Below are 71,361 nucleotides of genomic sequence, written 5' to 3'. Positions count from 1 at the left end.
CCTTCACCTTGACGTCACGCATTCCGTAGTAAGAGAGGGGAGACGGTGGCGTACGGCCCACGTAACTCATGACAGCTGTGAGTCATTCATTCTGACTCCGACGGGCGTAGTAGTACACACGTGCTTTTACTCCAGCGCCAGCGCCGTCATGTGCGTCTCGCGTCCGGTCACCTCGAGGTCGAGCGCGCCGTAGACTAGCACGTTTCTCGCGACGATAATACGTAATAATAACATGAATAATATGTAATAATATTACGACAAATCTTAACGTGTTAAAATACATCTAAAATGATTCCGAAATAAAATAATAACATTCGACCTTGGTGACATATAGCGCGCTATTGGTTTTGACATTCATCTCGGCTGTCGGTTTCGTCGCGATCGCGGTCGTAGTTTCATTCATATTTCCTAATTTCGATCACGAAATTATGTTGTTGGGGATCGTATTTGATGCTAACTGGGATTCTCTCAGCGTTGCTTTCTAATGAAAAATGATTGATTGAAGAAGATGTCGAATCGATGTCATTTATCGGCGTTTTTCCAATTGTCACTTCTTATACTAGAGCTTCTGATTTAACTCTTGTTCGGAGTTTCATCGTGCCCGACCTGTCGACTCTAAGTATGATTCTCGAGCGTGATGAAATGAGATTTTCGATTGTTCCGAAATGCGGAAGTGCCGTCAAACTATCGCGCGTCCTTACTTTTGTACGGTTTAAAATATTGCGCGATTTTACTTTTCTGCAATTTACACAAATTAAAAAGGTATATCGCGCGTATAAAACAATAGTTTCTAACAATCCTGACATCTCAGAGAAGGAGGAGACCTAGGAGAGGCATCCTGCACCGGCGGAGCAACCCTAGGGTAAATATTATTATTTATATATTAATTATATATTATAAATTATTCACATGAATTAATTTGAGTTATTTATTTAAATGATTTTAACAAGAGAGATTCAAAGAGGAAAACTTTTAAATAAATCTTGTCAAAATTTATATTTAAAAAATAGTTTTTTTTTAAATTTATAAAAATATTTTATATTTATCTGCCTATTTATACATATCGAATATAAAATTGATAAGTACAATAATAATTTCTTGAATATAATTATTTTAAACGTTGTTATAATTTGAACTTTATATTTGTTTGTTACAGACAATGTAGCTTCATTGTCGACAACTCCGCTGTTGCCCATCATTGTCGGTGAGTAATAAAAAGATTTTATTTTAAAGCAACGGATTTGTGTAAAGACTTGTAGATTTCAGATGTAGATGGAGACGTAAATTATAGATAAATCCGTTACTTTAATCTTTAGACGACAGGATAACCGCGTGCGTAACGAACTCCTTTCAATTTTAAATTATAAAAAAAATTATTTATTCTTTTATCTTATTTCAAGATAAACTTTTATATTATATTTTTTATTCATTTTTTTAACTTTTATTAAAGTAGATATATAGATAATGTAGACATATTATTTGTATACAAAAATTGAAAGAAAAGCAAAATATTTTAAAAATAAGAATATAGTATTATTCCAATTTTATGCAAGACATACATATACATAAAATTTTTATTTATTTAATTATATATACGTATATTGAGTTTTATAAAACAGTTTAAAGATACAGATGTTTAATACTATTAAGATATCGCACAGCGAAGAGCCTAGCTTATATTCTGTAGGGTCAGGTAAGGATGGCGAGAAATCAGCACAGTGAAATTACAATACATTTATTGAGGATAAAGGCCCCGCGTATTTGAAAAATAAAACGGTACGCCATGTGCATACATGAACACAGAGTGTAGAGCCACATAGATGGAAGTAATGGATCTTATTATCGTATCGACAATCGATACGGAACACAGCGCCGCTGCACGAGCACGAACGGAATTCAGTTCGTTTGAATCAGTCGAGTTCTAACACTCCCCCTCGATTCGTGCTCGGAAATCTACTGGTTGTGTGATTTACGCATTCCGGCCTTCTCTAAACACTCCAAGTGTTTCTTCTTTGGTAGTCCTTTGGTGAGCATGTCTGCCACCATATCTGTGGTAGAGACGTGCTTGATCTTTAGATTTCCGCCACGAAGTGCGTCTCGAATATAGTGATATTTGATGTCGATATGCTTGCTTCGCTGATGAAAAACGGGATTCTCCGCTAGCTTGATCGCGCCCAGATTGTCTCCATAGATCGTGACATTACTTAAATCGTTGAACCCTAGTTCCTTCAGGAAGCGCTGCAAAAATGTGGCTTTTTTGGCACATTCGGTGAGTGCCATGTACTCAGCTTCACATGATGACAGCGCCACGGTTTTTTGTTTCTTCGCATCCCAAGTGATGGGGCACCCGCTCAGTATGAACAGGAATCCGGAATGTGAACGTCGGTCCACGTGACAATTTCCCCAATCCGAGTCTGTATAACCGATAAATGGATTTGAGTCTGGCCCGTAAACAAGTCCTGCGTTCATGGTCCCTTTCAGATATCTCAAAACTCTCTTTGCGGCCTTCCAGTGCGTCTCGTCGAAGCAATTATTGAACTGCCCGAGATAGCTCGCTGAGAAAGCTATGTCTGGTCTGGTTGATGACGCGAGATATGTGAGACCCACAAGTTCGCGGTAGGGCAAGACTTGTTCGTTTTGTATAGATTTATCCGTTCCTTTTTCCAGCTTGACGTTCGGGTCGAAAGGTGTCCTGACTGGATTGCAGTCACTCATTCCGAAACGTTTGAGCAGTTTGCAGATGTAACCTTGTTGAGTTAGAGTGATCTTTTCCCCTTCACAGTTGAATTCAATTCCGAGGCATCGATTGACTTCTCCAAGGTTCTTTATCGCGAATTGTTGCGATAGGAAATAAGAGATCCGATCAATTTCCTTCTCGTTACGTGACGCGATGAGTACATCATCGACGTATACAGCTATTAGTACGACATTCTCTCCGTGTCCCAAACGATATAGACAGGGGTCGGCGTTTGTGGCGATTGCTCCGCATTCCTTCAGGACATTGTCAAGCCTTTTATACCAGCTTCGTCCAGCTTGTCGTAATCCGTATAGTGCCTTTCTTAATTTACAAACTTTATTACCGGCGTTTAATTCACGGATCATCTGGTTTGCTTTCTTTCGGATGACGTCGTCCTTGTCCGAGTTTGCGAGGATTTGTAAAAGTTCGATCAATTCTTTTGGTGGGTTGACTAGGATGTTTTCTTCTAGGTATCCGTTGAGGAATGCCGTGGTGATATCTAGCTGATGAATTTTCATACCAAAGCGTGCGGCTAAACTGATCATTAGTCTAATTGAGCCCATCCGTGCTACGGGAGCGAATGTTTCATTGAAGTGCACTCCTGGTTTTTATGCGAATCCCTGGGCTACTAATCGTGCCTTTCGTCGCTGGATAGATCCGTCGAGATTAACCTTGTTTCTAAGTACCATCCGGGTACCAATGATCGTCCGATCATCGACTCGATCGATTAATTTCCAGGTATCGTTTTTGATGATTGATTTCATTTCTTCGACCATCGCTAGTCGCCATTCGTCAGCTTCTAGGCCGGACATCGCTTCTCTCATTGGAATTTCTGATAGATGTGCTGATTGTCCTTCTGAATATCTGGCTTGATGGTAGTGAAATTCTTTACGAGGTCTTCCTCTTTCTCCAGTCCTCACAATTTTAGGTCTTCCTGGTGCTCGACGTATCGCTTCTTGTGGGTCTTGGAGTGGATCATTCTCATCCTCTTGAAATTCTTCTACATCTCTATTAGCTGGTTCGACGCGTTCTACAGGTGCTTCGGTCATAGCATCTTCAACGGCTTCGTTTTAACGATATTCGGGGTCCAATATTACGTCGATGAAGTCGTGTTCGTGGTTTTTACTTGTGTCGACTTCTACACTGTTTTTAACTGATTTCGGGTAGAAATCTTTGTATGTGTTTTCCTTGGAAGACTCGGTATGCAAGAACTTCACGTCCCTTGACACGATGATTTTTATTTCATCTAGGATCCATATTCTGTAGCCTTTCGAGGAGTCTGAGTATCCGACGAAGATTCCGGTGACCCCGCGTGAGTCTAGTTTCCCGATGCCGGATTTATTTTGCAAAACGAATACGCGTTGTCCAAATTCTCTGAAATGCTTCACGTCTGAAATTTTTCCTGACTTCAAATGGAGTCTTTCCGTCTAACGATTTTGACGGGCATCTATTGCGTATATAATTCGCCGTATTCACGGCTTCTGCCCAGAAACGTGGGGGTAGACCGGATTGTAGCAAGAGACACCTGGCAATTTCTATCAAGGTGCGGTTTCTCCTCTCGGCCACACCGTTCTGTTGAGGGCAATATGGCACAGTTAATCTTCTGATGATTCCGCGCTCCTTCAGGAACTCGTCAATAGTGGTGTTCACGAATTCTTTTCCATTATCAGACTGGAGGATTTTTGTTTTTCTGCCGGACTGGTTCTCTATCATGATGACGAAGTTCTGGAGCGCCTGAAAAACATCGGATTTGGATTTTAAAAAGTAGACCTGTCCCCATCTAGAGCTATCGTCAATGAATTGCAAAATATATTTAGCCTCACCAATCGAATTGACCTTCATTGGACCGCATAGATCAGTATGCACAAGGTCCAAGATTCCCGTTGATCTTTCGGACTTTATTGGAAACGGACTCCTTGCCATCTTTCCTTCCAGACAAATGTCGCAATTGTCGTTAATGAAATTTCTTGGTTCTATTCCATGCACTCGACCCTTACGAATAGCATCTTGAAGATCTCTTGCATTTAAGTGACCAAATCTTCGGTGCCAGTCTGCTTTTGGTTGAGTCGTCTTTCCGGTGCCGATTTCTTCCGCGACAGCAACCTCGTTGACTAATTCTTCGACAACATACAGGCCATTTGTTTTATTCGCAATCAACTTCACGTTGCCGTTTTGATCTAATACAAGTCCTCTGTGTTTGTCAAACACGACGTCGTAACCATGTTCGGTGATTTTGGAGACTGAGAGGAGGTTCATACGTAGGTCTGGAACGAGCTGCGTATTTTCTAGATAAATTGATCTCGATTCTCCGTGGACATTGGAATTCAATTGAACTGTTCCTTCTCCTGTGATCTGGGTCAAGTTTTTGTTTGCGAGATTCAATTTGTCGTGTTTAGCGCTCATGTTGACGTCAAATTTGCGTGTCTCATAGCAAAAATGCGACGTCGCTCCGCTGTTCAGGCACCAATTGTTCGTCTCCGTCATCCCAGAAAAGCTTTAGATGTGAGCATTGTAGTGTCGGTTGCGTTCTGTACGGTGAATCCTTCTTTTGAGCTTTACAATCAGATGCTTTATGCCCGACTACCTTACATTTATGACACTTATACTTGAAGGTGCCACTGCTTGAGTTTTCGTTCACGTCTTTGGGTTTTCTCTATTGCTTCTTTTGATGCTTCCTTGCGTACATTGCATTCGATGAATGGCCGCCTGCAATGCCTTTTCTCGCATCAGCTTCCTCCGTAATTTTAATATAAAGTGTGTCGAGGGTTGGAAGCATGTCTCGTGCCTCGATCGCGCAGCGAAAGTTTTCGAAATCGTTTGGCAGACTGATGAGCAGTAGCGTTGAAAGCAGATCTGCGTCGATTTCGACTCCTATGTCGTTTATTTTATCTACAATGTCAAAGAATTGATTAAGATGAGCGCGAACATCGCCATTACCTGGCATTTTTAATGTGGTTAGTTGTCTGAGAAAAGCTGCTTTTCGTGCCGGTCCCTTCGACTGATACGTGTCCTTGAGCTTCAGCCATACTTCGCGGGATGTGATGCATCCTTTAATTTGCTTCAGCTCAGTCGAGCTAATCGACAACACGATGTCTGACCGTGCCTTGGCGTCATTCTGTTCCCACGTTCGTGTCGCGTTTTGTGAAGCCACGTTATCAGCTATCACTTCGGGTTTCACGCTTGTTCCACTTACGTATTGCCACAGATCGTTTTTCACAAGCAGTGCTTCCATGAACATTTTCCATGTATCATAGTTTTTTTTTGTTTAAAGACTCGAATCTTGCTACCTGAGCCATTTTGCATCTCTGATCGTATTACGACACTTTTTCACGGTTATTTTTACGAACTGTTAAGCGCTATTTTTACAGCGCTGCGTTCTGGGCCCATAACCTGTTAAGATATCGCAGAGCAAAGAGCCTAGTTTATATTCTGTAGGGTCAGGTAAGCATGGCGAGAAATCAGCACAGTGAAATTACAATACGTTTATTGAGGATAAAGGCCCCGCGTACTTGAAAAATAAAACGGTACGCCATGTGCATACATGAACACAGAGTGTAGAGCCACGTAGATGGAAGTAATGGATCTTATTATCGTATCGACAATTGATACGGAACACAGCGCCGCTGCACGAGCACGAACGGAATTCAGTTCGTTTGAATCAGTCGAGTTCTAACAAATACCCTAGGCAGAGTACATTGTAATATATGGAAATAAGATAGATTTATTGATCTCTCTTATTTTGAGAGAAGACAGAGAAGGGTTAGGGGGACGAAAGGGAAAAATATAGAATAGGAAAAATAAATATAATAAGCTAATTTGTTTTATTCTAGTTTGGTTCTATGTATTATAGTCTTTCAATATTTATTACTATGTCATTTTATTATAATGATATCTGTATTATTTTATCTCATTTTCTAGAGTTCTGAATTTATTCTGTGTTTATTTTCGTTAATTGCAACAACCTATAATTAAGCAGATTTTACACTTAAAATACATTTATTTAGAAAAACATTTTGTGTTATACTTATTTAAGACACGCTAATTACGTTTAAATGTATAATAGCAAACTCAAATGTTCTCCAATATTGTGCAAAAATTTGATATCAAAATATTTCGATAGCAATTAGTTCAAGAAACAATTTAATATTCATCAAGTTTATATTATTTAATTTCTTTTTTTTGATTGTTTTATTTATAAGATTAAAATATTCACGCCGTTATTTAATGCACCTATAAAAATTTAATATTTTTGAAATCTATTTGCAATATCTTTCTATTGTACAATCAGTTATAATATATTTGTGTTTTGCCTACAATTCTGTATAAATGTATTTTTAATGTGGAGATGCTTAGCATAATGTTAATTTAACACTTGCATTATTAATATATTAATTGGTAGAAGCAAAAAATTCAAAAATTGAGCAATAAGTTACAAAAAATTAACATTTAAAATTAACATTATATCATACATTTGAATTTGATTTTTTATAATACGGAAATATCAGATTAAAAGAGGTTTAAAATTTAAACATAATTTTACTTTAACATTCGATTTCATTCCATTTAAAGCAGGATTAAAATTATTAAGAATGACATTATTTTAATTCCATATTAATTGAATTAAGCACTCTGAAATGACAAATACTATGTGTTGGACTAAAAAATAAAAATGGAAATGTTACCAGAATGCTCGTCTAACAAGCTCAAAGTACAAAAAAAGTATCTTAGATAAATGTTCTATTTTTAATGACATAAAAGAAAACTCAAAGTCATTAAAAAAAGAAACTCACAAATCCATATAAATGCAAGGTTTTTTTATGTTTCTTGCAATTTTTTGATGTTTTTCTGCAATATATATTTACATTAGAAGTACGTTTATTTAAAATTAGCATAGTTTTTATTGCTTTGTTTTTGTTTCTTTTTTAATTGTGTGTTCAAATTTAGAAATTTAGAGTAGTTTTAATATTTGGGAAAAGAAGGAGAGAATTTTTAATACAAATGCATAATTTAATACAACACATGATTGGAAATTAAATTTGAAAACATTAATTTATATGGAAATTGACGGTAAACAATCCACAATTTTTATTTAGTATTTAAGCATGTTTGCTGAAATTGCTTTCAATGACAGTGAATAACATTATGAAATGTTTCAACAAATTCTGTCATCATATTTTACTTTAAAATTATTATTAGATGAGAGATCTCTGCAATGCAGAAAATTTGCAATATAAAGAACAATCAGATATATATCAACTTTATTATTATATTACATCACATTATTGTTTCATGACGTCATTTATTGAAATGTTAATTCCTTAAAACAAATGACTTTATAATATACGTATTATTTACAAATCAACAAATAAATAGAAACAATTACTGTAGAAAGCAAAGTGTCTTATTTATTAAGATCTCTCGTTACATTCACACAATTATTAAATCAGAAATGTATTCTCGTGTTTGAACGAAGTCGATTCAGTGACATATAGTGCGTTCGAAAATTATGAAAACGATAGCAAACATACGTGTGAATAAATAACTTTCAGTTGTTTTACGAAAAAGCTATACAAACAGCGAAATAGAATTATAATATTTTATTGATAAAAAAAATGAGTATAGTATTTTTATTCATAAAATTGTTATCATTTACAATAGAAATATATAAAACGTTAAATAGATATGGAATATCATGTATGGAGGTGTTTATAGTTTAAAATTATAATTACCTTCAGAGATATTGCAAATAAAAGTAATATTGAAAAATGATTGCAACATGCAACTACATACTTTTTTTTTTAAAGATAACGATGTAGTTTCCTTACACCAATTGATTTGCCTCATTATTCTATGCATAAAAGTATTAGGGTAAGATTATTGAAAAACAAATATTTTAAAAGATATTTTGTGTATTTTATGTCAAAATGCTGAAACTTTTAAGTCTTGTAACTCGAAAAGTTATTAGTGAAAAAATACTTTATCATAGTGTTTTAAAAAGCTCTTGAGGTAAGCTACAAAAATATGCAAAAATATATAGGGTGTCCCGTTTAACAAATTCAAGGCAACCTTTATATGACCTTCAAACGATTATTCAAAGTCAAACTAATGGTATCATCTTAAGGCCCCCTCGAAACCATATAACTTTTGTCTCAAACATTTTTTCGTATGGTACGTATTTCTTCAGATATTTAAATGTCTCAAGATTAAAAAACTTACCCTGTATAGTACTCGGCATATGCTGAGCGTTTTTAATTAATATTTTAATAATTATTGCGCAAATCGCAAAATGGTACAAGACTTTTATGTTCAATTTGACTTGCTCTATCAGCCCTAGAGAGGTGGAGCGATTATTACCGGACACTTTGTATGTATACAGGGTGGGCCAAATAACCTGTGACAGGTTTTTTTCTCCGAAACTATTGGAGATAGAGACTTGAATTTTTTTTACGTTAAATGGCACATGGAGGTTGATTACGTGGCGCGTAGGAAAATTATTTGGCAGGACTTTATGGGGGACAAAAAAATGGTACCCCTTATTTTTTAAATGGAACACCTTATATATTTTTGCATATTCTTATAGCTTACCTCGAGAGTTTTCCGAAACACTATAATAAAATGTTTTTTCAATAAATACTTTTCGAGTTATAAGGCTTCAAAGTTGCAATATTTTGGCATAAAATACAAGATATCTCGTAAAATATTCATTTTTTTCGATTATCTTACTCTAATACTTTTATGCACAGAATAATGAGACAAATCAATTGGCGTAATTAAAACACATAATTATCTTTAAGAAAAAATCTGAATTTGCGACTAGCAAGTTACACATTTTTTCTTTAACATAATTATAGGAGAAAATAGCCTGTCACAGATTATTTGGCCCATCCTGTATATAATATCGTTCGCTGAACGTTTTTAATTAATAGTTTAATAATTATTGCGCAAATCGCAAAATGGTAGAGGACTTTTATGTTCAGTCTGACCTGCTTTATCTGCCCTTGAGCTATGAGGCGGTCGCGACTGGACACCCTGCATTATATATATATATAATATGAAAAAGCAATTTAACTGGCGCGGATCAGCCCGACATGGCGTGATTGGAAAGTTATCGGAATGCGCAAAATCCACAGACCGTCGAATGATCCTCGCGCAAGGAACCAGGGCTGTATGGAGTCGCACCCCCACGAGGCGCCCTGCGGACTTTTTTTGGCGAAGAAGTTGGCGTATCACGACTTGCTATGATCATCGATGATGAATCCTAATAATATTTCTGATTGAGATTGAAGATTCCGATCTTAGCAAAAAGCCCTTCGAAAGAATTTCGACAGATTTGACGTGTCGTAATCGAGGGTGCGTATACTATCGATACTTTCTTGAGCGCGCGGCTCGCCAGCGAGACGGCGTGTCGCTACGTAATTGGCCATAATTACGCACCCCGTGTGCGCAGGATTGATCGGGCTATCGATCCGGGATAGAAGGATCCGCGCTCAGTCTGGGGCCAGTACTTGATTGAGGCGAATCCTAGAGACCCCATCGAGCAGAGAGCCAGTGAACTCAGGAACAGGACGGAGACATCGGACTCCAGGACTCTCGTGAACGTGTATTGTGCCGGTGAGTTATCTGCACAGATTTTTATATATTGCTAACTACTAACTCCTTCAGATAAATATTTAATTATTAATATATATAGATAATTTTATAAATTTTTTGAAATTTTTATTTGCGACAGAAAAAGACTTTTAAGAGATGAAATTACTCTCGATATATAAAGCGGTTTTTACGAGAAAAAGCTTTGTATAAAACATTTTTTTATATCTTTAATAATTTTCGAGATATAGCGAGAAAAGGAAAAAGCCGTTTTATATGTATATGAGGGATAATGTCATTTCTTAAAAATGCTTTTCCGTCGCAACTGAAAATTTGTAAATCCATTTATTTGTTCATTTTCTAAACTTTTTAAAAAAATTGTAATAGTTTTTTATATACCTTTTTTCGTGTTTCAAATTTGTTTTAGTCTTATATAACACTGATGACAAATGTTATCTTAAAAAACCAGAGAAAATAACTACTACCGTTATTTTATATACAGCGCTTATATTAAACTATTATTAAAAATTTAATTTATTATTAATTATAACATTTTTTTACGATTGAAATTGTACAAAAAGTGATATTTTTAATTAAATATAAATTAGAAAAAAACTATTAAATGTCAAAATAATATTTAAACTTTACATGTGTGAACATAATACTTTAATATGCAATAGATATTACAAACTGTTGTGTAATAATGGAATTACTGCAAATTTATTATTTATTAGTAAAATTAAACATTTTATTTTTATATCTTTACAATCAAATGTTGTTGTATTTGATGTTTCATGTATATCAACGACTTTTATAGTTAAACTGAATGAAGGCTTTTCTATGAAATTTGATATATTTTGAAAAATTTTTCCAGTTATTTTTGTCATTACTTTCATTTTTATAAATATTTGAAATAGGCATATAATTAAAATTTCTTAAAAAAAAACACAGTTATTTTCTTTGAGCTAGTGATATTGTAAAATTTTCAAAAGACATTTTATCTATAAATTTTTTCAATTTCTATAATTATTAAAAAGTTGTCATCTTTTTCACGTAAATGTGAACTCAATATTGAAAACAGAGTATCAAAAAATATAAAATTATGATAACGGAATTGTGTCTTCGTGTCGCGCTTGTTTCAGACGAAAAATAAGATCATCGCGTTATTGTTCGGTTTCGTGGTCTTTGGTTTTTCTTGCATTCCGTTGACTTCGCAAGGTATTCTCGTGTTTATGTTTGCAATTTGTATAACTTTGAGAAGCTATATCCTCGAATTTAGAAATAATATAGTCTATTCACATTAAATTCGGAGGCTCACAAAAAATACGAAATATTGACCTAAATAACTTTCGTTTAATTTAGTACTAATTATGTGCTAATTTGACGTAGTCCAGATTTTCTTATTCTTACCATTTTGCAGGTATTCAAGTTCAAAGTGGAGGGAAAGCCCAGTTCTAATATAGTAGGATAGTAGATGTGTCTCTATTGCTCGAGAAAGAGGAAAACGGAAGTCTTCAGCAAGGAATCTGGCAAAATCGGCGCAACAATTACCATGACAATCTTACAACATCGTTATTACGTAAGTTTCAAAATACAAAAATATAATTTATTTTATTAAAATATTTTTTTAAATATTTAGCGCATAGATTTTTACGCAGCTTTTTATAGCAATAGCTGCTATATGTGAATAATTATAAAAATTTTTTATTCATTGCTCAATGTAATATATGTAGTTATAGCTAGCTACATAAGAAACGTAAAATATATTTATGCCTATATACAGGGTGGACCATTTTAATCCATCCAGTCGAATATCTCGAAAACCAAGCCTGGGAGAGAAAAATGTTTCAGACAAAAGTTGTATGGTTTTGAGGGGGCCATAATATGATACCATTGGTTTGACCTTGAAAAGTCATTTGAAGGTCACGTGAAGGTCACTTCAAGTTTTTTAAATGGAACACCCTATATATTTTTACATATTCTTGTAGCTCATCTCGAGAGCTTTCCAAAACACTTATGACAAAGTATTTTTCATTAAGTATTTTTTGAGTTATAAGGCTTGAAAGTTGCAGTATTTTGACATAAAATACAAGATATCTCATGAAATATTCATTTTTTGATTATCTTACTGTAATACTTTTATGCACAGAATAACGAGATGAATCAATTGGCATAATTAAAACACATAATTATGTTAAAGTAAAAATGTGTAACTGTTAGTTACAAATTCAGATTTTTACTTTAACATAATTATGTGTTTTCTTTACACCAATTGATTTGTCTCATTATTCTGTGCATAAAAGTATTAGAGTAAGATAATCAAAAAATGAATATTTTACGAGATATCTTGTATTTTATGTCAAAATACTGCAACTTTGAAGCCTTATTAACTCAAAAAATATTTAATTAAAAATACTTTGTCATAAGTGTTTTGGAAAGCTCTCGAGATGAGCTACAAGAATATGTAAAAATATATAAGGTGTTCCATTTAAAAAACTTGAAGTGACCTTCACGTGACCTTCAAATGACTTTTCAAGGTCAAACCAATGAAACCATCTTATGGCCCCCTTGAAACCATACAACTTTTGTCTGAAACATTTTTCTCTTCCGGGCTTGGTTTTCAAGATATTCGACTGGATGGATTAAAATGGTCCACCCTGTATATGTAATCTACGAGTAATCTCGTATTTTAAAAAACTATAGAATATAGATGAGTTTATATAGTTTTCAATATTTCACTCCGTTAATAAGTTGATTTTAATTTTTTAAGTTTAATTTTTTTAGTTTTAATGGTTTTCAAATATTCTTATTTTGAACATTTCTTTCGCATTTTTTTTTACATTTTGGTTAAATATCTTGTTTAAAATTATAGCTTTCAACAGTTGTGCAATCGAAGACTTTAAAAAAATATGTAATACTTTATGTACAGACATCTGATATGTTGTACATAATACTGCGAATTGATTATACTGAGATATCTATCTCTAGGTTATAATACTATATATATATATTTAAAAAAATATGAAATTTAAAAATTACGATTCTCAACGTAGTTATGTACATGAAAGGCTTTCCAAAAATTTTTCAGTAGTCAAAACATCTTTTCAACTTTGTTTCTAATTGGTTTTTAATTTTCTAATGTAGTTTTCAATTATCATTTACTAATAGTTTCAATTTGTATTACCGATAATGAAATGTATATCAGTATCTGTAATGAGTTTCTAATATTTTGCTCCGTTATTAATTATTCTAATTAGTTATTAATTTTCTAATTAATTTCAACTTTCTAAAAGTTATATTTTCTAATTGGTTTATTTTTATTTTTGGTTTTTTTGAATTTTTTTTTAAACATTTCGGTTAAATTTGGTTATCTAGAATTTAGTATTCTAGAAGAAAGGTATCTCTTTGAATTAAGAACATGAATTTACTTTAAAGAAACAAGAATTTACTTTAAAGAAAAATTAACCTTGTTTACATAAAACCTGAAAACTAGAAATTCATTTTACTTTTCTTTACTTTTATTGTTATGTTATTTGGAAATGCCTGGGTGTTCTCAAATCAATTGAGATAGGCTATTATTCAGAATACACAAAGTGGTAAATAACTTCTTCATAAATAAATTTATGTGGGTCTTGGTTCTGGCATCTGGCCCCTTAATCAAAATGTCATTGTGCAGTTTAAAAATCAGACACAGCTCTGTTTGTGGAGACGCGTAAATCATCCAATGGGAACTAAGTTAACACAGAGAGAATCTATAGATACATTGATCAAGCGATCCATCTACTTGTGTATAATTTTACTGGTCTTATCAGATAGATAAGAAGAATTTTAAATCCGTAGTGTAGTATACAAAGCTTTTTAAAAAGTTTGATTAATATTTTAATAATTTAGCAAGTAAAAAGAAATAATTGCTTTAAAGTATCAGTTGGAATATTGAAATATAATAGCATATTATATTATAATTTATTAATACCAATTTTATATAAATATGATGTATATAGATATAAAAGATATGAAAATTAAGTTTGCAAATTCGAAATTGATATTTTAATAAAGTTGCATAAGAAAATGAGAATTCGAAATAATTCGCACAATCCCTTACACTAGCACGATCTTGATGTTTTTACTATTCGTGACGTGAGTTATTCTTCCTTATATAATCAATTTAATGAGAAGCCAGTTTTAGTATTTTCTTTTAATCAATAATTATAAAAAAAGTATACCGATACTAATGTTGATAAAATGTGTATAATTTGTATTTATTTTAATAACTAGATTACTATATGTATATAAAGAAATTTATTCGAATACTTTTATACAGCATTTAAAAGTAATTGAGTCAAATTATGTTGATTAACAGAATTATAATAATAATCGATAAACGTTCGCATATCTTGTTGAAAATTTATCCTGGAATATATTAATTTTATTAAACGTGCAAACGCATCCGCTCATTGAATCTGTTTGTCAAAAAAATTTGACTAATTGTAAATGTAATCAAATTATTAATTATTTGATTAATGTATTCCCCAATGATTCCTGTCATTATTGAACGAACAGTAAAAGATAATCAGACAATGTCAAAATGCTGATTAACAAATTACAGTCAATAATTAACGAAATGTGTGTTTTTCTCTCACATTAGCGTTTTATTAGCAGAGATTAATTATTTTCGTGACGGCAATAGAAATGTGATAACGTTGATTAACATATTATGAATTAATAATTAAAAAAACCAGACTAGATAAAAAGTTTCAAAATAAAAACTATTTATAAATACGCTTTTAACAATAAATAAATTAATTTATTGAATAACTTGTAAATGCATAAAATGCGTTTCAGTGATTTGAAAAATTTTTTCAGTATTAATACTGAACAAAATTAATCCTGATAATCCGAGCATGTATTATTAATAAATAAACTTGTGTCATCAAATAAGTATTAATTAATGACACAGCAGCGCCTCCAAATAAATAAAATAACATATAATATTTTCAATAATTCGATTATATATTTTTCCAAAAAATTAGCTTCAGTTATTTGATGATGTTACCAATAAACAAATATAATTTAGTTTCCCTGAACACATTTATATAATGGATAAAATTGATACTGCACGTAAACGTGCATTTTCAATAAATAAATTCATTGATTACTTGTGTGAGAAACACGCTTGTCGAATAAATAAAATTATCTTCAATAAAGTGGTATTTCAATATATATATGTATATAAAATTAATTTTATCTGGCTGACACTTTTCCAGTCAACAAATTTTACTTCTAACCAATGAGGCCTAAGTTTTTCTGATATTTAATATGATAAAAACTGATGGCTCTCTTGAAAGTATGTTTTCAATAAATAAATTTATATTGATCACATAAACATTAAATTAAATTTTTAAGAAAAATTTATGCTTTCCAGAGTTAAATACGGAATTAAATACAGATTTATATAATTATAAGTTTATTCCTTGTAATACGTTCAATAATTAAAATACAAGTATGGCTTGCAAAATTTATAAATTTTATTTTCCATTTAGTTGGAAATATTTGTGATACAATAGATAATATATACATCTGCATATGGCATCACAATGTTGCTCGAATATTTACTTTCAATATACTTGATTATTTATTCTTAAGATATTCAGGATTTTGTACTCGCAAAATAAGTTTAAAAATGACTAAAACGATATTGAAATCGTTGTCTGTTATCAATTTGTTCTGCCAATTTTCAGGTTGTCCTAATTGTCATCTGTCATTTAAAGTGTCAGAACCGTTTATTTCTGCATTTGGAACAAATTTATTTATTATTTTCTTTTAATTTTTATTGTATTAAGAATCTTCAACATAGATAGACACATCTCCTTTATTTTACGAGGCTGTAGGAATAAAGTAATGATTATTAGCTTAATATAAAGTAATCAGCTCTTAATTGTTAGTTTGTTCTGTCAGTTTTTAGTTATTTTTTAAATTTATTTGGCGAGCAAAAAATTCAGAGCCTAGATATTTCGAGCTAATAATTTGGAAAACATGCTGATGCTATAATGCAAGCAATTAATTTCTTTTTATCTGACTCATATAACTTTCGAATTTAAATGCACTAAAATTGTCAAGTTTTCAAAATAATAATACATTATCGCAAAGATGCAAGAGATTATGCACGTTATATGTTCCTTACCATATATTTTTTTATTTTTCAATAAAATATCGAATTAAAGATTTTGCATATGCATTAAGCCTAATACACTCTGATGAACATAAAATTGTTATAGCGATGTGTAGGCATAAAAAATGTTTATATTGAATATCAGGCAATTTTCCTTGCAATGCAACAGGATCTGCATAGAAAAGAAATTGTCTAAATTCTGTTACTTTCCAATGTTCTACATTTTCTTTAACTCTTGATAAACGACAAAAGTCCTCTGAGATATATTTTCGGAAAATTTTTATAGTTTTTGATATTGAATTTATATCATGATCATTTAATTTTAATTGACTTATTTCTATTTCTCCAGTCCAAAACAATATAAGTGTATTCATAATACCAAGGCATACTAAATGCATATAATCGAGCGGCACATTACTAACTAAACCAATATCTTTTCTAAAGGAATAAATCCTTTATGATGTTCTTGTTGTGAATGTAAAGCAAAATTTTTATTAGTTCTTAATGTAACATCAAGTTCTGGAAATGTCATTTTGACTCTAAGATATTTACCCTTTTTGCATTTATTGCATTTTTACATTTATTGCAACCAAAATACCCTGTATGAGATTTTATTGATAGAACAAATGCTGTAGCAAGTGCATCACAAATAATTTTTTTTAATATTGGCCTAACAACTTTATTCTTTATAGTAATACCATTTTGTCTTAAAAGCAAATATTCTCCCACAAATAAATTAAAAAAATGCATTACCGATTCTGGTTTTTTTAATTCATGATAAATACCGACAATAAAAGGTTCTGAAATTTCTAATAAATCAATTGATATTAAAATAAGCCAAAATTGACTCTTTGATGATTTGCTCAATGGTAAGCCATCAATATTAATTGTTAACGGTAAAATTTCTAAATTCTCTCTTAATGTATTTTTCATCTTTTCAATTATGCCTTTTTCAATATCTAAATGTATATATGCATCAGGTAGCATATTTATAATATTACATAATGAAGGAGTTTTTAACAATGTTTTACAATCTTTTGGAAAAAGCAAGTTTTTTTATTTCATTATTCATAATAATTTATTTGCAGAATTATGCGAGATATTATTTTTAATAATCCAATTAGCAATTTTATCTGCTAAGATAATTTTATACTGCGACTTTTATATATCTTTATCATTAAAATGTATTGGTATAATTTCAGAAGAATTGTTAACTAAATTAATATTTTTATATTTATCGGTATTACTATTGTTTGTGTTTAAAATATATTCATTAAAATTTCTTTCAATAAATTTTTCATTATTAAAAAAGTGCTGTATTTTATTAACATGTAGTAAGGTAAATGTCCCAATCAGTGATAAAGTTGCCTCATCGTGAAAATAAATTAATAAATTATTGACATATGCGTCACAATAAGTATATAAAATTAATTTTATTGGAAAATTTGAACATTAAGATTTTAATAAAATTAAATTTTTTTACTTTTTTATAAATTCTTTATTTATTATATCTTTGTAAATATTGTTTTTGTACCATTTAGTGACACATGAATTTGAAATTGTCCCAATTTGTGACATATGTTACGTCTGTATTATTGATAGGTGATAATTTTGAATACCAACATATTTTTTAGAATGAACATTAATCTATATTAATCTATATTGACTTATTGAAAAAAAGAAACACGATTGTCACAAATTGAGACACTGTCAATAATTGGGACATTTACCTTATATGTTTATTATTCGCGAGAATTCTTATGGATCTTTGGATTTTATTTGATAAACATATTCCAAAACAAAATCATTACATTCTACTAATTAAAACTCTATTAATATAATTATTAAATTTAAATAGGAGAAAGCGATGAAAGGCAATAAAAGAGCCGTCCAAGTATAATATAAATCATAAAAATGTTTAATGCATAGTTAAAAATTAAGGAAAGTAATGCAAGTAAAAATTAATAATCATTACGCAATTTATCATAGTTGTAATCACAACTGTAATAATTGAGCCGTGGGAACAATTAAAACATATTTAATAAACCAGTTATGACCATCAAAATTACTAAAAAAACATAGTAAATTACATAATAAACACGCAAAGAAATTGAGAAAATATACGTAAATGATATAAAATAAAATAATTAAATTTCTTTAGAAGATTTAGAGCATCACAAGCGCGCGTAACGTGCGCTATTTATTTTGTGTCTTCATATATGTATATATATATATATATACATATGTATACATGAAAAAGCGATTTAACTGGCGTGGATCAGTCCGACACGGCGTGATCGTAGAAAACCGGAATGCGCGAAATCCATAGATCGTCGCACGATCCTTGCGCAAGGAACCAGGGCTGCACGAAATCGCACCCCTAAGAGGCGTCCTGCGAATTTTCTGGCAAAAGGAATTGGCGTCGCGACTAATCATCGGCGATGAATCCTGGATAATATTTGCGATCGAAATAGAAGGTTTAGACCTCAGTAAAGAGTCCTTCGAAGGAATTCCGACAGATTTGACGTGTCGTAATTGGGGGTGCGTACAGTCTCGATACTTCCTTGAGCGCGCGACTCGCCAGCGAGATAACGTATCGCTACATAATTGGCCACAATTACGCACCCCGTGTGCGCAGGATTGATCGGGCTATCGATCCGGGATATGGAAGAGTGTTTGCGCAGTCTTTACGGAGCTGTGAGTGTGGTGGGCCGGGGTAGTTCTACATCGTTATCCTACATTTATGCGAGTATCGCGTACGCGGGCGTATATTATATATACGTCGCGGGAGTGAATCGAGATTATAAAGAACAGTTTCAAGAAAGATTGTCGCATTTCGTCGTAATCGATTGTGTCTCACAATTTTCGAGTTGGTTTGATCTTGCGACTTCGTCGTTTCGCTATCGTTCTTACGTACGCCAGTAATTTTCGGGTCATTGCGTCGCACATCGAAAGAGTGATCTCGCGCGCGAAGGAATGTCGGGGGTTCCGAATAGAATAACGGGCGAAAATATTTACCGATTGTCCGCGCGATCAATATCGATATTTTTTTACGTCGCGATTAAAACGGTCTGCGCCGAGGAACGCGATTATTATCGAAAGATCGCGCGATCGCGTATTCGAGTATCGTATATATTAAACGCGCAAGTGTTTTTATCATTTCCAAGATGCAACAAAAGAGACGATGAGCAGGCCTGAGATGGCATCGGGCTTCGTCGGAACAATTGTCAGGTGATCTAATACGTATTATTTATGAAATAGATTTTTTTTTGTCGCGGTCATCGCACAACCTTCTGGTATTTCGTGCGATATTATTTGAATGTGCGTAAATCTGGTGTGAAAATTTAATTGTTGTTTTTGTTTTATTTTTAATAGATTTATTAAGTTCTTGATGAATTAAAAAAAAATTATTCCGGCCACATGCACACACGTATTAAACAAAAAAAATATTTTAGAACAAATAGACGCAGTTCACGCTGCGTCTCATTTTTTCTTCCGACGATTTTAAGGAATTCTATGTATAAAATATATTAGAATATTTATTAAATTATATCGCTCAAGACGTCATCTGTAATCACTTTTAATTTCCAGAGAGAATTCATTGCGTGAAAATTATTTGAATATTTATTAAACAAAAGATTGTCCGAAAGACACCAGATATAAAAGTAGGTGAGACGCCAATTTAAAATCGATGAAACCACTCGATATTTAACGTATGTCGTCTCGAGCGATCTAATTATAATACTTAAATAAATATTCTAAATTGGCGTTCAATGCGGGCAACTTAATATTGAAAACAGAGTATCAGAAAATATAAAATTATGATAACGGAATTGTGTCGCGCTCGTTCCAGATGAAAAATAAGGTCATCGCGTTATTGTTCGGTTTCGTGGTCTTTGGTTTTTTTTGGCATTCCATTGACTTCGCAAGGTATTCTCGTGCGTGTTTACGTTTGCGATTTGTACAACTTTTAGAAGCTATATCCCCGAATTTAGGAATAACATAGTCCATTCACATTAAATTCGGAGGCTCACAAAGAATACGAAATATTGACCTAAATAACTTTCGTTTAATTTAGTACTAATTATGTGCTAATTTGTTGACATAGTCCAGATTTTCTTATTCTTTTCATTTTGCAGGTATTCCAGTTCAAAGTGGAGGGAAAGCCCAGTTCTAATATAGTAGCGTAGTAGCTATATCTCTATTGCTCGAGAAAGAGGAAAACGGAAGTCTTCATCAAGGAATCTGTCAAAATCGCGCAACAATTACCATGACAATCTTACAGCATCGTTATTAGGTAAGTTTCAAAACACAAAAATATAATTTATTTTATTAAAATATTTTTTGAAATATTTAGCGCGTAGATTTTTACGCAGCATTTTATAGCAATAGCATGCTATATATGAATAATTATAAAAATTTTTTATTCATTGCTCAATGTAATATATGTAGTTATAGCTAGCTACATAAAAAACGTAAAATATATTTATGCCTATATATCTGTAATCTACGAGTAATCTCGTATTTTAAAAAATTATAGAATATAGATGAGTTATATAGTTTCCAATATTTCGTTCCGCTATTAAGTCTAATTAGTTATTAATTTTCTAATTGATTTCAATTTTTTAAGTTTAATTTTTTTAGTTCTAATGGTTTTCAAATATTCTTATTTTGAACATTTCTTTTGCATTTTTTTACATTTTGGTTAAATATCTTGTTTAAAATTATGGCTTTCAACAATTGTGCAATCGAAGACTTTAAAAAAATATGTAATACTTTATGTACAGACATCTGATATGTTGTACATAATACTGCGAATTGATTATACTGAGATATCTATCTCTAGGTTATAATATTATATATATATATTTAAAAAGATATTACATTATAATTTATTAATAACAATTTTATATAAATATGATGTATATAGATATAAAAAATATGAAAATTAAGTTTGCAAATTCGAAATTGATATTTTAATAAAGTTGCATAAGAATGGGAATTCGAAATAATTCGCACAATCCCTCACACTAGCACGATCTTGATGCTTTTACTATTCGTGACGTGAGTTATTCTTCCTTATATAATCAATTTAATGAGAAGCCAGTTTTAGTATTTTCTTTTAATCAATAATTATAAAAAAAAAATATACCGACACTGATGCTGATAAAGAGTGTATAATTTGTATTTAATTTAAATGCACTAAAATTATCAAGTTTTCCAAATAATAATACATCTTCGCAAAGATGCAAGAGATTATGCACGTTATATGTAATATATTTCTTACCATATATTTTTTTGTACTTTTCAATAAAATATTAAATTAAGGATTTTGCATATGCATTAAGCCTACCCGGTAAAAAATTTCTCATATATAATTATATATAACAATATAAAAGTATATAGAAATATATAAAATTTTGTATAAGTTATGTATAGTTATATATAGTATGTATAATTTTGTATTATCATTGACTGACATCTAACCAACATTAATATAAAATTATATATAATTATACAATAAGTCATATATTATTATATATAATTATACATAACTTATATAAAATTTTATATATTTCTATATAATTTTATATGGTCATATATCACATATGATTATACACAACAAATTTTTTACCGGGTAGGAACAAAAATGTATAAGTATGTTGCATAAATAAACAAAATACAAGGTGAAAGAGTCTGATTTTAAAAGTTTTTTTCATAAAGATTCTATGTGCATAGACGGAATGTTTTCCCATAAGTGCTTTATTGTTGTGATACAAATTTCCATATTGTATAATGTGCCAAAATTTTTCAATGTATCTTCAAATTTGCTTCTGGTAATGTTAATATTACTCTCATCCATTGGCTTAAGAATTTTGGATGTGCCTGGTGAAAAATATAACATCTCGAAATCCTTTTGCAAGATATCTTCTGGGAGGACAAACTTCTTGGAATTGTTTACGAGTAGAAGCACTTTGCCGGTTACATTTGTTTTCTGTTGACGTTCTCTTACAGATTTAATAAAGTAATTATTAAACCAATAAAAAGGAAGAAGCTAAAAATTCTTTGATAAACACAGACCATTTTTTGTTTATATCGAATAAAAATTTATTTTTATTTGATATAAACCAAAAATGGTCTGTGTTTATTAAAGAATTTTTAGCTTCTTCCTTTTCATATTTATAGATATGATAATTTATGGCTACCTGTTGCGTTCATGCAAAACATAATGCTCAAACTAGCTTTACTGAATTTTTGCATATCAGTTTCTGTCTTGTATTGATACATGTTCTTTAGTAAAGAAATTGTATTCATACATGTTCTTTAGTAAAGAAATTGTATTGATACATGTTCTTTAGTTTTCCACTTAAATTTTGTTTCGAACATAGTATAAATATTATTTCTGTCAACATTTTCGTTTTTTAATCGGTCATTTAATTTTTCAATAAAATCTTCAGCATTCAATTTTAATTGACTTTCCTTATCCATTTGTTCGAGTTTTTGCGGACTCTTACTTGCGATTTAAGAGTATAGTAGATTCTTGTAGCGTTTCTAAATTTTCTTTTTTCTTCGAATTTAATGGTCTGAAATAAAATTTGTCCAGAAGTCTATCTTTAATATTTTACAAGACTGTGAATATCAATGTATTAAAATATTACTATTAAGAAAAAAAGCTTAAGAAATTAAGATAACTTATTTTCTTATGTTTTTAGATATAATCTCAACAATAATAACAACTAAATATTAATCTTAATTTAACTAAATTTAACTTAAATTATTATAATCAATATCTAAATAGAGGAAGGTCTATTCATATCTCACATTCACTGTTAAACTAATGTTAATATGCTAATAAAATTGGCAGCACCAAGCTTTTATCAATTAAAATTTTTGCTTTTTTACTTTGTATTAATTTTAAAAGGCTAAATTTTAAAATTTTAATATTGTTATTATTATAAAGAAAATTAAAATAACTGTTAAGTAGCAAAGAGGCAAATAAAAGTCGTAGCGCAGATTATTAATGCGCAAAATGAGTTATAGTATCAAATATTTAAAAATTGTACATTTGTAACGTACGTTTTGGATTGTTTTCGATCCATTTTCAATGAAAATTATATTACAATTGAAGGAATATTAAATATTAAGACTTGAATTTGCTGACAATGAGTGATATTGAGAACTTATACCATGCATTTGCAACAATAGTAGAGGAATTGCCAAAAATTTAATTATATTATATTAATTATATTAATAAAGGATTATCCTATTTAAAGACAGAAATTCATATTTATAGATATTGTATTTAATACTACACAACTCGCCTGAAAATCATAAATATTATATTGGACATTATTAATATCATAATTTAAAATTATTTTTATACGTAAAATTGATATTGTCAGTGAAATACAGACAGTGCACATATATTTGGCCGCAAAACTGTGAAAAATGAGTACTTTTCATTATCACAAATGGGGAATCCCCCAAGATGGGAGGGGAAGAAGGGCCATTATATTCTTTTTATTCTTGGAGCCTGATTTAATTATAATACATAATATCTTACATTATTGTTACGTCCGGTAAACTTCACGATTCTTTTCTTTCATGAAAGATTAATCACCAACAAATATTTGATAAGCGAGACGAGAATTCCAAACCATAAGATAACGAATGTTAGAAACTGAGCCTTGCATAAACATTCAAAAGGCTCTCTAGCCTACTTAAGAATTTTTAAATAAAACATTCACCATAAATTGAGATCGTTGTTTAAAACTAGAGTCATAAATTGGAGACGGTGACGAAAACTGAAACCACTTGATAAGAAGGCTCGTCTAACAGACCACTCTTGGGTGACAGTTGCTTATAATAAATTCTATAGAATATAGCAACAAGCGATAACTTCTTCGGACTGTACCAAACTCTCCATTGGTTAAGACCAAAATTCTCTGATAAAAATCTGTACCAATAAACCGAAGAGACAACCCCTCCAAGTATATGAGAGAATTAATTATAATTCTTATTCGTCAAATTATGGAGAGGAGATAGTAGAACTCTGCGTTACGCGAGAAAAACACAAAAGACACAAATACAAAAAATGCAAAGAAAAATTATATATAAAAAATGTAGTAAATTTATTAAAATTTAAAAATTTATATACCTACACCTAGATGAATGTTTTTACAGACAAATTTCAAATAATAAACTCTCATTTGTTTCATCTGTAGAACAAGTTTTAATTGTCAAAGAACAAGCGTACGCGCGCACACACACACACACACACACACACACATATTTGAATCAAGATAAAACAACTAAATTATTAAATTTTTCTCTCTCTGTCTCTCATTTTTACTCTCTTTTTATCTTCTCTTGACTATGTAAATTTATTAAGCAATAATTTTTTTATTTAAAAATATTTGGTACATATTTATCACGTATAAAAAATTTGTATATAATATTGATAATATTAATATTAATATTAATATTACAATATATGTATTTTTGAATATATATATATAATAAGTGGATATATATATAATCTAATAATGCGTATAATATGATTGTGTATTTTACTTTAAAATATTTATGTATATATATTTCTTATACATATTATTCATATATAATATATATATATAATACACAAAATATAATTACAAGATATTTTTAGCTAGAGAATTTTTGAAAACATAATATATATGAATAATAATTAACACATTTAAATTAATTAACAGTAAGCAAAAAATTTAATGTGATAAAACATAACACTACTATATACACATATATTACATAATTATTACATATATTACAAAACAATAAAATAAATGATGACATGAAAATTGATTACATGATTACAAGAAATTTATTACAACAAATTTTGTCGCATAAAATTTTTTTGTTTAATATAGTATATCTTTATATTTAATTATATTATACTCTATCGTTTTCTTTTTTTAATATTGTATATCTTGACTTACTTTATTGTGTAAATTACTCGATAAAAAAATCTTTTTACTTCTGGTACGCAATATGCAACAACTTCTTCGATAATGGTTCCACAAGTACTTGATAATTATCATTGGCTCACACCGAGAAGGTGTATCATTAGATCGTGATGCATCCACACAATTGCGACTTGGAGCAAGTATTGTGAAGATATAATAACAAGGAGGACATGCATAAATATTAGCTGAATATAACTTACAAACTTATGTTTTCGATTCCTGACCGTTCGATGCGACAGCTGGCAAAGAAGCGGAGCAGTGATATTACTAAGTGCATTGCTGATTTACTACTGGCACTTTAGATGATTCAATACACAGTTACATGGACTGCAGTTTGATTTTTATGTCTGAAAGGACTCCAACAAATCTACGCTGAATATCTAATGACTAGATAACTAGACAAGGATATTTTCTCATTCAAAATCAAGTTGATTTGATAATCAAGCGTTTAATTTCGCAGATGATTGGTTGATTCTCTAGGAGGGTTAATATCGGTAGCGATCCATGCAAAGAGTCTCATTTAATTAACTTGGTTGCAACAGTTGTATTGAGATCAAGCGTTTGATACAAAAAAGCTTGGACAAGTTGTATCGAAGAGAAATTTTTATTTCTAGAATGTGTTTATGTGGGTCGATAGTTTGATACTGGAACTGTAAGATGTCAGCTGAAGTTCTGCAACTTACTGATGCTTCCTGATTGATGAGTGAGATTATGCAAGCATAATATATCTCAGAAATTAAGAATTAAAATCCGAACAAATCATCTAACTGCTTACGTCCATACTGCTTATGAGGACCAAAGTAACGCATCAAACAGATGTCACTGCACTATTTGAAGCTAAGCTGTTATTCTTTTCACCAGGCTAATAGAGCACATAATCCGAATTTGATCAAGATATGTTTACTTATTTGTAACTGATCACGCTTCGTTAAATTCAAGGTCAGCTATTTAAGAAGAAAAGAGTTTTTTGTAGCGCAATGTAACTGGAAATTAAAAGTGGATTTATTTTGATAATCCCAAGTGAAAAAAATCATAGGTGGACTCCGGTCAATCATGCACATTAACGCTAAAACGGAATATTTATATAAAGTTTTGCTCTGCTGGGACCAGGAAGGCGCGCTTTATTACGAGCTATTGCAACTAAATGAAATAGTCACGGCTGACGGCTATCAACAATAATTGTACCAATTGAACGATGAATTGATGTGAAAAAGGCCATCAGTAACTAATAATCGGTGCAAAGTAATTCTTTTGCATGACAACGCACGACCACATGTTGCAAGAACCACTACGTGAAAGAAACATTATTCGAACTCGAATGGGAAGTTCTTTCGCACCCAACCTATTCTCCAAACTTAGCTCCATCGGATTACTTTTTTTGATCGATGCAACCAGCGCTCGCCGATACACACTTCTCCATTTACGAACAAGTTCAAAAATGGATGGATGGATGGCTTGCTTAAAAAAACAACTCATTCTATCATCGCAAAATCCAACTTTTATCAAGAAGATGGTAAAAAGTAATACAAAACGATGGAAAATATTTTGACTGATGTATTAATTAATATTCTGATTAAAATAAATGTATTTTTTAAGCAACAAAAACCTGGCAAAAACTAAGTTTAACATCTATATGGAAGACTTATGTAATTGACAGATTTAGTGGACATTTTTAGATGCACGGATCATTTATTTAACAAAGACAATTCTGTAAATCACAGCTTTTAAGAATCGTTTCTGCACAAGCTGTTGCAATGCGAGCTTACGTAGACTCGTGTGGCTATTGAAAAACATAATTGGCTCCAACAACAACCTTTGTTTGTCATAGTAAACGACATCATTACAGAGATTGATGAGCAATTTTCCATTTGATCTTCAAATCACATCATCGAAACTCTTCCTGCAAATCTGAAATACACTACACTGTACCGTGTATCACTGCATTGCCAATGTGGACACAAGATAGAAGATTTTTATTGCTGTCTTTGTCTGCCTCAGCATCAGAATGGTTAATTTGCATTAATTTGGAAATAATCTGTGACTATATTTTTGGCAGCATTTTCGACGTTTTGTGTCTCGCTGAGATCTCTGCAACTGCATTCAACGGAATACCCAAGTAAAATATGATCAACGAATCCAGCAATCAACTTAAATAGTCAACTTTTACATTGCTAAACAACTTTTGGTAAAATTGGTCACGTTAATATTTACATGGACTAAATTAAAAAATTTACGAACCAAGTGATGGTCAGAGAACGATTCTTTCCGAATCAGCTTCAGTTTGTTGTACTCTGAGCTGATTCTACATTACTATTGCGTGAGTCGTCAAAATTTATACTGCAAATGATAATCAAATATGCATAATGACAGTATGGATGATTACAACAGTGTTCAAATGACCCGCAACAAAAATTATTCTCTCGTTTGTGTATAATAAATGAGTTCACGACAGAGATTGTTTCAATTAGAAGCATCTTTTTGGCGGTTTGAAATATATTATTAAAATTATGCGTATAATTATATACACTTTACATTTAGTTATTAAATTTTAATGTAATTACTATAATAAGTATCAGTGTTATTTTTAATAAGATTTTATTCTGCAAACACATGTATCTATTTAACACACTATACTGAACACAAGCTTGAAAAATTCATTTAACTACTTTTACTTTCATTGACAACAGTCTCACTTGAATTAGAATTTGATTCTTTATAACTAAAAAGCAGCGATCATAAAAAAGCTAGTAGCATTTTGTAAAACATTGCGTGCGCTATACAGTATATTTTGTTATGTTAATTTTGTTAAGTGTGACATGACGAGCAAGATGACGTGTTTGAAATTATTAAATCACAAATACAATAAAAAATCGTAAGATTTATCAAAAACTTTATAACTCGATAATGTGAAATGCATTGTGCATTTACACAATGTCTAAACTGCACGCAAGTAATAGTGTTTGCAATAATTGGATAAATAATTATATTGTACAAGAAAATTTGTAATTTTATAATAGTTATAAGTTATAATTTTAGATGATAAAAAAGGAAGAGATTGAAACTTTCAAACAAAGATATTAAAAACAAATAATAATGGCGAGCGATCAAAAACCAAAATATTTGTTATTTTTCGCTCAAAAGTGTAAAAATCTACTATTCTTAAAATTAAAGATTTAAGGCTTAGAAAGTTTCGGTCTCTTTTAAAAAATATATACATAACATACAAAAAGATCTCGTGATCCGTGCTCCTAGATTGTTTTTCGCAGCATAGAACTATTACTTACGATTGCAAAAGGAATTATCTACAAAAAGAATAATTTTGCACTTAAAGGAACTAAGCTTTTTATGCAAATTTTATAAATAAATTAAAATATATATAAACAAACATATATTTATAAAGTACACAATCGTACTATGCGTTAAATATAACAACTTAGATATTTGAACGTGATACATATACATATATGTATAATAAAAAATAAAATAAATTTTATAGTGTTTATAATTTCTACTTTTTATATCATTATTTATGTAAAAAAGACAGATTCAAGCAATAACATATTTATATATTGTAGCAACTTCTTTCTGCAATTATTTATTTAAAAAATTAAAATATGCATTAAACAATCTTATTACTTTCTATTACTTATACTTTCTTTTATAATAATTTTCTGGATAGACTTTTTTCTATTTTTGGTAAGTAATTGTTTAAAAATATATTAACTTATTTAAATTACGTATATATAAAATACTGACATATTAGCATATGCTCTGTTTTGAGTATGTATGTATATTTAAGTTAAATATTTCAAAATTTTTTTAATTTACACCATACATACACACACAACAAACGCACATACACACACATTGATAAGTACGATCTCCCGCAGAAATGCGAAGAAAGCAATGCAATTGATATTTCCAATTCTCTAGAATTTTGTGAACTTATGAAAAAATATAAAAGTAAATTTCGTAAATGTGTTACGTCTACACTCGAGAAAGGATTAGTCGGTGGAAAGACATTCCTTGTAAAATCGCGTTTATGATCTTGAACGCTTTCGACTCGAACGAATTGTCCAGGATTCAACAAAGTTCAAGAAACTATTGCAAGAGTTGCGATTTATTCGCCCTTTTTGATTGTTTAATGAGTCACAGGGACTGACGCTTGGGCACTACTGACTTCTTCCAACGGTTTAAATATTTGGGAGCGTCCCGTTTGACCACGTCACGATTGACCACAGCCACTTATATCGACCGATGCCTAGAGTCATCAGCAACGATTAATCAATCAGAGAGCTTCATTTTAAACTGGCCAATTGGCGACGTGGTCAATAGATTCCCATCCAAATATTTCCGCCTTTTAAGACGTAACGACCGAATTATAGGTTTGAGCACTATGCAAATTTAAATAACAAGAAATATTAAGTAAATGAGGGAAAGATAGGGGAGAAAAAGAAACGGAAAAAGCAACAAGAGGAAGAGTAAATAAAATGGATGTGGACTTATTATTGGTTTCGTTTGCGAGTCTGGAAAATCCTCCGTAGTCCAATTGCCGTCGAAGTGTTGTCGTTGATTCGTCGGTCCTGGTGGTTCACCATAAACTTTTACCGTTCACTTTCACAGAATGACGGGTTAAGGTAGACTGGTGAAAGAGCTTGTGTTGTTTTTCTTCCAAAAACCCCTCTTTTATATGGTTTTCGGAGCAAGATTATCGTTCATGTGATTCTGAGTCACATTATTTTCTATGCTCATGTGATTCTGAGTCATATTATTTTCTATGTTCTCTGCTGATAGTTCTATCGGTTCCAATTAGAAACTCCTCTAACGTTGTCAGGCACCCGTTTCATGTTTTTTGGTGCTTGCGGTGCATTTGGAAATCATACGGAAAAGGATGTGATTCATGACTTTGTGAGAGGACTTGCATTTTGGTATTAAGTGCATTATAATTTCCCAATAGATAAGTGTCGTACTGCCCTTTTCCGTTTTTAATGATAACAAGTTGTTATCGCGCGCTCGGTTATTACCACGACTCCGCGAGTGTCGTTGAGACAATATGCCCTAGTGAGTGTCGTAGTGTAGACGGTTAGTGTTAAAGTTCCGTGGAAGGAAGGAATCGTGCAGTCGAAAAAAGTATCAAGAAACATATAAGTTTTTATACACACAAAAGAGAATAATTCTTCTTTTAATATTATATATCTATAATACATATTTAAATTCAAAGCTTTTAAAGTTTAAAATATTTTATTTTTTATAGGTATTATACTTAGTTATATTAATCTTCATATTCAATTATAAATTACTTGAAAAATTGATGTCTGGATATAACATCGCAAAAAAAGCGATTACAAATTAACCGATTAAAAGTGGTATTATTAACAATAAGTTAACAATAATTCTAAATATAGAATAAAAACTATTGTAATGTAAAATTTATATTCTTTTAAGTTTGATAGTAGCCGATCGATCTTTTTTATCCTCTTCTCTTTTTCATTTCCGACAACCACACTCTGTATATATCTATATATATAATATTTTTCATAAAAATATACAATTTATATCAAATTTTACTGAATACTGTTGTGCTAATTTACTATTTTAGCTACGGAATGTTGATTGATTACTTTACAGAGTCCAAAATGGAGGTCCTTTTCTCCGACGGTTGCAATGTAATATGTTCTAACTTAATATCTTTATTTTCTAATTGGTAATTCTTGGTAAATCTCAAAGTGTATATGAGCTAGTGTATTCGACGATAGTACTAACATAAATTTATAATTTTGCGAAGGTTGACGGAAAATGTTCTGTATTACTTGGATATCTTTTGAAATACATTCGTTTGATCGATTTCTTGAAAATGAGTCCCCCTCACCGACAAATATAACACACTCCCTAAAATATCTTAAGTAAAGACACGGTATATAAACACGTCTCTCATTATTTAGTTTGACAGTAGCCGATCGATCTCTAAATTAGGGCTATTACTCTTATTCGAAAATTGAGCAATTCGAAGCTTCGAAGCTACGTCTACGAAAAGAGCTACTATAAAATTATTATTCGCAATCATTTCATAAAATTTATTTATATTATAAAATTTTATTTTAACTTATTGTAATACTTTTGATTGTATCATACAATTTTAATTTTCATATCTAATTATAGAAATTCAGATATATATTTATCGATTTTTTATATATATGAGTCTATAAAAAAAGGTAATTATAATAATATTAATGCATTTATTCATCGTCTTGTTTTATTACATTCGTCTCTGCAATCTTACAAACATTAGGGTGATAATTATCAAAGAAGCAGGCAAAACATAAAACATAAAACTAATTTGCACCAAGCGCACTTTATGAAACCAACTTTTTCGCAAGAACATTTTTCTGACGGTTAGTGTTAAAGTTTCGTGGAAGGAAGGAATCGTGCAGTCGAGAAAAGTATCGAGAAACATATAACTTTTTTATACACACAAAAGAGAATAAGTCTCCTTTTAATATTATATATCTATAATACATATTTAAATTCAAAGCTTTTAAAGTTTGAAATATTTTATTTTTTATAGGTATTATACTTAGTTATATTAAGTTATCTTCATATTCAATTATAAATTACTTGAAAAATTGATTTCTGGATATAACATCGCAAAAAAAGCGATTACAATTTAACCGATTAAAAAGTGTATTATTAACAATAAGTTAACAATAATTCTAAATATAGAATAAAAACTGTTGTAATGTAAAATTTATATTCTTTTAACGTGATATTTAATATATGTATTAATTCAATGTATATGTTTTATATAATTTGATGTATATTATTATTATATTTTTATATTATGTATGTGTTTAAATAATATTATAAATAGCGTTTCTGATATAATAATAAAACAAACAAAAAACATATAAAATTATTATATTATTGACATTTTGTAACATAAAAAAAACAAATTTCGTATTCAAAGACAGGATGTGGAGAATTAAAAAAGTTTCTAGTTTAATATAAATATTTTTATTCTTTAAATTGTGTTATCTGACGGGCGCGTGGAACATTTTAAAAGCAGTCAATTCTGAGCCCTTTCTTTTGACATTGTTTTGATATATATTTAATATTATATATTTAAAAAACAAAAGACAAAGAAATTAAAAATCAAAAAGAAAATAAAGACAAAAAAGTTGGAAAAGTAAAACGCTGTGCAGAAATGTTGCTTAAAACTAACTACTATATCTATTTGTACACTTAATTAATCTAATGTAGCTAAAAACAAATACTTGCAAACTAATTATATTCAAAACGATACGATATTTAGAATAGTTTTTAAGATTTAAATAAAATTTAAAGATAAGAATATCTCGGCAAATTATAATCAATTTCAAAATTTCTAGAATGTAAAGAAATGACTAATCATGTTTTAATTTGTTTAGAGTATTGCAAACAAATAAAATTTTTTTTATACGAAACTGTATGAATTTCATAAACACTCTATTGAATTAAATATCAAAAATTCTCACATTCTTTCGGATAACATATGTTGAAAATGATAAATATTTTAAAAAGTACGTTAAAACGGTCTTTAATACAAATGACATTTTATATATTATTTTATTGAAACGCACGTATACTTTTTCGATTAAAGTTATTTTGGATCCAATAACAATAATAAAAGACTGCATTGTTCATGCAAGATTCTTTTGAGACATTGTGTTTTGTTTATTAATACAGATTTGTTCAATATCTCCTGGTATCTAAAAAAAGAAATATTAAAAAAATATTAAATTGCGTTTTACTAACATAAAAATTTAACAAATTATTACAATTATTATCTCTTAACTACAAATATTGATAATAAACATATAAAAAATCCCTTGGGTGGGTTCGAGTCTGTGTTCCGCCATACTAATTGTCTCAGACAAGCTTGGGCAACGTAGTGTGCACAGTCACCGTCCGATCTAAAACAAAAAGGTTGTTGTGTCTAATTTAACTGTATTATCTAAGATCTGATAACCCTGACATCTATACGCGAAGGTCGGGATCGACCTTTAATATCGAGCGAAATCAGTATGGCGACATTTGTTCAACAAGACTCGTGCCTCTGTAACGTAGACTGTATTTGCCAAGGAAATATATAAGAAAAAGTAACGTCTAGATAAAGTGACTTTGATCAAAGATCCCTGACTCCCGAACACTCATACAGGCCGTAACAATACAACCACGGCCCAAACAAAGGTAAATAGAAAACAATCGTAAAGTCTCCTAAGAGAGGAGAAGATTTGCATTTTTTGACACATATATTATCGAACTAACTTTGTAATGCATAAAAATGTCATCTCGGCTTTCAGAAACTGTAAGTTTCCACACTCTTCTGCGATCTGAAGATTTTATACTAATTTTCGTTGATTTAGCTAAAATAGCTATTAAAATCCAAATCAGAAGAACCGTTTTACTATCTATAAAGTTATTATATCAAATATTTAAAAACATATAACAATCACCTTTCAATAGATAAATATTAATAGTTGAGCAAAAAGCATCTTTTGAAGTGATAGCGCTAACTGATAATAAATTTTTCATTAGATCTGAAGCATATAAGACATTACAGTTACTAACTAAATACTACTCCAATATTATTCGCTTTCATTATTAATAATGATTAATATTATTAATTAAATAATATCACACAAATGTAAATATGAATATGTATTTATATTTGTATTTGTACACTTATATAAGTCGTATGTAGAGATATATCTTCAACATCTATACATATATGTACAGAGATGTGTCTAGAAAACAATTTTTAATTATAAAATTGATTAAATTTTTGAAGTTTATTTATATTATTAGACAAAACTCATATATTCTTCTTTGAACAAATGTGATTGGTACAGGTTTCAAGAAAAAAAGTACATGTGTACACACATATGTATGTACATATGTATATGTATGTGTGAATTGTAGCCTGTACACATTTGTGTTTTTATTTTATTTCTCATGTAAAATTATTACTAATTTGTTTAATTAATTAAAATATTGTGCCAAAGATAGATATTCAAAATTTAAAACAAAGTGATTAAGATAAAATTTATATAGTTGATGACTTTATTCGTAACAATTAGTTTTCCTAGTGCTTATAATCAAATATGTATCCATTCTTACTTTCGTGATTCATATATTTTATAGGATGTATTCTTTTGATCAAAAAGTCATTTTATTTTATGTTATGATTCAAATATTACAGTCTATTCTATAAAATATTATGTATGCGTGGAAAATACATTCTTTTCTGGTTATAATATCGCTTTTTGCCAAAGTTGTACAAGACCATCAAGAGAATTATCTGTCTCTTGAACAAGTGAATCTGATGCCAAAAACTAAAATAGGCAATTTGATAAAATAATCACAATCGCTCTAATTCGCACATTTTTTCATTTTTTTATCCTTTTGCAGAGTAGTCATTGGCAAGATTTGTGACACAGTTTCTGAAAGATAAACAAGTTTGCATTCTGATTTTACAACAACGATATTATTACCAGGAAATATTAATATAATTCTGTGCTACCAACAGTTCGTTTTCGCATAAATTTTGTTATCCAAGAGAAGCTTTATTATATATAGTATAAATCGAAAATAAACTCTCGCATTGAACACAATATATTCGTATTTCATATGTTTGAAACTCACAGTTTTATGATATACATATATATATATATATATATATATATATATATATATATATATATATAAATATATATATATGTGTATCTTGTACTTTTTAAATTTATAAATACAATAATAAATACAATAATATATGTATATAAAAAAATATAATTAAATTTAGAAAATGTTTACATTTGTCAATGTGTGTTTATTATTAAATAAAGACTAGTTCCTGTGCAGTTAGACTAATTCCGGTGCAATTATGATTAAACGGTTTGTACCATGTTATTGTTATTTTGTGTTACCTAAAAAATCAAGAATATTTGAATAAATTTTAGATAATTTACATAAAAATATTACAAATATTTTTACACTTACTGTTGAATTTGTAGAATCCATTATTTGTAAATTGTGCATATTTCTAAATATATCATATATATTAACTATGATGTTACGTATCCGATTCCAAAATTGTGGATGTCTAATAATATTAGAAGGTTATTAATAATTATTATATTAAAAAAAAAAAAACCTTGGGTTTTAAGTCCCTAGCTTTCGCCAAAGAGACTTTTGTCCTTTGCCCTAAAATCGCGTATTTTTTAATATAAAGCTGAGATGCTGGTCGATTTTCGACAGTTCTGTTTATTTCAAAACAGTTCTCGTATAGTTTTGGCCATGTACATTAATTTCATAAAGAGTTCTGATGATGAAAACAATTAAAAATATTTTTAAACAATTATTTTGCCCTAAAATCGCGTATTTTTTAATATAAAGCTGAGATGCTGATCGATTTTATTTATACACAAAAATAAAAGTCTCTTTGACGAAAGCTGGGGACATAAAACCCAAGGTTTTTTTTTTTTTCAATATAATAATTATTAATAACCTTCTAATATTATTAGGCATCCACAATTTTGGAATCGATTACGTAACATCATACTTAATATATATGATATATTTAGAAATATGCCCAATTTACCAATAATCGGTTCTACAGTAAGTGTAAAAATATTTGTAATATTTTTGTGTATAAATTATCTAAAATTTATTTAAATATTCTTGATTTTTTAGGTAAAACAAAATAACAATAAAAAAATATTTTTAATTGTTCTTATCATCAGAACTCTTTATGAAATTAATGTACATGGCCAGAACTATACGAGAACTGTTTAAAAATAAACAGAAGTGTCGAAAATCGACCGGCATCTCACATTTATGTTCGAAAATATGAATTTTTTGGGTAAAATAATTGTTTAATCGTCAAAACAATTGACAGGACGTGTTTAGGCGATAGAACTCTTTTTATTCTTACTTCCCCGTAATCAGGTATTCGAAATATGGTAAGATGCTGTGAAGTATTGTCGGAAGTTAGCATCTCATTTTTAAAAATTCGATTTTAATAATTAATTGGACGGAACTATTGTTAAAACTTATCAAGAACTCTAGAACTATGCTGGATGCAAGTGAATATAAAGTTTATTTTTGAGATTCTAACATTTGAGATGCTAACTTCACACACCCAAAATTCTCTTAATCCTACTGGGTCTGGGTGGACGCGAACTTGCGTTTACGCGTACTCTTCGACTCAGGCGAGCTTCAGCGCCGCAGCGTGCACGACCACCGTCCAACTCTATAATTATTATATTAAATTTTTTTTCTAATAATACTATTAAAAAAAATAACTTACTTTATTTTAAGATAATATACAATCAGTATAGCTAAAAGTATTATTAGGATTGATGTTACATTAATGTTTGAATCAACGATTAGTTTGATATATGATATTTAATTATTACCCATACTGTAAAATCCTGAAATATAGGTATGTGTCATCATAAGAATTTAAGCACGTACAAAGATTATCATGTTAGTATTAAAATAATAAATTGTATCAAAAATAAAATATATATTTAAAGATAATTTAATATACAAAATTTTTAGTTTATACATGATATTTCTAAGCCTAGCACATCAGCTACGTGTATTTCATCTATAGATAAACTTGATAAAACAAAAAAATGTCAACAAGAAAAATAAGAAGAGATCGTTCGAAAACAGAAACTGTCCTTAGTCAAAATGCAAAAAAAAAAAAATGAAAAGTCTGAGAGATACGGTATAGATGTTGAAAAATAAAATTATTAGCGATAAATACAAAAAAGCTTTAAGTTCAATTTTTGCTGAATATGATATCATATATGATTTTATTTAATTATCATATATTATTATATTATTAAATCTTTAAATATATATTTTATTTTTGATACAATTTATTATTTTAGTACTAACATGATAATCTTTGTCTTGAACATTACTTATTATTGTGTTATTATTTTCTTTAATTTGTTTGTTGAGTTCTATTGTAGATGAAATATGTATCGTTGATAGTGCATTAATCTCGCAGGCATTGTTTATAGTATCCTAAGAAAATATTTTACACATTAGTATGTGCTTAAATTCTTATGATGACAACTGAACAAGTCGCCTTTGAACGCAGACAGTATTTAATGATTAAACGAACTTACCTGTAAGTGAAGTTCTATCATAATTGTATGAAGCGCCTCTTCCGAAAGATAACAAGTAGTATTCCTCAATTCCATGCCGAGGGCGCCACAATATTTAAAGCTAGAATAAAAAATACTTCTCCATCTAGGCGTTATCCCCATTCCATCGGGCCCAATACGTCATTCCTTTGAAAGATCCATAGTCGTAGCCTAATAAGTTCTACGGGGTTTGAATTAATCAAACATGGGTTTAGGGAGGGACTCATCTTTCGGAAGAGGCGCTTCATACAATTATGATAGAACTTCACTTACAGGTAAGTTCGTTTAATCATTAAATTGTATTTCGCGCCTCTTCCTCAAGATAACAAATAGATGTTTAAAGTTGGCTACGGCTATAAAATTATATAAAAATAAAGTTAAAATTATATTATACAATTATTTATTGTAAAATTAAATGCAGTTATAAGTGCGGAAAGGAAAATTAATCAAATTAAAACGTTCTTAATTTCCGCTCTAACTTTTCTTACATATCTAATATTGCTTGCCCAAAAGTTCTCAAATCTTGGACGATGGGTCTATCGTAAAATCTTGTGAAGGTCGTTGAATTTTTTGTCCAACCTGCCGACTTCCTAATTATGTCGAAATTAATGCCTTTGCGTTTTGCAACAGATGTCGACGCATGTCTGATGCTATGCGCGGAAAAAATATCAGTGTCAACACCACTTTCATACAAAATATCTTTAACCCATCGACTAAGAGTTTGTTTTGAAGCTACCTTAAAAGGTTTTTTAAACGAAATAAACAAGACAGTTATGTTATTCCTAAAATCTTTGGTCCTTTCTATATAACTTAAACGTGTATTTGCTGGACAAATATTCGAATTTTCTTCGTAAAAGGACAAATTTAACACTGGTTGAGTTTTACCTGGTCTAGAGGTTTTGATCCTCTTAGGAATTTTAATCTCTATTAACCTTTCCTTGATCACTATATTCTCGATATTAATCAAGGACAAGGTTTGAATTCTTTGCCCAGTAACAAAAGCCAATAATGTTATTAGTTTCTTACTTAAAATTTCTAACGATAAGTCCACCATTTCTTCAAGGAGCAATCGTATTGCTTTAAGGAAGATTCGCTTAAGGAGGACATAGTGATTTTCACGGATTCCTCCGGAATACCTTTTAGCAAGAAGGTTTTCCTGATAATAGCCCGGCCACCAGGGTAAGCGACTTCCAAAGAGGATGTGGTTCCCTAATCTTTTAACGATCTTCCGAAAAGCTACATCAGATATTTCGAACTCTGTTTCTTTATCCAATCTTCTGGATTCAAAATCCGCTACTGCATTATCTTTTGATGAAATATAAGACGCAAAAATGAATAGTTCACGTTCTTCACACCATTTCCAAATGGTTTTAGCAAGATCGCTAAGCTTTTTAAAACTTACACCACCCATACGATTTATATAAGCAATTGCAGTGGTGTTGTCAATTCTTAATAGAATGTCACAATTCCTAAGATCTTTGGCAAAACATTTGAGTCCAAAAAATGCCGACAAAAGTTCTAAATAATTGATATGGTGTAACCTTTCGGATTCATTCCACAATCCATGTGTTCTATTAGTACCACATGAAATCCCCCAACCAGTGAGGGAGGCGTCTGAGAAAATTTCGAACCTAAAACTTCGACTAGCCAAGCTTGAATTCCTATGCAAAACGTTTAATTCCCACCAAGCAAAATCACTTTGTAAATTTCGAGCTAAATGCATTACTGCTTCATAATTGCCCTTTGTTCTCAAAAGCGCCAAGTATTCTTCTCTCTCGAGATTCTTTACGTGTGCCCAACTGTATTTAATAGCAGGGCAACAAGACACTAAGGATCCTATCAGTTGTGCAAATCCTCTAATTTTACATTTATCTAATTTTTTGAAAATTTTAATTTGATTCTGGAGCTTTTGTCTTTTTTCTTGTGATAACTCCAATGTCATATTTCGTGAATTTAGAATAAATCCCAGAAAAGTACAAATTTGTGATGGAATTTTACAACTTTTTTCTTCATTTATAATAAAACCAATCTTTTCTAAAAACTCTACAGATGCCTTAATATTTCTTAAACAATCTGAATATGTATTACTTAAAAGTAATAAATCATCAAGATAAATGACTGATAGAAACCCTAAATTTCTTAAATAACTTATCACCGGTTTCATAATTTTTGTGAAAACATATGGCGCTGTGTTGAGACCAAAAGGCAAGCAATTAAACTCATAGAGGCTGTTATCAAATGAAAATCTTAAATATTTTCTAAATTCTTTATCAATAGGAATCATGTAATAAGCATCCTGGAGATCCAATTTTCCCATAAACCAGTTTGGGCTTATCAATTTACAAGCTACTTTATAGTCTTCTAATTTGAAGTGATCCGTTTTGATAAATTCGTTTAATCTTTTAAGATTGAGAATCAACCTACTTGAACCATCTGATTTAGCGAAAGGAATTTTGTATCCTATTATCCAGTCTAAAATCCTGACATCAGAAGTTAGTTTTTTCCATTCCTCTAAGTACAGTTTCAACCTGCCAGCCGGACTACTTACATAATTTAAGTTTTCTTCTGCGTTAACGTCTGTGACTGGGAGTTGCGGTCTCCCCCGCTCTGATTTCCCCAGTCTTTCTTGTTGGACTGGTTTCTGTAATTCTTGTTCCGGTACCCGCCTGACATTCTGGCTTTGAAAGGCTGACGTCGAGGCGGGTTCTTCAGTTTTGCCTTCAATTCCTTACCGGATCGTTCGATTGATTTTGCTGCTTTTAGTCTTTCTCCCAACTTCTGGCCAAAGAGCCACTCATCGGCTTTTGCTTCCTCTAGAGTATCTTTTTGAGAGCTACTAATTGCAGCTAAAATTAGACTCCTACGAGTCAGGGTTTCATCCCTCTGTAAATCCGCCAATAATCGTGCAGCCTCACTAAGTTTTTTTACTAGAGTAATTTGTGAGAGCGATAATTTCTCATCTTGCTTGTTATTAATGACATCCACAATAACACCACCCAGCAAGGCTAGGCACGCCGTGATCTTCTTTTGTTTGATCATGGTACGATCGTCACGCTTTGTTGATGTTTCACCTATTGAGACCTTAATCTCCTTGTTTAATTTTGGAGGGTCAATCAAGACACAATTCTTTGGCGGTACATGCTCCTTGAGCAACTTCTCTTTCTCCTCTTTTGATAACCCTTTCTTTAAAATATCCTCCAGTCGAACAGCAATGCTTTTTGGGATGGCTGGAGCTAGTACTCTATCTTCCGCAACCCGTTTGCCAATTGCCTCTAAGATCTCCAGATTCAGGTCTTCAACGATGGTCCCTTCTTCCTGACTCGGGATATCAGTTTTCTGGATCTCAGAGGGTGCCTCCACACCTGATACTATTGGCTGATTTCTTATGGTGTTTTCCGCCGATGTTGCGATAGTGTTATTAGGAGGATCCTGGGAATGATTTGAAGTCAAACCCTCGCCTTCTGTCAGTTCCTGACTGAACTCGCCGTATATTGAAGGTGATGTATCTCGTAAGGATCTAGGTGGAGATCTAGAAGGGCTCTGTGACAGATCTTCGAAGTTCGTTTCCTTGAACGACCTCAATCGTTTCCGACCAACCTCTTTTGATTCCATCTCACGGCTACCTAATAACCATAACTCTATTTTTAGAATCATTTTCAGTTTATACGAAAATACAAGATTATTTTTACATTAGGTTGGTGATCCACCTTCATTAAATGATAAGACCGTATGTCTTACGAAATATGTCAAGAAAATGTATTTAGTATACCTCTTATCTTGGAATAAAGTCTCTCACAGGTTAGAGCCTGTGAGTCGACAAGATTAAATTTAGACATGACTAATTTATGTATAAAAACACTGCCCTTTATTATCTAATAATTAGATGTGTGTCTTTCGTCTCTGAGACAAGGCTCGCTCACAGGTTAGAGCCTGTGGCCCGTCAATAGGCTGGGCCTATGACGCGACGAATGTTTATTTAACCAGTGAAAATAATGCAATGTTTATTCATCACTCTTTTCGAGCGTGAATATTTTTCGTCTTGAGATAAATCTCGTCCCCAGGTTAGAGCCTGTGGCTCGTCAATAGATTAGGCCTATGACGCGACAAATGTTTATCAAAACTGTGAAAAAACAATGCAACGTTTTTTCATCACTTTTTTCGAGTGTGAATACTTTTCGTCTCAAAAATAAATCTCGCCAACAGGTTAGGGCCTGTGGTTCGTCAATAGGTTAGACCTATGACGCGACGAAAAAGTATTATATTTTAATATCCTATTCTTTCCTAACGGATATACATATGTATACCCCCTCCCCCCTTTCCTTCAAGGGGTCTAAATTTATTACCGCTTGTTCGTCTGACCTGATACTTACTTGAGCGTTTTCTCTGTAACCGATCTTTATGTCTTTTAAAATCCTTTAACAGTCGTTTCATCTTCTTTACTAATCTATTTTCCTTGAATTCATCCTCCGAATCCGCTCTGTACTTTCTCTTTCCCATTATCAATCTATCGATGTGATCACCTCGGCACAAAAACAAAGAATGACGTATTGGGCCCGATGGAATGGGGATAACGCCTAGATGGAGAAGTATTTTTTATTCTAGCTTTAAATATTGTGGCGCCCTCGGCATGGAATTGAGGAGTACTACTTGTTATCTTGAGGAAGAGGCGCGAAATACAATTCCATTAGTTATGTACACATCCTGCATATTGACGCAGATATTTATCTATTGCTGGTTTGGAAATAAAGTCAAAGTAAAGGTATGTCTAGTAAAATAAAGATCGTTAAATATAAATGTTTTATATATTTTATCTATAGAGTATCCAACTCGCAGATAAAATGTTTGAAATAAATTGGCCAATCTTGAATAATAATGCTAAAAAAGGCCTTTTGATAATGATGAAACGTTCGACAATATCTATCGAAATTTGTACCGTACATATCATTACTTTGAATTTGGAATCCTTCGTAGAGGTTAGTATAGAAAAATTAATCTTAATGTACAATCCAATTGATTAATAACACCATAGTATAGTTATTTTTTATTTAATTACTTTTAATTAAAGAAAATTGTTTTTATAAATAAATTTAACTTAAATTTAAAAAAATAATTTTTGTAAATGTGCTACGTACATAAATATATTATTATTACCACTTATATTTATTTATAAATATAAACGTATTTATAATGGTCTCAAATATTTTTTTATTATTTCAGTTGCTTAAAACATCGTATTCCGCTTGTAATTTATTAATAAAATCATTAAAAAAAGAATAAGAATAACGACATAAGTAAAATAAAACGCGCTTTTTATTTAGTAATCTAATTACAAAAAATAAATTACTATTATGTTTCAGTAATAATTTTCTGTTGTCGAGTGTATGAGTATACTCATGTATGTAATAAAATGTACATTTTTAGTGTTGTCAAATTAGCCTATCTTTTGATGACACTGGAAAAAAAAAATATATATATATATAAAATAGAATAAAATAGAATAGAATAGAATTTATTCCGGACTCCCCTAAGGGTTGCTGGAGTGTTTTCACGCCCTACAGCTTTTCCCTTTTTCTCTTACCCTTCCCTATCTCCCAGCCTTCCCCTTACCATCCTTTACCTTCAACTACCTCTATTTCCCTGCCCCTCTGCCCTTACTCTCCTCCATCTTCTACCTCCCATTTCTTTCCCTCCGCTTTCCACTCCATTCTTACTTTCTTCCCATCCCCTCCTCGTTCTTCTTAAAACCTTGGACTTCCCACACTCTCACTTTAAACCCGTTACTCTCTACCCGCCATCTTGAGAAGTCTTATATACATATACATATATATATATATATATATATTGATAATAAAGAAAAAAAAACAATTTTTACTAACCTTTTTTTTTGTTTATGCAGGGGAAATCTCTAAGGAGATATCCCAATACCCGCGGGGACGGGACAAAAATATTAAAATGTCAACATTAAAAGAAGGTGGAAAATGTGACTTGGATTGTCCTAATGTCATCAACGCTTGCAACATGCACAAACATATGACTAAGTTGGTAAAAATTCCTCTAGAAGTAATACAATTGCTCGTTCCCGGAGAGCCTTGAATAAGCCCGGGCCAGGCAGAGAGAATTTTTACAGCATTTTCACGAGATGAAATTTTTCTTTGTTTTATAATATGAAAAATTGAAAAAGATAAAATTTTATAATATGAATAAATTTTATGAAATAATTGCAAATAATAATTTTATAGTAGCTCTTTTTGTAGACGTATATATATATATATATATATATATATACGTATACAAAAAGAGCTACTATAAAATTATTATTTGCAATTATTTCATAAAATTTTTTTATATTATAAAATTTTATCTTATATATATATATAAAATCAATAAATATATGTTTAAACTTCTATACATATAAATTTCGTCGTTTATATGAACACATAATATATACATATGTTCTTATAATATTTGAATTGTCCATTTTAAAACAAAAATAAAAAACTTAAAACTAAGAAAAGTTCAAATGCATAAAAGATTTTTTTTATTAAAACTGTATAAAAAAAAATAAAAAAAAGGTAATAACGTGGCGCAAACGCGCAACCATAAAGTTTCTAGCGCGGCGCTCAGTTCGCTGCGCCTTGCCGACGCTCGATGAATGCTTTACTGCAAGTAGATTAAACGAGCGCACTAAAATTCAAACCGCGATTTCTCGTCAATGGTTGAGAAGTGCGTCGTCTCCTAATAGCTATAGTTATGTCTATACCCATTCTATACTACATTTCTATAAAATTTCAACAAAATCGGTGAGACGAATGCCTAACACTCCCCTTGTAAGTCAATAGGCCGTTCGCTTAGTTGTTTCTTTTTGGTAAGGGAATTGAACCCCTTGAACCTCTTCTTATCACTTTTATTTTGTTTATTACTCACTTCATCAAAAATTGTTTTTTGATTAAATAAAATGAAAATGATAATTATGAGTGAAAAAAATCACATGCAAACAACGTGCATTAAATCTCTAAAGTTGATAATATTCTCCATAAATGCCACAATGCCATTTATTTAGACTGCGTTCTTTATAACGTGTAAAAATAATTATTACCTCTATTATTACATAGTAATAAATATTATTATTTAGAGAAAAACGAATAATTCTTATGTTTCATACTATTTACAATTATGATGTTCTGCAAAATAATGCATACACAAATGTTTTTTTCACTCCCTTAACGGCCGTAAGAGCACATATAAAAAAATACATGTCCCCTATTTTGACTTATTGTTAGACTACAACATATTCAAAGCTTATTAAAATCGGGGGAGGACACTTTCAACCCTTTCCTTGTTAGTTTCATTTCGATGAAGACTAATAAGAAATAATTAGTCAGCCAGTTTGCTATGTTACAAATTTTAATAAATGATGTTTTGCTAATTTACTATTTTAGCTATGTTGAATCAATATTTATCCTGGAAATTAATTTACGCTCTACACCTGCGTTGGCTCTTCATTGCCGATATTATTGTCACTTTATTTAGAAATAAATTTACTAATTTAGAAATAATTTGACTTATGTCTTACCTTATATAGTCTGCCTTATTTGACTGTTACCTGACACACTGTTTCTTTACTACTATGCTACTTGTCTCGTGGATCCTGCGCTCCTCCTGGTCGTTCGCCGCTCTCTCTCTTTCCCCCTCTTCGGTGAGACTCCCGATAGAACAAAAGGGTCGCCAAAAGGACGATATAAAAAAAAATAATACAAAACCCAGGAAAAAAGGCAATATAAATTATGGATTTTGTTAATATCTAATTATGTTTTGTCAAATATAGTTATATATAATTTTATATATCATATATGGTTATCATGTAAATATTTTATGTCAAAATATTGCAATTTTCAAGTCTCATAACTCAAAAAATACTTTATCATAAGTGTTTTGGAAAGCTCTCGATGTCTTTGGTCTTATTTAAATCGCAAAAATCTCATTAATCCATTGCAATTATTTTCGGATCAATAAAATGCGAAATGTAAAAATTGTTTTATTTTCTGCAACAAGATGAAAAATGATACAAAAGACTGGAGATGAAGAAAGACTCGTGAACGAAACTTCGGAACTCCTTTTGATGTTGACCATCTCGCTTGCTCTTTACTCGTCCTCGTTCTCGTTTTCGCTTTCGGCTCTTCGGCATCGGCAATCTTTTGTTATCTATAAAATATAAAATATATCTATAAAATAATCCTATAAAATATATTTCTTATTTTATTGATTTCAAAATAATTTTAATAGATTAATGAGATTTTTGCAGTTGAAATGACACCACAATATAATTCGGATTATTATTTATAGTTAGATAAAAAAAATTGTATCTGTTTATCCGAATAATGTTATCACTTTAGCCTATTATTTCAAATAAAATACATATTTAAAATTTTATAAAAATTATTATATATTTAATGTTATAATATTCATTTTTTCAAAAAACTGTAATATTAATTATCTTATTATTTTAATTACTTTTATTATATATTTATGTATACATATACATATGTTTTAGTACAAGTTCGCAGCCTTTGTGAACAGTACTAGTGCATTTAGCAAAATTTATAAATAAAAATAATTAAAAAATTAATTAAATAATATAAACTCTAATAATTAATAAAAAATAATAAATTAACAGTTTAATTTAATATATATATTATATTTAATATGTTTGACATACACTTTATTCCAAGTATAAAAAAAATAAAAAAACAATTTTTATTGCAAATATATTTTGTACAGTTTATATTCAATTAAAAAAATTGATTGAGAAAATTATTGATTAAGAATATTTATTTTATTGCACATAAACCTACATGTACTTAAAATATATATACATCAAATATAAAAAGACTCAATAATTATTTACATCTGTTTACATGTGTGTGTGTGTGTGTGTGTGTATGTGTGTGTGTAAGGGCTCTAGTGCAATGAAAAATATAAAGGAACTGGAGCTTTTAGATATTAGAGAAAAGGAATAAGAATTTAAGAATAGTGCGTTTCAACCTTTATAAATAGATGGTACAATGCACAATAAAAGAATAAAGATTTGGTCTTTACCCAGTGAGAAAGGATATTTATTGAGTCGACATCGAAATGACATCGAATTGATGTAAATTGCATTGATTCGATATCAATTTGAGGTTGATTTGATGGTCATTTCTCACTGGGTACTCCTCGTTTCTTAGTCCTAATCATAATATCTCTTTCCTGTTCTTTATATGTTCCATTGTGCTCTGCAGCCCCAAATATTTTTTTTCCATATTATCGACATTTTGTGGCCCCAGCATATCCTATATGAAAAATTCATGAAACGCGAAGTACGTTCTTATCGATTTTATCGATTCTATTATTGCTTTTCCGCGGATCTAATTGACAGCCGATGATCGAGTCGAGTGCGTTATGACTTGCGTCACTCGTGTCGGTTTGCGGTTATATCGTGCAAATTTTTGACAGTTTGTAATTAGTGAATAAAAAGAAATTATATTAAAGTAAAGTTGAGTAAAGAAGATGAAATTGAAGACGAAGAAGAAAGAGGAGAAAGGAAATGGAAGAAATGTATAACGTTTTATTCGGTATAGTTTTTATGTGCTATGCATTGCAATATTAAATATTATAAAATATATTTTAATATTAAATGTTATTTAATTTATAAATTGATAGAAGTTAATGATCGTAGCCATTATAAAAAGAAGTTTATTTAAAAATAAGTAAGTAAGAAAGAGGCAGTAGGAGCGAGGAGATGTGATCATTACCATCTGTACCATCGGCAAAACTACACGTTAAACATCAAACAGTTGCGCGATATATATACCATAGATTCAACAACACACAAACGGAATGCATATCCTACTTAACCCCTCAATCTAACTGCATACCTCCCTCGGTCTGGAAACGAAGAATTGCCTCGCGGGATTATTATGCAAGCCGTACAATAAAAGAGCCGAACAAGTTGGATCGTTTTATATATATGTAATTTATACAACTAACATGCGATAAATATGTACAGCGGTTCTGAGGCATTGATCCATTTAATCAAGCGAATACGATCACGAATTTTATGTTCACACATGTTTTACGCCTTTATGCGATGTTTTCTCATTAATTTCGTTTTTATCTACTTATAATTCATTTATTTAATTTATATATTATGCTGAAGAGGATTCAAAACATGAATCAAAACGTTCAAATTTTTATTATAATTTCCGTCATTCTATAGAATGTTACCAATGTACTTAATGTCAATACAATTGCGACATATCATCTACATATAAAAAACTTATAATTTTATATTCACATCTCCTCGCTCCTACTGCCTCTTTCTTACTTACTTATTTATATTTATTAATTCGGAGCTCTTTCGATAATCTTTTTATTTAAAAATTTTTAGTAAAACACAAAAAAGTAATTTAATTCGAGAAGATCGGACTAAACTATTCGCGTATCATTAATACTCTATTTATAATCATATGAAATCTACTGAGAAACTTATATTTTTATGTACTTTTAATTGTATTGTACAATATTTTCAAGAGCACGTGCGTCTTATACGCTACAGAACTTTTTTACACTTTTGTTTATCCCTATTCTGAAATTACCAATAATAAATCTAAAGGTTCTCCCACTTTGCAGTTGTCAGTATGAATTTGCGCAGAAATATTGTGTATATATATATATTTATATATATTTTATATATATTATATATATTATATATATATATATATATATATATATATATATATATATATATATATAAAGTAAAAATGTGTAACTGCCAGTTGCAAATTCAGATTTTTTTTTAAAGATAATTATGTATTTTCTTTACGCCAATTGATTCGTCCCATTATTCTGTGCATAAAAGTATTAAGATAAGTTAATCGAAAAATGAATATTTTACGAGATATTTTGTATTTCAAAATACTACAACTTTGAATCCTTATAACTCGAACAGTATTTAATGAAAAAATATTTTATTTAGTGTTTTGGAAAGCTTTTGAGGTAAGCTAAAAGAATATGTAATAAAAAATAGTAGGTTCCATTTAAGAAATTGAAGGTGACTTTCACGTGACCTTGAAAACGTTATTAAAGGTCTTACTAATATTATTATGTAATGGGTTACTTGATACCCTACAACTTTTGTAGGAAACATTTTTCTCTACCGTTCTCAGTTTTCGAGATATTCGCCTGGCACGGGTGATCTGAATTACCCTTTATATATATTGATATATATATATATATATATATATCAATTTTTTGGAAAAAAAATCGAAGGGGTCTCATTAAGGAAAAAAATAATTTCGATTAAAATTGACTAAAACAATGTCAAATTATTTAAAAAAATTTTTTTATATTTTTTTCGGAAACTACATTCAAAAACAAAAAAGGTGACCATCTGATAAATGCCAATATCTTTATTCTTCTTAAAGTAATAACTATTTAAATTTTTTTTTATTAATTTCTTTTCTTAATTTATAACTCGAGTATGGATGGAGATAAATCTAAAAAAAATCGTAGAAACTACTTTCAATAAGTGTAAAAACATAAAAAAAAATGAAGCAAATAAAAAATGTTCGCGGAAAAAAGTGGTCAATTTCGTATGGAATGTCCCATTTATTCTTATGTAAATTTCTATAAAAAATGATTCTTAATATTTCACAGGAAAGTAAATCTGCTTTTATATTTTTTTTTGCTTTATTGTTCTTTTATTTACATTCTTATAATTTCTTTTCTTTTTCATTATTTTTAAAAAAATACCAGAAAGATAAATATATAATTGATTTAAATGTTAAATAATATGTTTATTTAGTTTCGTTCTTCATGCATCTTCATCCGTAAAAATTCTAATGTAACCCAACCCATATCCATGATATAAAAAGTTTTAGAAAATATGTCTTCTCTAATACTAAGACTAATTCTCTAAGACTAATAATGAACAAAAGAAAGGTATACATTTCTTCTAAACAATTTTTTTCTTATTTGGAAAGAATAATACTTTGAAATTCCAAGAGTTTCAGGTAGCGTACATTGTGTCTTTTCTAAGAGATTCATCCATGGAATTTTAGAACTATCGGCAACAGTGGAAGAGCAGATTTACAGAATATAAGGTCGAGTCCCAAAAATTTAGTGCTCTCTACAGACAATATCAAATAGCATCGCTGTTGATTTCGTGTGCTTTTAATTATATTCTTAGCTTTATTTATTGTGTTTTTAATAACATTTTTTTATAGTGTACTAAAACGTTTTATAATGCTTACAATAGCGTGCTTGCCTGAAGAGATAATAAACGTCATTCTTAGCTACGTTGATATTAGTATTGAGGATATCAATAATTTTAGATGCGTATGCAAGCAGTTCAAGTGTACAGCCAAACACGACACGTTTATGGAAAAAAAGTTTTCTCAGAGGTAATGTCTGTAAATTTGTCGAAAGTATCAGTTATGTAAAAAAATGTGGTTTATAAAAATGATATAGATAAATATGTTCTAATAAACAAAACCAAAAAAAAAGCCAAAGTTTCACAAGCTATACAGAACTACACGTGGATAGTAATGCGTTCATTTTGTAAAGAATTAATTTTTCCGCTTACGCTTTTTCTTTACAAAGAAATTAAAAAAAATTTACAATTTCAAATTGAAATTTATTCAGCATTTGGCATAAAATTTTGGCTATTTATAGTAATTATAATTCGTGCTCTGTACACATTTAAATGGAAGCAAATTAATTTTTTATAAAATTGCAAGTATCTCAAGAAAATTTCTTTTAATAATCACTTCTTTGCTCCCAGAGTCGTTTTCTTTTTTACTATAATATTTATAATAAAAAATGAACATATATATTGTATATACATATAACATGATTTTTTATTCAGTTATTTGAAGATTAACAAACCCTACGTGATTGAATTTTTTCGTAAGCTACATTACTACGTTAATGAAAATATGTCATCTTATTCAAAGAATGTTTTTTAAATCTCATAAAAGATGACATTAGAAAAAGAATTTTATAATTCTTGTCAGGATATCATTTCTTTTAAATCGAATAATTTTGCTTTTGACATTTTTTCATGTCATAAAAAAAAAAACAGAAATTAGAGGGAACACTCTGTATTTACCTCTATTATCTTATATTTTGTATATTGATTTTTTTATATATATTATATAATATATTATCATTAAGCTTGTCACGTTTTTACATCTAAAGAATACATTGTTTTCCTAATTCCTCTTGCTCTCTATTTGTTTTGTTGTAAGTATTTATAAATTTACAGAAATAGCGGCCTATTTCGTTATTTTTGATCCATTTTGGTTTTATTAAAGTTACAGCGTCTAAAATAAAAAACACGAAGAATAAATTATTCATAATCAACAATAAGAATAAAAAACCAATAAATAAAATAATATAATAAAGAAACAACAACTAAAATAAGTAAAATAAATAGATTAAAAATACTCACACACTAGTCCCTGAAACAATTTTCTTTTCATTTTTTTAATGATTTTTTTAGATGTAGGTTTTTTTAAATTGTTATGTTGTCTGGTGGTAAATGTAATATAAATAATTGTAACTTTGAGAAGTTCAATAGAGTTTATATATATTTATTTATTTAACAGATGGTCTAATGGAAAGAAGCTGTATGATAAGCAAGAAAATGAGACTAAGGAAAATAAACAGAAAAAGTTTAAAAATTACAAACAAAAAAATGTAAAACGTTTAAACTTTATGGAAGCAGGCACAAATTACGTTAGACAATTGCAAAATTTCTTAAATATTGTAATTCAGAAATATTATAACGAAGCATTCATCAATAATGACACGTATTACCGACGAACCGTATTACGTAACACATATTTCGATAATTCTTTTAATAAAAATTACGAAATCTTTTTTAATCCCAAATTTCTCGTACACTTTTCTTTTATGACGGATGAGATAGAAAGCTTGCTTACTCAATCTCCAAGGTAGAACTAAGTATAAATAAAAATTAAAATATTTTATATTAATAAGAATCTTCATAAGTTCATAGAATATGTATTTATTGAACAGTTAATATGTAAATTTTTCAGAAGAACTGATTGCGATTTAACAAAAAGATATTTTAATATAAAAATGCTTGAATGGCTAAAGAGTTTAACGATTGACCATATGTCCAATTATTTAGAGACACTTTTGGAAAGGTATGCTACTATGTTAGCACAAAAACTTCAATTCCAAAAGGTTGTAACTCACTCGTCTGTAAAAGAGTCATTAGATAAAATTACATTTGAGGTACTGAATTGCCTTAGAGAAAAACATCCCGATCATTCCATATTCTCGATGCCCGCTGAAGATTTTCACTATCGGATCAACGACGAGAATTGTTGGAACGAAACCGAAGGAGCGAAGATTATTAATTCAATCGGTGATTATTTATTGGGCAAATTAAACTTTCAATTAAACAAATCAAAAGAATTGAAATACATGTGTATAGATTATGTAAGTTATATATTATAATACATTGCAGTTATGATAAATTATGCTGTGAGTATATGTCATGTTCGTTATATGGAAAAGTATATTTTCTTTAATTAATTTCTATATTATAATATCCGGTATAGGTCTTAGAAAATAAATGTGGCGAAGAATTAATTTTATTAATAATATGTCACAGCGTGGCTAATAGACTTGGTCTACATTTCAAAATAATACTAGAAGATTCCGACCGGCGTCTTTATCTAGGACAGTAAGTATAATAATACATTAAAAATTATTTGATCTTTCAATAATTTTACTCTTATTATATAGATACATTATCATATATTATGATTTATTGTTTACAGTAATTGGCACAGTCTAGAAATGGTAACATATTTTACTGTAAGATCTAACGAATTCCCAGGTGGTTTCATGATGCAACGGTTATCATTAAACGGTACTATATTACAAATAACATCAGAAAAAAAGGTTAGCCTCCAACTACGTCTGTATAATTTCTATTAACATAATTAATAAATTCATAATCACGCCAAAGATATTAATCAATAAAATAAACTTTATAAGAAAAAAAGAATTATTTTTCATTATCGCGTTTGTAATCTTGTTTATATATTTATATATTTAATCTTTTTTTTTCAACATTACAGATTATGTTATATCTTACTGAGTACTCTCACTTGAAATCTGAAATATGGAAGTACAGTAAGATTTTGCAAGTGGTATGTAATTAGAACATGATGCATATAAATAATAGAGAGAAATCTATTTCGTGTTTCTCTGATAACACATACAATTATGTATACATGAATTATAAATATCCAGAATTTAGTGCAAAAAGCTATTTAAACATTATTATACTTGGTAAAAATATTTAACAAAAATGTAATTTTTTCAGACTTTGCAAAAGAAGGAATCTCAAGTTCATGAATTAAGACCACGAGCAGTAAAATTTGCGGTTGGAACAATTGTAACACATAAGCATCAATCTACAGATTGTTCGACTGGCGTGATAATCGGATGGCATTACTATAAGGACAGAAATAATGTTACGTTCTCTAGAAGAAATGGGGAAAATATATCAGACTATTATGTAATGCCATTGAAGGTCTACAATACTTGTAGTGCAGAACAACAGACACATTACTTAATTCTTACCGAAAATAATGAAATGTGTTACGTGCAAGAAGGTATAAATATCGTTAGACATCTTCATTTTAAATTATATTTGTTTAACGTACGAGTTCCTCTTTTTTTACACAATATGAAGTATTTTATTTTGGTTTATATCTTATTATTTTTAATTTATTTATTTTATTTATTTTAGTTATTGTTTGTTTATTATATTATTTCATTTATTGATTTTTATTTTTATTGTTGATTATGAATAATTTATTCTTCGTCCTTTTTATTTTAGACGCTATAACCTTAACAACACCGAAATGGATCGAAAATAGCGAAATAGGTCGCTATTTCTGTAAATTTGAGGGCACTCATTACGTACCAAACAAAATGCTGGCAAGACTTTTCCCACACAATGTTGCTATAACTGTCGAAGCAATATCTAAAAATCCCTTTTCTGAAATAGGTATATTATTGACATTGTTGTCTCTTTTCCGTGATGCTGATTGGTTGTTGATTGTCAAATTCATGTGCTGCTTCGTTCCTGTTGTCTGCGAAAAAGTTGTTTGAATAAGAGAGAAATAATATAGAAAGATATGAAAAATTGAGAGATAGAAAGAGGGCAAAAGAGAGATTTATTACGTGATGCATATGTATAACGTATATATATATATATACATATACATACAGGGTTTAATTTTAATCACCTTTGGCAAATATCTTGAAAAATACAGAAAATATGAAAAAATGTTTTAGACTAACGTTGTATGGTTTTGATGGTGCCAGTGATTTGACCTTGAGTAATTGTTTGAAGGTCACATGCAGGTCATCTTGAATTTTTGATTGGAACACCATATATATTATTGCATATTCTTGTAGCTTATCTCGAGAGCTTTACATAACATTATGATAAAGTATTTTTCATAGGTACTTTTTGAGTTATCGGCTCAACTTTGGGTCTTATCTTCATCGGCCGGATCAGCATCGTGTTTTACTTTCATCGGCCGGTACACACCTTGGATTTAATGCTAATGCCGGCAAATACTGTGATTTTCAATCCTTATAACTCGTAAAGTGCTTAATAAAAAAATACTTTATCATAGTGTTTTGGAAAGCTCTCGAGATGAGCTACAAGAATATGCAATAATATATAGAATGTTTTGTTTAGAAAACTCAAGATGACTTTCATAAAATCTTCAAACAATTGTTCAAGGTCAAATCAGTGGCACCACCTCATGTTTCCACCGAAACCATACAACTTCTGTCTGAAACATTTTTCATATTTTCCATAATTTTCGAGATATTTGCCTGGGGCGATTAAAATTAAACACTGTATGATAAAGGTGGGCATGTAGAGCTAGTAAAAATAATCCCATAAGTTTCTATAAAATTTTATTCTATAATGTATTTCTACCGAGATATTTGTCTCCAAAGTTTAAATTTGAGAATCATCTTTTTTAAATAACTTTTATATTGCTTTGTAAATCTTAATGAAAACTTTTTTTATTATAAAGTAAAAATTTTTAAAATAGTATGATAAATTTTTTATATTATCTCAGAGAGCCAGAATCTGATCACCTGTAAGTCTTCTAACTTACAATAGTTTAAAGCCGGTATGGTTTTTACTTTTAAATTATGTTTTTAGATTCTTCTCTAGGAACATCTTTCTCTAAAAAAAATATCTTTATTTTATTTCGTTAAAATTAACTGTTTTCAAGAAAAACGCATTTGATTGATAGGAGGTAAACCTTTATTTGCAATAATTGAATAATGATTTTCAAAATAGTACAAAATAACATTGTGTATTAAAGAGAGAACAATTACTTGAAAAAAATTATTTATCACTGTAAACAAACAAGAAATGATCCTGGGTAATTATGGCGGGCACAGCAATCAATCATTTGTTGTACACGGAAATGTATTACAGTTGGTCGAAATCATTACAAACATTTTTTTTAATTTGGCTAAATTTGTTTTCTTTTAAACAAATTTTAATACATAAACTTCTTATAAAAAAATCTTTTAAAATCAAATTTTTGCACAGAAGAAAATGTAAGCTCAACATCTTTAAATGAACAGAGTTTGGACTCATTAGACATAATAAGGGAAGAAGACATTGATAAACAAACATCACAAGAAATACAAAATAATATTGACAATTATTTTGATATACTTTTCGAAAAAGTTTCTAACTTTATAAAAAATACAACGTCAACACCTTTGACTACACAGACGTCAAAGATAGTTAAAAATGTTATTGCTCTCAAAGAAAAACGAGCGGTACAAATGCAAGTGAAGGAAAGACAAGAAAATATTGTAAGTGTTGAAAATAATTACTACTTTCAAGAAAATTAATATTACTTTTTCCTAAAATAATATTTTTCTTTTAAAATATGACTTTATATAAATTTACATTAATGTAAGTAATTAAAAAATTAGAATAAAAACCATAACACTTAAACTAAAGGGTATTATTATTCTTTAATATAAATAATAATACAATTAATATTTTATATTATTATAATTATTAATTTAATTATCTTAATGTTTAAATTACTTGCGTTTATATTGTAAATTTGTGTATAACGATAATTTTTAATGTGCACTAGCGGACACTGATGCACAAACTAAATTCACTAACATAACATTCTATTCTTATATTTCCTTATTTTTTGTGATATTGCTTTTTACTCGGATTCTTTCTTTATAATCATATATAATATATGTTTCCCAATTTAATTATATATATTCATGGTATTTACAATATTTTATTATAATTGTAAAAAGAATTTTGCTTGAAAGATTTATTTTTAGATTTATTTTGCACTTTAGTTTTACTTCATTTCTTAATTTTTATAGAAAGTTATAAGACAATATTATAGAATTTTTAAAAATTTGTGTTTTAATTATGCCCATTTTTTATTTAAGATGTTTTATTTAGTTTTGCATGTATAAATGTGCAATCTTGAATAAAAATTTGTATATTGCGAGGCGAAAATTGCGCAAATAATTGCACGATTACTTAGGATCTTTATTTTGTTATCTTATGTTGTTATTTTTCGCTTACACATAGCAACATACTTGTATTTTTTTGTGTCTATTTTTTGTTTTTAGAATATCGAAACATATGATATCACGAAACTTAAAAACATGTCAAATTAAGAATGATGCAGAAGACAAGAGTTGAACAAACAACACGAAGAACGAAAAGCCAAGATGATACAAGCGTTTAAAGAAAACGCACACCTGAGATGTTGAAAATGAATAACAAGCAAATGAAGTATAGCAGTTTACGACGAAGCAAGAGTTCTAATTTTCACCATCTTATCCGGCTATAGTCTTTAAAATTTTTGACAAATAAAAAGAAAATGTCGATAAAAAAACTAAAAATTCCATTAAGGAAATTACAAGTTTTTAAAATTATTAATTAATCAGATTTGAAGCAATTAACAAAATAATTAAGATATATTAAATAGAAAATTCTTTTTTCAAATATTTTTGGCTATATCTTACGGCATCTTCAATAAAACAATGAAGTTTGCATATACTGTGCATTTCTTGAATAAAAAATTTGTATATTGCAAGGTAAAAATTGCGCAAATAATTGCACGATTACTTAGGATCTTTATTTTGTTATCTTATGTTGTTATTTTTTGCTTACACATATGCAACATACTTGTATCTTTGTGTCTATTTTTTGTTAGAATATCGAAACATATGATATCACGGAACTTAAAAACATGTCAAATTAAGGTGCAGAAGATTAATGGTGCAGAAGACAAGAGTTGAACAAACAACACGAAGAACGAAAAGCCAAGATGATACAAGCGTTTAAAGAAAACGCGCACCTGAGATGTTGAAAATGAATAACAAGCAAATGAAGTATAGCAGTTTACGACGAAGCAAGAGTTCTAATTTTCACCATCTTATCCGGCTATACCCATGTAGCACATGTTCGTTTTATAAACATTTTCTAAACGTATCCAATATTTTTTAACCGTCAAGCACCAATAAGAAACGTTTCAATAGAAACATTTTTAAAATCATGGTTTAAGAAACGTATATTTTACGTTTCTATAAATAGAACAAAAATTAATGTTTTAATTCAAAATTATATATATACACATTATTAAGACTGTACTTATTAAGACGATCCCCAGATAGCACAGAAAACTAAAAGATGTCTAAAAGATGTCTTCTAAAAGTCATAGTTACGTTAAGTCGACGAAAAGATGACTTTTTGATCATCTTTTCGACAAGACAAAAAAGATCTATTTTATAATATACTAATATAATATAATTTTATAATATTTTATAATATTTTATAATATAGTGTTCTTTTGTTTGCCGCTACGTGGCGTGTTCAGACTTAACTCGTATTCAAGTTTTCATAACATGCATATAAAACCTAAAAAAACAGGTACTAAAAGTATAATTTAAATTATTTTTTTTTTGTCAGTTTGACTTCTGATGTAATCTCGAGAAGAGATTCAGAACATGAAAATAGATGGATTATATCCATATTTGCATTATTTTATTGAATCTGTGGATAAACAAATTTTTTACAAATAAAGGAAAAAAATCGTATTTTGACAGTTTCTTAAACGTTTTTTTTTTTGTTAGAAAATGACGTTTCCCTTAACGTTTTTTAAGTGGACATTTTAACCAATTAGAAACGTTTTTAAAAGCCGGTTTTAAAACGTTTCGCAGAAACATTTGTGAAACGTTTTTGAAACGAATATGTGCTACTTGGGTAGTCTTTAAAATTTTTGACAAATAAAAAGAAAATGTCGATAAAAAACTAAAAATACCATTAAGGAAATTACAAGTTTTTAAAATTATTAATTAATCAGATTTGAAGCAATTAACAAAATAATTAAGATATATTAAATAGTAGAAAATTCTTTTTTCAAATATTTTTGGCTATATCTTACGGCATCTTCAATAAAACAATGAAGTTTGCATATACTGTGCATTTCTTGAATAAAAAATTTGTATATTGCAAGATAAAAATTGCGCAAATAATTGCACGATTACTTAGGATCTTTATTTTGTTATCTTATGTTGTTATTTTTTGCTTACACATATGCAACATACTTGTATCTTTGTGTCTATTTTTTGTTAGAATATCGAAACATATGATATCACGGAACTTAAAAACATATCAAATTAAGAATGGTGCAGAAGACAAGAGTTGAACAAACAACACGAAGAACGAAAAGCCAAGATGATACAAGCGTTTAAAGAAAACGCGCACCTGAGATGTTGAAAATGAATAACAAGTAAATGAAGTATAGCAGTTTACGACGAAGCAAGAGTTCTAATTTTCACCATCTTATCCGGCTATAGCCTTTAAAATTTTTGACAATTGAAAAGAAAATGTCGATAGAAAAATTAAAAACACCATTAAGGAAATTACAAGTTTTTAAAATTATTAATTAATCAGATTTGAAGCAATTAACAAAATAATTAAGATATATTAAATAGTAGAAAATTCTTTTTTCAAATATTTTTGGCTATATCTTACGACATCTTCAATAAAACAATGAAGTTTGCATATACTGTGCATTTCTTTGTCTTTCTTTTCCTGTTTTACTTAATATATTTCGTAATATATTTAACTAATTAGTTTTATGTTATAAATTATGTGTATATAGATCGCTTTTACTTTTCTAAATAAGAGTTTGCTTAATAGTTTATCAATCAAAACTTTTGTGACTTTTGAATACATAAACTATTCAAATTATGTTAACAATCGCCATTTTAATGGTGTGAGAAAAAGAAACTAGATATTAACATTACAAATTTAAAAATACATTGTCTTTACTTTTTCTATCTGTTTTTGTCACATTGACTGCATTTTTTAAATGCAAATTTACAAATGTATCAGTTTGCAAAACATTTTTGCTTAATTAATATTGTAATTATTATATATAATTAAAATTTTTATATATATTTGTAATAGTTGTAGCATGAGAAAAAGAGTGACTTCGACAAAGATCTGGTTAACTTTTTAAGTAATAAAATGCTTTTTTGAATGGATTAATGTAAATAGAAATATTAGTTTGATATTGTAGAAAACTATGATGACGGATTTTATTTCGTAAAATTAATTGCTGATTAGGTTAATCAAAATATAGTCAAAATAATTTTTGAAAGTAATTCACATCAATTATATATCAAATATTATTTAAATAAATAATATAAAAATTGTTAATGATTTTTAATCATTAGAACATTAAATATTAATATATATACACACACACATATATATATATATATATATATATACATACATATATATATATATACATACATATATATATATATATATTATTTGTAATATATAAATATTTATTTATAATAATTTCTAGTACAATAACAATAATATGATTGTACTAATATTGATAATATATACTAATTTAATTTGGTGTATATAACAATTATGGTGTATAGAGCAATTATTTTCAATAAATATTTTCAATAATTATATGTATATATATATAATTATTGAAAAAATTTATTGGAAATAATTGCTCGCGCTCTTTATGTGATTTAACTTTCATTGATCTGTTTCTTAACCTTTTTATATTTTTTTTTGTTATATTTCTTACAATTTTATATATTTTATAAAATATATTTTCTTTTGTAGAGTTGATAAACAAGTAAAATTACCTCTGAAAACACTTTTTTTTCTATAAAGTTTTTGTATTTGGCTAAGTATTGAAATTTCTTCTGCACACACATCTAAAGTTAATGATAACATTTTTAATTATTTTTAATAAAATTTTATAAAGATAAAAATAATTGATTTAAATGTTAAAAAATATGTTTACTTAGTTTTATTTTATTTTTATTCTTTTTGCACCCTCATCTGTAAAAATTATAATCTAACCCAACTTATATCCGTGGTATAGAACGTTTTAAAAAGCGTATGTATTTTTTAGGATTAATAATGAACAAAAGATAGGTATACATTTTCTTCCAAACAATTGTTTTTTTTTTTTGGAAAGAATAATACTTTGAAACTCGAAGAATTTCAGATAGGATACATTGTGCACTTCCTAAGAGATCCTTCGATGGAATTTTTCTTTTGCAAGCACAGTCATTTCACAACTATCGGCTACAGTGGAAAAGCATTCAAATTTACAGATAGTTCAGAATATAGAGGAACGGAGTGTAAAGAAGTTAGTGTTCTCTACAGACAAGATCAAATATCATCGCTGTCGATTTCGTGTGCTTTTAATTATATTCTTAGCTTTATTTATTGTGTTTTTAATAACATTTTTTTATGGTGTACTAAAACGTTTTATAATGCTTACAATAGCGTGCTTGCCTGAAGAGGTAATAGACATCATTCTTGGCTACCATGATATTAGTATTGAGGATATCAATAACTTTAGATGCGTATGCAAGCAGTTCAAGTGTGCAACCAAACACGACACGTTTATGGAAAAAAAGTTTTCTCAGAGGTAATGTCTGTAAATTTTTCGAAAGTATCAGTTATGTAAAAAAATGTGGTTTATAAAAATGATATAGATAAATATGTTCTAATAAACAAAACAAAAAAAAAACCAAAGTTTCACAAGCTATAAAGAGCTACACGTGGATAGTAATGCGTTCATTTTGTAAAGAATTAATTTTTCCGCTTTTTCTTTACAAAGAGATAAAAAAAAATTTACAATTTCAAATTGAAATTTATTCAGCATTTGGCATAAAATTTTGGCTATTTATAGTAATTATAATTCGTGCTCTGTACACATTTAAATGGAAACAAATTATTTTTTTATAAAATTGTAAGTATCTCAAGAAAATTTCTTTTAATAGTCACTGCTTTGCTTCCAGACTCGCTTTCCTTTTCACTATAATATTTATAATAAAAAATAAACACATATATTGTATATATAACATGATTTTTTATTCAGTCATTTGAAGATTAACAAACCCTACGTGATTGAATTTTTTCGTAAGCTACATTACTACGTTAATGAAAATATACCAACTTATTTAAAGAATGTTCTTTAAATCTTATAAAAGATGACATTAGAAAAAGAATTTTATAATTCTTATCAGGATATCATTTCTTTTAAATCGAATAATTTTGCTTTTGACATTTTTTTATGTTATCAAAAAAAAAAAAAATATGTTAAATGCTCTAATTAGAGGAAACACCCTGTATTTGCATATAATTTGTATTTTTTTTATATATATTATATGTATATATTATCATTAAACTTGTCACTTTTTACACCTAAGAATACATTGTTTTTCTAATTCCTTTTGCTCTTTATTTGTTTTGTTATAAGTACACACACGCACTACTCCCTGGCACATTTTTCTTTTCATTTTTTAATAATTTTTTTTAAATGTACAAGATTTCTTTAATTTTTTATGTTGTCTGTTGGTAAATGTAATATAAATAATTGTAACTTTGAAGGGAGCAATAAAGTTTATACATATTTATTTATTTAACAGGTGGCCTAATGGAAAGATGCTTTATGATAAACAAAAAAATGAGGCTAAGGAAAATAAGCAGAAATAGTTTAAAAAACACAAACAAACAAATGTAAAACATTTAAACTTTATGGAAGCAGGCATAAATGACGTTAGACAATTGCAAAATTTCTTGACTGATATAATTGAAAAATATTATAATAACGAAGTGTTAATCAATAATGACACATTTTATAGACAAACTGTAATATGTCAAGCACATTTAGATAATTTTGAACATGACAATTTTGTTTTTAATCCTTTCATAGACTTTTCTTCTTTTATGATGGATGAGTTTAAAAGCTTGCTTCTTCGATCTCCAAGGTAAAACTAAATATAAATTGAAATATTATATACTAATAAGAATCTTTATAGCTTCATAGAATACGTATTTATTGAACAGTTAATATATAAATTTTTCAGAAGAACTGATTGCGATTTAACAAACAGATATTTTAATATAAAAATGCTTGAATGGCTAAAGAGTTTAACGATTGACCATATGTTCAATTATTTAGAGACACTTTTGGAAAGGTATGCTACTATGTTAGCACAAAAATTTCAATTCCAAAAGGTTGTAACTCACTCGTCTGTAAAAGCGTCAGATAAAATTACATTTGAGGTACTGAATTGCCTCAGAGAAAAACATCCCGACCATTCCATATTCTCGATGCCCGTTAAAGATTTTCACTATCGGATCAACGTCGAGAAGACTTGAACGAAACAGAAGGAACGCAGATTATAAATGCAATCGGTGAATATTTATTCGGCAAATTAAACTTTCGACTAAACAAATCGAAAGAATTGAAATACATGTGTATAGATTATGTAAGTTATATATTATAATACATTGCAGTTATGATAAATTATGCTGTGAGCATATGTCATGTTCGTTATAAAAATATACTTTCTCTAATTAATTTCTATTTTATAATTTTCGGCATAGGTCTTAGAAAGTAAATGGAGTTTGTACGTGAGGGTTGTACATTTTCACATACTATTTTCGGTTAATAGAATCTTTATTTAACACTTGGTGTAAGAGAAGACTCGGCCTTTCGATATATAAGATAGGACTCGGCCTTGATACAAGAGAGGACTCGGCCTCGTTACAAGAGAGGACTCGGCCTCGTTACAAGAGAGGACTCGGCCTCGTTACAAGAGAGGACTCGGCCTCGTTACAAGAGAGGACTCGGCTTCGTTACAAGAGAGGACTCGGCCTCTTGATATATAAAGAGATTTGTAAAGAACTGAATTTAGTCGTATCGATATTTCACCGACAAAAAAATTCTCTCTGATCTGTCGATCTCGGATCGAAGCGGCAGAGTAATATCGAGTCTCCTCACCTCGGGTGGGAGATGCCGTCACGGGCGTCCCTGATTGGCTCTCGATCTTGCGCGTGCGGGTTTCGTCGGTGGATTATAGTGCTCGTTTAGCGGCATATTTAAAATAACGCATGTTAGCATTCGACGAGCGCGTCGAACGTCGAAATCGGTAGTGGGCCCACTAATATTATTATTTCTCGTCGAACCATACTCCCTCCGTTGAGAGGGTACGGATCAATTATAAATTAGGTTATCCTAATTCATCGCATACATATAGAGCTTATCGATTAATTATTTGCTATATGTTATTCGATCGGAAGTGGACAGATGCATTTCACTGGTCGCTTCATTTTTCTCATCGCTGTTTTGACGGTGACTGCTCGGGTCACTCCGTCTTCGCCAGGATGGATGTCGATGATCTTCCCCAATGCCCATTGATAGCAAAAAGATTTTTCTTCTTAAGGAGAACGATCGCTCCGATGTTAACATTTTCTCCGTTCTTTGTCCATTTGTGTCGAATTTGGAGTTCGTTGAGGTATTCCAAATTCCACCGAGTCCAAAAGTCCTGTCGCACCTTCGTGATATGTTGCCAAGTGGACAAGCGGTTGGCTGGAACAGACGTTAAATCAAGTTTGGGCAATATCAATGGTTTACCGATCAAACAATGTGCAGGAGTTAGGACTAGAACATCAATTGGATCGGATGATAGAGATGAAAGGGGCCTGGAATTCAAAATTCCTTCGACTTCGATCGTAAAAGTGTTCAACTCTTCAAAGGTGAATAGAAGGTCTTTGACCACGCGTTTAAAATGGTGTTTAAACAATTTTACTGTCGTTTCCCACAGTCCACCGAAGTGTGGTGCCATGGGCGGTATAAAATGCCATGTGATATGTTTCTCGACCAAAAATCAATTCACCTGAGATTTGTGTACATCGGAATTAAAGAGAACGTATAGCTCTCTTAAATGATTGTCAGCTCCTCTAAAATTAGTTCCATTGTCCGAATAGATATGCGCGGGTATGCCTCGTCTCGCTATAAAGCGCCGTAACGTTGCGAGAAACCCGTCTGTTGTCAAATCGCTTACGACTTCTAGATGCACAGCCTTTACGGCCATGCATACGAACACGCACAGGTATGTCTTAACCTTATTTCGGTTTCGATGTTTTTTTTCTTTAACACGGAATGGCCCGCAAAAGTCAATTCCCGTATGATAGAACGGGGTCGCATTGCATACTCGCATTTTCGGAAGATTGCTCATTTTGTATCGAACTGTCTCGACATTAAAACGAAAACATCGCACGCATGACCTTACAATTTTACGCACCTGATTGCGGCCGTCAAGGATCCAGAATTTATGTCTTATGAGATATAGAGTTGTGTGTACTCCTATATGATAATGTTCTTCGTGCGTTTCTCTAATGATGAGATCGGTTAAAAAATGACGACTCGGAAGTAAAATAGGATATTTTTGCGGAAACGCTAATTCTGACATTTTAAGGCGTCCTCCGACTCGAATTAAACCATTTTCATCGATAAACGGATTTAATGCGGCAATATTAGTTTTATTTATATCACGTTTGTTTGTTAGTTCGTTTAATTCTCGTGCGAAGCTTGATGCTTGAATGAGTTTCATTAATTTTATTACCGTTTCGTCGATTTCTTTCGCGCATAAAGGGCCGTGATGTTTGTTTTGGGGTCGGAAACGAGTAGATAGAATAAGAGAGTTCTAATCCAGGGATCTGAGGAAGGTGAGGTAAGCGGGGGGGGACGAGGCGAGGTACCTCGCCCCCCGTACTGACCGGGGGGTGGGGCAAATCTCCCCCAGATTGAGGGGGAAGAAAGAGGTACCAAATGTCCCCCCAGATTGAGGGGGAAGAGTGGTACCAAAAACCCCCTCTTGATTGAGAGGGGGGAGGGGAAGGCATACATATGGTTCCGCACGTGGAGAGAGTGTCCTCTCCGACTGACTGCGGAGGTCTGATGGTGAGAGAGAGGAATGTCAACTGTTATAGATAAAATAATCACCCCACTCTGTTTATCCATAATGTATATTTGCAATAAATAATTACGTTTGTAACGCGGTAGAGGGAGAAAGTGCTAGAGGCGTTCGCAACGTGATAGAGGGAGACGGTGCGATAGACGTTCGCAACGCGGTAGAGGGAGAAGGTGCTATAGGCGTTCGCAACGCGTTAGAGGGAGACGGTGATATAGGCGTTCGCAACGCGTTAGAGGGAGACGGTGCTATAGGCTTTCTATATAGCGTAGGACAAGGAGATGGTAGGAAAAGGAGATATGGGTGTGAGAGAAAAGAATAGAGAGGAAGGATAGCGAAAAGGAGAGCGTGTTATGGGGTGCGAGAGAAAGAATAGAGAGGAAGGAGGATAGTGGAGGCGCGATAAGACGGAGGCTAAGGCGTACGCGAGAAAAAAGATAATTTTTGTATGTTAACTTTTTTTATAATATTAAATGTTATCTTATTATCTAATTATATCTAATACAGAGGAAGAAGGATGGGATAGATGATGAAGGTGGAAATAAGTAAGATATATATATATATATATATATATATATATATATATATATATATAAGTTTAACATAAATTTTTATTTAAAATGTGTGTATGTGTATACATATAAAGTGTGTGTGTGTGTGTGCGTGTGTATGTTTTAAAATTAAAAATTTAAAAAGATATAAAAATTTGCCAAATTGGCCGGTCATTACCGCTGGCAGATGCAATTCCGTGATGAACGATTTGTACGCGTCGGCATCTAGGCTTAAATTACGCAGCGAGGTCGATAGACAAAAGATCCTTTGAGTCTTTATCAGTTTTTTCAACACATGTGTGTGTGTGTGTGTGTGTGTATTAAATGAGTTATGTACAAGTCGCTTTCTTCTTTCTTCTTAAAAGTCTTTCCTTCTTATTCTTTTTATCAATAGCAGCCTCACTTTTTGAAGATGCCTTAATTCCGGAACATCTTTAAATCGCATATGTTCTATATCAATATTTTCATCGATCACATCACATAAAAAACCTATATTGTCACGTATCACTTGAAAAACAGTTTTAGCGATTTTGTATAAGTCTTTGGTAAAGCAGTTTCACGATTTTGTAAAAATTGCACTATAGAATTCATGGCACTACCGAAGGCGTTGTAGTTTATGCGATACTAAACTATTCAAAAGTTATAGCACCGTGTGTGCGGCTGTCGTATGATGAAATCGATTCAAATATTCGGTTACAAATGTATACGACAAAGCGAGAGATAATATTTTGGCTAAATGATAACATAAACAGAACGCCGACAGTACGGATGTTTGCACTAAAGAATAACGTTTTGCATAGCGGGTAGGCATTATCATGTATATTTAATTTGATTATAAATGTAATCAGGCGTTCTATAGTATGATGTGGTGTATGTGTAGGACAAGGAGTGTATGATAATGATGATAAGAAAAGGAGAGCATGATGGTAAGAAAAAGAGATATGGGTCCGAGAGAAAGAATAGAGAGGAAGGAGGATAGCGGGAAGGAGAGCGCGCATGGTGAGAAAGGAACAGCGCTATAGGTGTAGAACAAGGAGAGTGTATGATGTGTAAGGAAAGAGGAGAGCATGATGATAAGGAAAGAAGGCAACAGTAAAAGAAATATAAATGTATCAAAATTTCAAATTTATTTAAAATTAAAAAATTTAATTACAGAATATAGAAAATAATACTTGAAGTATAGTTTTAATGTAAATATGGGTTGATTGAACCTTCATGATGATGATTCGACCACCAATTAAATATTTTACATAAATACATTTTGTAAAGCGCAATTTCGTACATGTCTATCGCAACGCAGAGTAGCATCTAATTTATTTAAAGCAGGAACGTCATCATAGTCGTTATCCAATATCTCGATAATAAGACTGATTCTCGCATCGTCTTCCAGTAAATTTGCCAACCATTCTCGTTTTTCATGTCCCTTAACATACACTCGAGAAGCTGCATCTTTCAACGTCACAGTCTCAGTGATTAAACGTTTGGCCATGTAGTATGGAATGTTTCCATCTTCCCATTGCAGATTGTGATGTTTTCCAATCAACCATGCAACTTGAGATCTCTCAGACCTCGTGAGCAAACGGAATGGTGTAAGACTCGTAAAAATATAATGAGACAGTACAGATCCTTGAGTCAGAATCGCAATTTCTTTCACGATAAATTTTTTTATCGATAATAAATCCTTGAAGATCCACAAACGTTGGCACAACCATAATGAAAAGATATTGGTGAGAACTACAACCAACGACTGATGTTAATCATCGAGTATCGCAAGTTTTATGTTTTAACATTGGAGGGGATAATTAGTGATCTATCGTGGAAAATTCTATAAATCTAATAATTCGTTACTCACTCAACTTTCTAATAAAGTACAATTATTATTATTATTATTACTATTATTATTATTACTTATTTTTTCTATCCTCAATTTTACTCCTGAGGGCCGTCCTTCGTTGTCAAGTGGATCTGAGAGAGTATAAGATACTTGAATGATATAATGAATACAGCGAAATTAGTAATGAAGTCAGTGTTAATTAAATTACGGCGAGAATAAGACTGATCTCTTTTGCTGCTGCGATAGTTTCGATAGTCCTTTCTTTACCTAATGAGGTGGGGGATTTTGACCTATGGAATGCTGTTGCTGTCTCTCTCACTCGTGTAGTACCGATTGTTCCGGTATGCGATTTTCCAATTTCGTTTACAGAAGATTCGGCCGTTGGTTGATAAGACTAGCGTTCCTGCTCAGTTTAAGAGCGCCTTATAACTTCATATAATATTCAGCGTATAATTTTGGTTGTAGGATAGATTTTTCTTGTATCGCAAGTTTTAACATTGGAGAGGATAATTGCTGATTCATGTAATTTTATGTATGCGAGGAGGAAGAGTCGTAGAATAAAATAGTGTGAAGAGAAACATTAATGTTAATAATAATTTTTTTATTTTTTACAAGTATCATAAAGTATATTATTTATAGCACACGTCAACAATTCGCAATCTACGAGTGATCCGCTATCGAACGCGTCACTCTCGCGTATCGCTTTCACAGCAACATTTACATTAGTAATATTGTTACGTTGCAAAACGTTACAAAATTGTTTAAACTTTTCATTAACAAGATGTGTATTTTGACACAACCATGAATGCATATGATCGATACATTTTTCAAAATCGAATAAATGTAACAATGTTTGAGGTTGCATATATAAAGACTTATTAGATAATGTTAATTTAACAATCCTCGATCCGTTTAATACAATCATTTGGATAGATAGATCGCAGATCCATAATGACTTTCAGTCGATTGTACATGTCGTTCAATGTCTGTACGTTTCTGCATCAATGAGTGCCAGAGTACGATAGGCAATACTACTCGATTGCCTCGGTTGTCACCAAGTATCAATTCTACATACGACATAGCTCCAACGCTTATTCCAAATATTTGTAAGATGTCGGGGTTAAGGTATATCTCCTCCCAAGTATGCAAACTGCACGACGAGATGAAACGCTATATAAAATATTAAAATATATTAAAAAATAATATTTAGAAAATAATTGAAACTTACATTTTCTTTGATTGAATTTCACCGTTCTTAATCGGAATGTAAAAATTGTATACGACAAAGCGTGAGATATAAATTTTTGCTAAATGAAAACATATACAGAATGCCGACAGTACGGATGTTTGCGCTAAAGAATAACGTTTTGCATAGTGGGTGGGCATTATCATGTATATTTAATTTGATTATAAATATAATCAGACGTTCTATAGTATGATGTGATGTAAGAAGGAAGGCGCTGTATGTGTAGGACAAGGAGTGCATGATGATAAGAAAAGGAGAGCATGATGGAAGGAAAAGGAGATATGAGTGCGAGAGAAAGAATAGAGAGGAAGGAGGATATCGGGAAGGAGAGCGCGCATGGTGAGAAAAGGACAGCGCTATAGGTGTAGGACAAGGAGAATATGATGTGTAAGGAAAGGAGAGAGCAAAGGAGAAGGCGACAGTAAAAGAAATATAAATGTATAAAAATTCCAAATTTATTTAAAAATAAAAAAAATTTAATTACAGAATATAGAAAATAATACTTGAAGTATAGTTTAATGTAAATATGGGTTGATTGAACCTTCATGATGATGATTCGACCACCAATTAAATATTTTATATAAATACATTTTGTAAAGCGTAATTTCGTACATATCTATCGCAACGCAGAGTAGCATCTAATTTATCTAAAGCAGGAACGTCATCATAGTCGTTATCCAATGTCTCGATAATAAGACCGATTCTCGCATCGTCTTCCAGTAAATTTGCCAACCATTCTCGTTTTTCATGTCCCTTAACATACACTCGAGAAGCTGCATCTTTCAACGTCACAGCCTCAGTGATTAAACGTTTGGCCATGTAGTATGGAATGTTTCCATCTTCCCATTGCAGATTGTGATGTTTTCCAATCAACCATGCAACTTGAGATCTCTCAGACCTCGTGAGCAAACGGAATGGTGTAAGACTCGTAAAAATATAATGAGACAGTACAGATCCTTGAGTCAGAATCGCAATTTCTTTCACGATAAATTTTTTTATCGATAATAAATCCTTGAAGATCCACAAATGTTGACACAACTAATGAAAAGATATTGGCGAGAACTGCGACGAACGACTGATGTTAATCATCGAGTATCGCAAGATTTATGCTTTAACATTGGAGGGGATAATTATTTACAGAAGATTTGACCGTTAGTTGATAAAACGAGTGTTCCTGCTCGGTTTAAGAGCGCCTTATAACTTCATATAATATTCGGCGTACAATTTTGGTTGTAGGATAGATTTTTCTTGTATTGCAAGTTTTAACATTGGAGGGGATAATTGCTGATTCATGTAATTTTACGTACTACGTTCGTTAGAGGATTGTCACATTAAAGAATAGGCGAAGAAAGAAATAATAAAAATCAGTAACAAAATATTTTGACAACGTTTTTTATAATATTGTTATCCGAATACGTCGAAAGAACGTATTTAACATAACTAAATTTGTGTGTGGTAAATCAAATAAATCTTTAACATTGAAATAAATTCGTAACATAGATTAATAAGGATAAAATATAAAAAAAGAGAGAATCGAAAGTTCGCTTAACATACATTAAATATAAAAAAATAAAGAGAGAATCAAGAATTCTCCTCGTACGGCTCACTCTTACTTCGCAAATACTCACATAAACTTTAAATCTTTTTAGTATCGATATCACACATACCTTTGACTGTCCGCAAAAGAAATAAAGATATAAACCAGATTTTACAAAATAATTAACAACCACAGTCCTTACTGTACAGATATAATGGACTCTTATATGTACGCCGGAATTATTCTTTCTTCTCGAATAAAGCGTTATTTCTGTCTTTGTTTCCGTGTTCTCCCTGAAAAAAGATAACTAATCGGGCCGGTACCTTCGTACCCCCTGCAATGCCAAATATAGTGAATCGGGCCGGTACTTTCATACCCCCTGCACTCACAGACGTAAAATTAGTCCTCAGACCAATGCTCTACAGCACTTCTTGGACACAGTTCGGCTGGTGATGCCTTTCGAAACTTCTCGAAAGAGAAAATGGTTATGGCCGACGATGGCCTGCGTAAGGTTGTGCGCACAATCTTTTTAGATGCAATTTCACACGTGTCACGATAAAGCTTATCACGTGGCGGTGATGCACAAGATTCCTCGAATGAATCTTTGTTCTAAGAGATGCACGAGGCAAATTGAACTTTGCCTCTTTTGTTCTTTTTGTTCTACAAAATTTCGTTTAGAGATAAACTGTAAGATGACTGTTCTTTAGAAAGGCCAGTGGAACTCTGTCCATTAGCACACACGCGCCGCCGTCTCTTTGTTTTTAAAACGCCATCTGCTTCTCTATAGGAGGCTCAGGCAAATTTTATCTGTCCAACAGTTATTTGTGGTCAAATATGCTCACCGTTTTTGCTTATTACATTAAACAATATGTTTTCGTCTAATATATTTCTTCCAATATGTTTAGATGTACTCTGTAGCTCTTTGTCATACGACACAAAATTTTGTTTCTGTGGAAGAGCGGGCAGAATTTTTCCTTGCGTAACACTATTTTTCTTTAAAGAAATCTACATCTTTTTTCAGAAGAGAAAGATAAATATTTTTTTTGGTTCTTATACGTCTTCTTTT

The 71,361-nt window shown here is 30.4% G+C and overlaps 1 protein-coding gene and 1 long non-coding RNA gene across 2 annotated transcripts; both read left to right on the top strand.

Moving 5' to 3' along the window:
• The first annotated feature begins 20,682 nt into the window (after nt 1-20,682).
• Nucleotides 20,683-57,521, top strand: LOC140670986 (uncharacterized). The gene is made up of 11 exons (XM_072901949.1): nt 20,683-20,790; nt 49,988-50,132; nt 51,339-51,686; nt 51,792-52,200; nt 52,323-52,447; nt 52,545-52,668; nt 52,848-52,919; nt 53,096-53,387; nt 53,615-53,785; nt 55,364-55,635; nt 56,434-57,521. The coding sequence occupies exons 2-11, from the start codon at nt 50,110-50,112 to the stop codon at nt 56,479-56,481; spliced, it is 1,884 nt and encodes a 627-aa protein (XP_072758050.1). The 5' UTR covers nt 20,683-20,790; nt 49,988-50,109; the 3' UTR covers nt 56,482-57,521.
• A 2,623-nt stretch (nt 57,522-60,144) lies between these two features.
• Nucleotides 60,145-62,544, top strand: LOC140671258 (uncharacterized). Its single transcript, XR_012047702.1, has 3 exons — nt 60,145-60,791; nt 61,795-62,136; nt 62,236-62,544. It is a non-coding gene; the product is annotated as an uncharacterized lncRNA (long non-coding RNA).
• Nucleotides 62,545-71,361: the final 8,817 nt, after the last annotated feature.

Source organism: Anoplolepis gracilipes, chromosome 11, assembly GCF_047496725.1.
Source record: "Anoplolepis gracilipes chromosome 11, ASM4749672v1, whole genome shotgun sequence".
Lineage (NCBI taxonomy): Eukaryota > Metazoa > Arthropoda > Insecta > Hymenoptera > Formicidae > Anoplolepis > Anoplolepis gracilipes.
The sequence above is the reverse complement of the archived record's forward strand: the minus strand, read 5'-3'. Positions and strand labels throughout refer to the sequence as shown.

What these genes read in the sequence shown, in the direction of transcription:
- LOC140670986 (XM_072901949.1), top strand. Translation starts at nt 50,110, where the DNA reads ATGGAAAAAAAGTTTTCTCAGAG. An exon ending in AAATCCCTTTTCTGAAATAG is followed by an intron (nt 53,786 to 55,363) that starts GTATATTATTGA and finishes ATTTTTGCACAG; the next exon opens with AAGAAAATGTAAGCTCAACA. An exon ending in AGGAAAGACAAGAAAATATT is followed by an intron (nt 55,636 to 56,433) that starts GTAAGTGTTGAA and finishes TTTTGTTTTTAG; the next exon opens with AATATCGAAACATATGATAT.